General features: G+C 33.6%; 9 protein-coding genes across 18 annotated transcripts; 6 read left to right on the top strand and 3 right to left on the bottom strand.

The window, feature by feature from the left end:
• The first annotated feature begins 1,582 nt into the window (after nt 1–1,582).
• On the top strand, nt 1,583–8,094 carry LOC113867123 (cycloartenol synthase-like). The gene is made up of 18 exons (XM_027502162.1): nt 1,583–1,783; nt 1,960–2,145; nt 2,397–2,486; nt 2,701–2,895; nt 2,997–3,081; nt 3,166–3,332; nt 4,224–4,412; nt 4,833–4,946; nt 5,118–5,240; nt 5,341–5,463; nt 6,119–6,217; nt 6,535–6,591; nt 6,660–6,706; nt 6,792–6,935; nt 7,157–7,334; nt 7,417–7,497; nt 7,590–7,673; nt 7,957–8,094. The coding sequence occupies exons 1-18, from the start codon at nt 1,583–1,585 to the stop codon at nt 8,092–8,094; spliced, it is 2,301 nt and encodes a 766-aa protein (XP_027357963.1).
• An 88-nt stretch (nt 8,095–8,182) lies between these two features.
• On the bottom strand, nt 8,183–17,580 carry LOC113867037 (WD repeat-containing protein 36). Of its 2 annotated transcripts, none has more exons than XM_027501965.1 (18): nt 17,310–17,580; nt 17,140–17,167; nt 16,965–17,065; nt 16,684–16,887; nt 16,363–16,606; nt 15,595–15,770; nt 15,085–15,167; nt 14,409–14,481; nt 13,769–13,834; nt 12,185–12,227; nt 11,383–11,522; nt 10,916–11,128; nt 10,703–10,787; nt 10,240–10,534; nt 9,478–9,736; nt 9,120–9,339; nt 8,779–8,993; nt 8,183–8,674 (listed from the first exon to the last, which is right to left on the bottom strand). In XM_027501965.1, exons 1-18 carry the CDS (start codon nt 17,433–17,435, stop codon nt 8,525–8,527), a joined length of 2,721 nt encoding a protein of 906 aa, XP_027357766.1. In that variant the 5' UTR covers nt 17,436–17,580; the 3' UTR covers nt 8,183–8,524. The 2 variants fall into 2 exon arrangements, with proteins under 2 accessions (XP_027357766.1, XP_027357767.1); XM_027501966.1 differs by having other exon boundaries at nt 8,195–8,674; nt 16,976–17,065; nt 17,310–17,420.
• A 1,852-nt stretch (nt 17,581–19,432) lies between these two features.
• LOC113867841 (protein APEM9) lies at nt 19,433–23,015 on the top strand. The gene is made up of 6 exons (XM_027503338.1): nt 19,433–19,628; nt 19,717–19,875; nt 19,957–20,034; nt 20,324–20,606; nt 21,745–22,100; nt 22,586–23,015. Exons 1-6 carry the CDS (start codon nt 19,564–19,566, stop codon nt 22,713–22,715), a joined length of 1,071 nt encoding a protein of 356 aa, XP_027359139.1. The 5' UTR covers nt 19,433–19,563; the 3' UTR covers nt 22,716–23,015.
• Nucleotides 23,016–24,044: 1,029 nt separating this feature from the next.
• Nucleotides 24,045–26,102, top strand: LOC113866817 (pollen receptor-like kinase 1). Its single transcript, XM_027501617.1, has 2 exons — nt 24,045–25,350; nt 25,471–26,102. Exons 1-2 carry the CDS (start codon nt 24,045–24,047, stop codon nt 26,100–26,102), a joined length of 1,938 nt encoding a protein of 645 aa, XP_027357418.1.
• Nucleotides 26,103–28,746: 2,644 nt separating this feature from the next.
• Nucleotides 28,747–32,515, top strand: LOC113867826 (U-box domain-containing protein 52-like). Its single transcript, XM_027503318.1, has 10 exons — nt 28,747–28,924; nt 29,217–29,311; nt 29,621–29,742; nt 29,866–30,110; nt 30,242–30,293; nt 30,368–30,501; nt 30,616–30,770; nt 30,890–31,411; nt 31,562–32,353; nt 32,432–32,515. Exons 1-10 carry the CDS (start codon nt 28,747–28,749, stop codon nt 32,513–32,515), a joined length of 2,379 nt encoding a protein of 792 aa, XP_027359119.1.
• Nucleotides 32,516–34,595: 2,080 nt separating this feature from the next.
• LOC113868127 (FCS-Like Zinc finger 17-like) lies at nt 34,596–36,476 on the top strand. The gene is made up of 2 exons (XM_027503693.1): nt 34,596–35,101; nt 36,191–36,476. The coding sequence occupies exons 1-2, from the start codon at nt 34,818–34,820 to the stop codon at nt 36,339–36,341; spliced, it is 435 nt and encodes a 144-aa protein (XP_027359494.1). The 5' UTR covers nt 34,596–34,817; the 3' UTR covers nt 36,342–36,476.
• Nucleotides 36,477–38,197: 1,721 nt separating this feature from the next.
• Nucleotides 38,198–45,193, bottom strand: LOC113867097 (auxin response factor 19-like). 4 transcript variants are annotated; one of them, XM_027502094.1, is made up of 15 exons: nt 44,817–45,193; nt 44,639–44,748; nt 44,466–44,564; nt 44,327–44,383; nt 44,089–44,244; nt 43,923–44,007; nt 43,738–43,828; nt 43,426–43,590; nt 43,145–43,267; nt 42,455–42,530; nt 42,148–42,286; nt 40,059–41,935; nt 39,736–39,926; nt 39,010–39,176; nt 38,360–38,918 (listed from the first exon to the last, which is right to left on the bottom strand). In XM_027502094.1, the coding sequence occupies exons 1-14, from the start codon at nt 44,875–44,877 to the stop codon at nt 39,044–39,046; spliced, it is 3,363 nt and encodes a 1,120-aa protein (XP_027357895.1). In that variant the 5' UTR covers nt 44,878–45,193; the 3' UTR covers nt 38,360–38,918; nt 39,010–39,043. The 4 variants fall into 4 exon arrangements, 3 of the variants coding, with proteins under 3 accessions (XP_027357893.1, XP_027357895.1, XP_027357894.1); XR_003505133.1 differs by having other exon boundaries at nt 38,393–39,176; nt 40,059–40,238; nt 40,388–41,935; XM_027502093.1 differs by having other exon boundaries at nt 38,393–38,896.
• Nucleotides 45,194–50,495: 5,302 nt separating this feature from the next.
• Nucleotides 50,496–54,805, bottom strand: LOC113867668 (methyl-CpG-binding domain-containing protein 2-like). Of its 6 annotated transcripts, XM_027503089.1 has the most exons (7): nt 54,693–54,753; nt 54,430–54,459; nt 54,278–54,311; nt 53,710–54,163; nt 53,478–53,531; nt 53,022–53,179; nt 50,496–51,128 (listed from the first exon to the last, which is right to left on the bottom strand). In XM_027503089.1, the coding sequence occupies exons 3-7, from the start codon at nt 54,285–54,287 to the stop codon at nt 50,965–50,967; spliced, it is 840 nt and encodes a 279-aa protein (XP_027358890.1). In that variant the 5' UTR covers nt 54,288–54,311; nt 54,430–54,459; nt 54,693–54,753; the 3' UTR covers nt 50,496–50,964. The 6 variants fall into 6 exon arrangements, with proteins under 6 accessions (XP_027358890.1, XP_027358886.1, XP_027358891.1 ...); XM_027503085.1 differs by having other exon boundaries at nt 53,710–54,311; nt 54,693–54,769; XM_027503090.1 differs by lacking the exon at nt 54,693–54,753 and having other exon boundaries at nt 54,430–54,597.
• Nucleotides 54,806–58,082: 3,277 nt separating this feature from the next.
• LOC113866816 lies at nt 58,083–58,910 on the top strand. Its single transcript, XM_027501615.1, has 2 exons — nt 58,083–58,191; nt 58,534–58,910. The coding sequence occupies exons 1-2, from the start codon at nt 58,083–58,085 to the stop codon at nt 58,908–58,910; spliced, it is 486 nt and encodes a 161-aa protein (XP_027357416.1).
• Nucleotides 58,911–59,535: the final 625 nt, after the last annotated feature.

Raw genomic sequence — 59,535 nt, 5'->3', positions numbered from 1 at the left:
ACTTAAAAATATATAAAAGATATATAGAACATAATAGTGTATTATTAAGTGTTCCGTAACCTATTCAAACCTATGTATGACTTATTCTTAGCAGTTACAGGAAACCGATTTTACTATCCATAATTATTGTATTATTAAATTAAGCAATAATATTGGAACGCTATTGAGTTGGCGTTTTTTGTTATGAAGATTCGTTGGGCCTAGTAGTTTTGTCCTTTTTTCTGTTTCTATTTCTTTTTCATTTGTTTCCCATGTATAAAAAAAATAGATTATGCATCACAAGATAACACAGGAAACATTCGCGATGACACAGTATTTTTCTCCTACAACAATAATGAAGATAAATTACTGATTATAGTATAATAGGAAATTCAAATATCCATATGCTCATTTGAGTTGTAGAGATTAAGGGACTATTTATCAACAATAATTTATAATTCTTCTTATAAGTTATTTTTTAACTTATTTCAATAGACTTATGTATAACTTATTAAAATAAAGTATTTTTAACTTATTTTAATAAAATTTATTGTTAACTTTATGATAAAGGTTATTTTTTGAGAAAAATTATTAAATAAGTGTTTATTTAAATTATGTATTCAAACACATTTGTTATATACATATATATATTTTTCCCCCAATTATCAGCACACTAAATTTTAGGTGAATGACCCAATTCTACAACTCGCCAAAGGGGGTTCCAGAGAATTAGATTATGAAATTAAAGTAGGGGGAGTCTGAAGAATAGCCAGAAAGTTAGAAAAATAAAAAATAAAAACTAAGAGACAACACAGTGGCAGAGAAGAAACAAAATGTGAATTGCGTGGGTTATAAACGATAGCTAGAGGGGGTATGGGAATGACCACGACGTTAAATTTTAAAAGCACACTTAAATTTTCATTCAACTAGAGTACTATGGTGAAATTATTTTAATATTAATAACACTGGTTTTATTTAAATCAACTAGTATTAAGTGAATTATTAAGTATATAGTTAATTATTTATTTAGAGAGGAGATGAGTTTTGTCGTATATATTTACTTATAAGTTTAAGATAATATAAATTGTTACTTATTGTTGCTCATATAAAAATTATAAGTACAACAAATAAAATATTTATACAAATTATGAATTAAAAAAAAACAGTAATCAAGTTTTAAAAAAACCAAATAATTCAACAAAATGTTTAAATTTCTATATTTGTTTAGCTCCTTTTTTCTTCGAAAAAAAATAAAGATAATATATTTATTAAATAAATATTTTCCTTTTAACTCTTTAATGTCAACTTGATGCATTATATTCGTTTCCTACTTGTTTTGTTTATAAAAGGTCCAACTCCCACCTCAAATTACAAGCACACCTTCAGGTGGATCCCATAATTGAGAAGGTATGTCTTAGTGTGTTCATTGAATTTTGTGATTAGTTCAATTCACATTGTGTCTTACAATCCCCTAAGATGTCTTGACGATGTATTCGAAATTTTATTAATCAACTGTGAAGTTAGAGCAACTATCTGCTTAATATTTGGCATGCATGCGTTGGTTCTCAACGGCTAATTGTTAGAAAATCAAAAACGAGAGAAGATGTGGAAGCTGAAACTTTCAGAGAGCAAAGAGGAGGAGTGGGTAAACAGCGTCAATAATCATATTGGAAGACAGTTCTGGGAATTTGATCCACAACTTGGAACCAAAGAAGAGCGAGACCAAGTGGAACAAGTTCGTAATCAATTTAACGAGAACCGCTTCAAATCTAAGCACAGTTCTGATCTCTTAATGAGACTCCAGGTGCAAGCTACTGTTTATAAATTTTAATTATTTTGTTGTTCATCTTAACACCAAATAACAAAGAGAATCGTTACAGTTTTGTTTTTTCCTATGTCTTTTATGTTGTTCTTATACGTAACTGCTGACACAATAAAATAATAGGGTTACTGTTCTGCTTAATATTTTACCTTTCGCAGTTTGAGAGGGAAAAAGGCTTAAAGGTGAAACCAAGAAAAGTGAACATTCAAAACGGAGAAGATATTACTGAGGAAATTGTGGGAACCACACTGAAGAGAGCTTTGAGAGCTTACTCAACACTGCAAGCTGATGATGGTTTCTGGCCCGGTGACTATGGCGGCCCTTTGTTTCTTCTACCTGGTTTGGTAACCATTCATATCTCTCTCTGTTTCCTTCACAAAACGAATCAATTCTCCTCTTACGCTGTAATTTTACGTATCAAATTGAATGTCTATGTTTTATGTTGTTATCGGAATCAATAAAAATAAATAAATGCAATTTTTTTTATTATTAGAGACAAATGTTAACTCATTTCAGTAACTGTAGGCACACAATTCAGATAATTAACTCCTCTCAGTAAAATTACAGTATGAATAATAGCTATACTAATGCATAGGTGATTGGATTATCGGTGACTGAGGCCCTTAATGGAGTCTTGACACCGCAACATCAAAGCGAGATGCGGCGCTATCTGTTCAATCATCAGGTATATGTACAATTATATAATTGCTTAATTACTTGACAGTGATATTCTTAATTATATTTTAAGAAAATTTGTTATCAACAGATCACTTAAAAAATGGATTATATTTGGGGCAACATCGCGTGACTAAAAAAACATTGGTTAACGAGGAAGGACAAATCAATATTAAAAAATGAATAATCACGAGTTATTGTTTTAATAACTTAAGCTGTAACAGAACGAAGATGGAGGGTGGGGATTGCACATAGAAGGGCCAAGCACAATGTTTAGCACTGCTCTAAGCTATGTCACCTTGCGATTGCTTGGAGAAGACATCGACGGTGGAGATGGCGCCATGCACAAAGCAAGGAGATGGATTCTCGATCGTGGAGGAGTCACTTTTATTCCTTCCTGGGGGAAAGTCTGGCTTGCAGTTACGTACTTTTTAATATTTTTGATAAAATAAAATAAACATAAATTTTATTTAATAATTAGAGATAGTGAAATTAAGATAATTGGAGTATATACATACAGGTGCTTGGCGTATACGAATGGAGCGGTATCAAGCCAATTCCGCCAGAGATATGGCTGCTTCCCTACATTGTTCCTTTGCACCCAGGTAAGCTAAGCTTCTCATCGTTTTCTTTTCAACTCTAAGAAATTAAGAAAGGTAAGTATAAAAATGGCATGATCCTGCTCGCAGGAAGGATGTGGTGTCACACACGACTGGTGTATCTACCGATGTCGTTTTTATATGGTAGAAGATTCGTGGGTCCTATCAACGCCATTGTTTTATCCCTCAGACGAGAACTCTACACCCTTCCCTATCATATCCTTGACTGGAACCAGGCTACAAACCTTTGTGCCAAGGTAGTCTCTGTCTGTCTCTCAGTAATTTTCCTTTTTAATTCTATTCTTCATCATTTTTTTATTTTTTTTTATTCGAATTTTTAGAGGGTTTGCATTGGAAGTGAACTATAAAATGATTTTGAAAGTGTAAAATAGAAAAAATGAACAACTTTCAAATAAATTTATAAGATTAGATATTAGAGTCTGCATTTTTTTTTTGGTTGGTTGTTTTTTAATAAAAGATAATTTAATCAATTTATAAGTTAAAAAGTATGAGTAAAAAACAGAAATTAGAAGTTTTAAATAGAATAAAATAAATTAAAATTAAATATGTATGATTTTAAAATTAAAAGAAGTTAATTAATTAAAAAAATTGAAGAATAAAATATATAATTAAATCTTTATGCACGTATATACATGCGTAAATACAGTTTTTTTTCTGTTATAGCATAACTGGACGTCATATTCTTTTATTTTTACTTTTTAAATAAAAATACAGAAAACGATAAAAAGTTATATAAAATTTCTTTAAATAAAATTATTTTTGTTTAAACAAAAATAAAACTAAACGTTTAGTTATGTGACAATTAAAAAAAAATACCTCAAAATATATATTCTGTGTATAAATATTCAATTTAACTACCATACTATCACGTCATTTTCCTCTCTAATATTAATATCATTTGACAACAGAATACTTAGTTAATGTTAGCAAAATTGTCATTTTGTGCATTTTGTATTTATACAAAGTTATCTTGAGTGAATTTTGATAAGAAAGGGAGTTATTCAAAGTAAACACAAAATATAAAAGAAAGAAACATAATTGAGTCAAATAAAACAACTAGTAATCTTATTATAAAGGAAATATATATGGGCTAATTATACTGTGTAATTGTTTACTAATTATTGCAGGAAGATTTGTACCATCCATGTCCAATGATCCAGGATCTTTTATGGGGTTTTCTTCACAGTATAGGTGAAACTCTTCTTCTGCACTGGCCCTGCTCCAAGCTTAGGCGGAAAGCACTCCATCATGTAATGCAGCATATACACTACGAGGATGAAAACACAAACTACATCTGCATTGGTCCCCTTCAAAAGGTAATGGTCTCAGCATTTCCATACTACTACTTTAAAATCATCTTAATTGTCATCGGCTTTTAAAGCTCATATTGTTAAGATAATACAAAAGTAATTGAAACTTAAAATCATACTCAATAAAAAAATACATCCGCACTATAATGATTCTTAAAGAATTGGACTTGAGTTCTCTAAAATAAGATGTGTAAAGTGAATATTTATTTATCTTAGATTTTTAGTTATGCTTAAAAATACTTCTTAAGTTCAAATCAATGGCGGCATCTTGTCACTTTAAAGGAGTTAAATCCTTAAAAATTTACCAACAAGCATCCTTCTATTAATCTTCAAACTTAATTACTAGATTAAAGTTTTGAATGGTTTTTATATTTCGTACTAGTAATTTGAATGAAGACAACCAAACTGACAAGTCCTCTAAACCAGGTATTGAACATGCTTTGTTGTTGGTTGGAGAACCCCAATTCTCAGGCATATAAGCGTCACGTTTCAAGAATCAAAGACTATCTCTGGGTGGCTGAGGATGGAATGAAAATGCAGGTTCTACATCAATTATATATATTGTTTTCCAGCAGCATTGTATTAAGTTTTAATAGGAAAAATAAATTATATGTGCCTACAGAAGATGACAAATGCATATACATCAAACTTCAATTTAGATTTGTGATTAAATATTGCCTGAAAATTCTAAAGATGGTAGATCAATGTCAGGGATACAATGGTTCTCAATTTTGGGATGTCGCTTTTTCTGTTCAAGCAATATTGGCTACCAATATGGAGGATGAATACGGTTCAATGCTTAAGAAAGCAAACAATTTCATAAAATGCTCGCAGGTATTGTATATTGCTTGAAACTTAATCAAAAATGTTAGAAGGAACTAAGAATATGAAATTCTGATTATAATTAATAAATACATGGGGCTTGGCTTTGAAGATTCCAGCAAACAGCTCTGGTAATCCTAGTGACTGGTATCGCCACATTTCTAGAGGTGGTTTTCCTTTCTCAACTACAGACAATGGTTGGCCTGTGTCAGATTGCACTGCAGAAGGCTTGAAGGTGATGAATGGATTCCCATTAATTTCAATAAAATTTCAATTTGTCCAAGATTAGTGTTAGTTCAACTATGAAACAAAAATATCCCTTGCCCAAAAAAATAGCTTTTGTGTTGGGACTTCACCCCTATTTCAAGCATTCTTTTGTAGCAGAAATTGGGATGAATTATGTGCATTGGAAACGTATGCAAGTTCTCCCATGATACTAGTATAAAAGAAAGGGTCTCATACACCAGTGTCGCAAGGGCACAGGTTAAAGAATCACAAAATAGAAAATTTTTATTGGAGCTCATGTTCAGAATGCATTAGAAGTCACAGTGACATTGTATTTATGATATTTTTAAAAAAATTCTATTTTTAATCTCTTAACCAGTCTTAAAGACACCTGTTAATGTTTTCATGAAAAAAAATCGTACATTTGACCATTTTGATTGAAGTTCAAGGCGACCTATAATTTTGGAAAGCAAATAAGGAAATGAAGTTCTTTTGGCTGGTTAAAGTTTTTCATTTGAAGCTTATATAAATAATGATGGTTATTTATATGCTCAAATAAAATTTAGATAAAGGTTGAACATACTCAAAGCTAAGCTGCTAAAGTCTTAAATCATTTTGTTATACGAAATCAATGGTCTTGTTTAACCAGTTCATGTTCCTTTCAGGCAGCCATTCTGTTATCAAACTTACCATTTGAGACTGTTGGGAAAGCAGTGGAAAAAGAACAGTTATATGATGCAGTTAATTTGATTTTATCAATGCAGGTACCCACTGTTCATAACCACCAGATTTGTAACAAATTCAAAGTAATGAGATGCTTTAATAGGACTGAAGAAGACTAAGATATCAAACTTACCAGAGAGGCTGTACAAAGTGGAATTCATTCAAATGCTTCTATTGCTTAGACATTTTCATGCATAAGCAGTAAATGTCAATTTTTCTCTTTTCAACTTAAACAGAAGTAAAAAGAAAAGGATGAAATCTTTAGCATTTAGTGATTTCATTGAGTACTGGTTAACGAGAAAAGTGATTCTATTTAGAACTTTAGCATCATCATCAGTTTGATCTTCTATTATTGCAGAATAGAAATGGTGGATTTGCATCCTACGAGCTCACAAGATCTTATGCATGGCTAGAGGTAAAGCTTACTTCCTCTAAATTGACAATAGTAAATTCAAAATTTTTAACACTCTTTGTTTTTGTCAGAAAATAAATCCAGCTGAAACATTTGACGATATCATGATCGATTATCAGTACGTGTGGCATGTTTTCTTGTAACTTCGAGAGTATTGTCGTTTGGAATTTTGATAAGTAAATGAGTCAATAACTTTATTGTAGGTACGTAGAATGCACATCAGCGACGATTCAAGGTCTTGTCTCGTTCACGAAACGATATCCCGAGCACAGAAGGAAGGAAATAGAAACTTGTATTGCTAAGGCATCAAACTATATTGAAAGCATACAGTTAACTGATGGCTCATGGTTTGTTCCACTTGTTCACAAAACTCACTTCTTCTAAATTCTAATACATGCAAACTAATTCAAGAATGGGGAAGGATTTTGCCAATTTAAATTTTAAGTAGAAAACATAAAAGAGAGTTTTACTAATTTGTGCGTGGGATAAATTCAAAGGGTCAACAAATTTAATTGCGAATTGACCATAAAATGATGTTTTATAATGATAAACATTTGTAACTAACTAGGTATGGGTCATGGGGAATATGCTATACCTACGGAACATGGTTTGGAATAAAGGGACTCATAGCTGCAGGTAAGAGGTACCAAGATAGCCACAGCATTAGAAGAGCATGTGAATTTTTGCTTTCTAAACAGCATCCTTGTGGTGGGTGGGGAGAGAGCTATGTCTCATGCCAACACAAGGTAACTAACATGAAGCTTAGTTCAGTCCTTTTTAGCAATAACTATACTAAATTACTAATAAATGGTACAAAACTACATGCAGGTATACACAAATCTTGATGGTAACAAGTCTCATGTAGTGAACACTGCGTGGGCTATGTTGGCACTCATTGAAACGGGGCAGGTATAACAAAGTTCATTGTGTAGAATTTAGAATAGAATCTACTCTTTTGGAATGAATCATAATGCTAAAAAGTCGTTTATTTTATGGTTTAGGCTCAAAGAGATCCAACACCGTTGCATCGTGCGGCCAAGGTGTTGATCAATTCACAAATGGAAAGTGGAGAGTTTCCACAACAGGTAACGAGTCACAACCACAGTTATGCACTATATATACTGATATTAAAATGAAAAGACAATTTGGTATGCCCTAAAATTATAAATTCTTTCAGTGTTTCATACTATTTTTATATAAAACTCATTAAAAGCTAAATCCAGGTCAACTGTCTCATGTACAACCAACTGTAAACTGTGAACTTCTAGTTTTTTTATACATATAGGCTCGTTTCTCCAACCCGGGTCAATGCCCCATACCTCTACCGTAATTGTGTGTATTTAACAAATAACTAATTATCTTTTTTAGGAAATCATGGGAGTCTTCAACAAGAATTGTGCTATCAGTTACTCTGCATATAGAAACATCTTTCCCATATGGGCCCTTGGGGAATATCGAAATCACGTACTGCTTTGTCGGAGCAAAGGGTCAAGAGCAAGTGCATAATCATGTAAAAATTAGTTTAAAGACTTATATTTTCTGCTTTTATATAGTTGTATTTAAATAATCATCTATGCTGCTGTCTGTAAAGGAGGCTAAAAAGGTGCATAGACGCTGGTAATTTCTATTGAATGAAGCACTGTTGGAATATGTAAATTGCAGTTTGGCTGATACAAAAATGTGCGTTACAAAATTGCTCTAGTATGATGAGTATACCATAATACTTTGTCCCGTTACAAGAATTCCCCGTCATGATCACCCTCAAAATCTTGATAATGAAAAAAATAGCAAATCTCATTCACCAGCTTTAAACAAATCTTCTGCCCTGGTTTTTCTGTCAATCCTAGGAAAAGAAATCTAGAACAAATTTGTATCGTTCTTCTGCCTTCGCGATCATACAGAGGATTGGCATTAGCAAGTTGAGGGTTTGTCACTCCTAAATTTGGGAATTACTAAGAAACGCAACCACACACCTCACACTCTGAAATAATTTATCTACCCTCTGCCATACCATGCACTGACTATCCAGAAGTTTCCTAGTCTTTTCTTGTAAGCATGACTGCTGCCGAATAGTCTCACCATGTATCTGGAAGATGAAGAAGCATTGTAAACATATAATCAGGGAAAAAATCACATTCATTTGAACTCAATAAACAGTCAAACCAACCAACATCGAGAGAAGTCCCTAACCTTCAAAAACAGCCTGATGACAGCTTGTAGAAACTCAAAATTATTTCTGCAGGAAAGCTCATGAATAAAATAATCAAGAAGCTGTTCAATTGATGCCAACTCAGGTCTCTTCTCTGCTTCTTGCTGCTCAACATCATCAATGATCTGAAAAATTCGAAGTTCCATATCCAGAGTTGATGGAGATAATCCTTTGATATAATCCGTGAATGATGCATCTGCAATATGAAATGTTAAATGTTAGATGATTGCAGTAAAAATTTTCACAGAAAAACTAAATTCTTATTAATTGATCACAATCAACATAGAAGATGCAAATTAAAATACAATAGTTAGATTCTCACAATTGTCTGTCTCTTTGGAACATTGAAGAAGATACAAAAAATGGGACGACGGTAGCATATCCAATTTCTTTGTTTGTTTTCCATCACCTGCTCCATCATTCTCCTTTACTGATACATTACCAGACTCGAACAATATTTCCCCAGAGAGGGATGGAACTGAAGGCAAGAAGAACGGAGCCTTTTCAGGTTTTTTGGGAGGCTCGATAGGCTTATTGCGAACCTGGAATTGAGTTCATATTTCAACAAGCAGGACAAAATAGAACTTGTTTATGAGCATAACAAAACTGAAATGAAAATGAAGAAAATGTTTCAAACAAAAGTTCATATCATGAGAAGGAAGCTGCTGAGAATTGAGGACCTTTATAATGTCTAAATTGATCAAGCTCTGCCACTGGCTCTTAGGCAGCAATGAAAGTGTAACTAATTCTGGTATTTGCTTATCTTCAGCTGTGAAATCCAGAGCATTTTTAGGTTGAGAGGCATTCACCAACTCATCAGAATGCTCAACTTTAGAATGTTCTGTCGAAGAGATAGATGGCAACTTGACACTCACAACCTCTTTTCCACTTGCATATGAATCAACATTTGAAGTACTAGAGAACATTGCCTGGTTTACCCTGAAAATTTTTCTCACTATAAAAAATGGCCTCTTATTGACGTGTTCAACTTCATTTTGCAATTAACACAACTGTTGTTCCATTCAATGTCCTTTAAGTCACACCAGTAACAGTTTTCCCATTCAGTATTTTTTGTACCTTTCAGAAATTAAACAAAACCAGTCTTTTGCTGGTTCTAAGGAAATAACATGATAGTGAAAAACCTTTATATGGATATTGTTCTGTCAGATAATCAAACATCTCCAATTATTCTAGAGAATGACCTTCACCTTCAAGAGAAATTATGCATCCTCACCTTCTAATCAATTTAGACACCCAATATCAAAAAAGTGTCTGTCAAATGCAATAAAACGTGTGTACTTTTTGACAAGATTTATATTGGTTGTGGAAGGCCTAATACAACCCTCCTCTTTTATAAGAGCTTGGGATTGACTATGGGACCATCGGTAGAGTTTGTCAGTTACAATTAACATATGGAAAAAAAATAAATTTTGTAAACTCACCATAGGTATACCCCATTTTGCTCAACATGGGTAGTTGCTAATATATCCATGTTTGGGGACAAAGATAGTGCCGTGATAGGTACATCAACTTGTATTGCATCTATCTGTCTTGCTAAGATTACATCCCAAATTCTAAGACTTTCATCCATACTACATGACAGAAGCCACTTCCCATCCTCACTGAAGCACAAATCTGTTATACGATCAGTGTGACCTTCAAATTTACGAACAAGTCTAAGAGCCACAACATCAAACAATCGTATTGTTAAATCATCTGCTACTGTAGCCAGGAGACCTGAAAGTCATTAAAACTCTACAATCACTTCAAGACCTAAGAATACGAATTATACAAAAGGAATTCTACTTCTCTCTTCATACATTATTTTAATAACCAAACAAAAGAATTAGGAACACACAAACACATAGATAATGGAAAATAAGAAGTAATAAAAATTCAGTTTACCATTATAACGATGGTAAACAATCTTAACAAGAGAACAACCAATCTCCCATCTGGATTTAAGACAACATTCTTTGAAATCCCAAACCTGCAATTAAATATATTATATACAAGGATTTCCAGTAAAATGTAGCTATGCTAACCAAAGTTTATAATGATTGCTCCTTATTAGCTTCAACCAGAGACAATTAAAGTCTTCAAACAAAAAATATGAACCTTTATATCTCCTTGGTATCCTGCACTTATCATGAGAGTATTTGTTGAGTCACACGCAACTCCAACTACTTCACCATCATGAGCACAACTTCTTGACTCTGACATGTCAATGTAAGCACCCCTGCGAATTCCAGATTGAAGGTTAAACCTTTCAATCCAACCACCTGCAGTCCCTAGAAAGGCAAAGTTGCCACAAGCACTGATGGCACAAGCCTGTTACAAGATGAAAGAAGTGATCAGCTAGAACCCACCCATGGTTTGTCAAAATGATTATTAATATTAAAACCCTAAGAGAGATATGCCTCATGTTTGTCTTATTATAATGCCACATCCAATGGTTTTTTTATTATGAAAAGAAATTCGAAGCAACAAAACTAAGGTAGTAAAATAAGCAGAAGAATTCACACATCTTTGAAAGCAATGATTGTCAGGAAACAAAAAATATTGAATGAAGCAGAATTCCTAACCTTTACAGGTGTTGGATTTTCAGGGCATGGATTCAATATATGCTCACCAAGAACAAAATTCTGGAGTCTCCACACATAAGCCTGGGCAGTATCCATATGACAAGTAACCACATTGCACCAATCACGTTCTCTAATTTCAGCTGAAGTTTACCCAAGAAAAGAATATGTGATACTTCTGAAAGCATATTATATACAAATTCTTCAGCATAGAATTCTTGAAGTGCAATAATAGAAAAATTACACACATCTGTTTGTTTAATCATGACTCAAGGTATTGGTTGGTTTTCTTTTTTTTTTTTTGGATAATTTGGCTATTGGCTTCTATTTGGTGTAAAGGAAATGGTCTTTTGAGGGGGTCGCCTTAACAGATAAGCAGCATTGATCCGTTGATGTTTTCTCTTCTTCTTTGTCATTTTATTTTTCACATTTTTTTGTTATAGACAACCCCTTATCGTCCAAATTCAGAGTAACTTTCCACTCTGTTTTAATGATTTTATTCTTTTATCAAAAGGAAAGAAGAAAACAAAAAGCAACCTTGATTCCAAAATTGTGACCAATTAATAAATCTTAACTGAACTAGGCAGCAAGCTGGAAAGTAACAAAAATATTATCATTCACTATTCACTTCTTTGTATGTATGGCTATATGGTACAATACCCATCAATCAACTATCAGCTATGCTTTTAATAAACCAAAAGAAACAATTCATATAAACATTAAGCCATTAGATGAAGTTCCACATATAAGTTTGGTCTTCAGCACAATTACACCTGAATGAACAAATACCAAAAAAAGAATTTACCGCAATCAAATGCAATCACGGGCTTCAATTTTATTTCTTCCTCCTGAGCAACACACATACACACAAAACATGAGATAAGTAGATAACTTGAATTTAGGTGTGTAAAACACAAGGTGCAAATTTAGAGTTCATACAAGAAGCAATTACTCAGAAATTCCATATAAAAAAAACAATTAATTGCATCATAATCATTGAATTGAATAAAGTCAGGTTGCAGCAGGAAAATACTGACACTCTGACAGATACTTCCAATATAATATGAATTGTTCAATGTTCACTAACCCAAAGAATACCCAAAAAACAAAAATAACTAAAGAGTACCATACACTTTTACTCCCATCCCTACCCATGTTGACATCTACCTTAAGCACACTGGAGCCATTATCACCTGGTTAAATTAACATTTACAAAGCTGACTGGGATAAACCCATTAATGATACATAGCCAGGAGCTATAGAATTTAAATAATAACTAACTACCTTTTACCAACATTCAAGTTTGAACATGGCATTCAAGAATCACAAAATACAGAACCAAACAAATACATGACTTCAAAATAATGTACCTCTAGCCAGTGCAAATATTTTAATCAAGTGCCTTTGAACCTGAACCTTTAAAAAATATGATTTTTCTCTATTCCCCAACAATTTTGTTTAAAGCAATTGAGAAAGTTAGGGTTTGGAAGAGTTATAATATTTGTGGGAAAAAGATAGAAATTAGAGAATATAGTCTGTAGGTTGAAGCACTATAAGTTACTTCTGTCTTAGACATATTTTTACTCGAAGAGTATATATAGAAAATCCAAAACTCAACAGAAAGCAAAACATAAAACTCAACCCAGCAGAGAACCTAGGCAACAAGAACTCCCCCTACACAACATAAACCCCAGCTAAGTCCTCTACAAATGGCTCAAAAAGTCTTCAAACTTTTTTCTAAGTGGACCCTCATTGCTCGACCCTCTACTGTTAATCTCTACCATGAGTCTCATATCACCAACAACACAATCAACTCCTTCACTATCATCCAAGTCTTAAAGGAAAAACTCCATTGACATCAAATAATTAAAAACATCGCGCAAAACTAGAAAAACACAAAATAATACTTAACGAACACAAAATATCAGCCAAGTCATACAGTAGGTCTGCAAGACCCACCTGTATCTTTTATGAAATATATTCACTCCTCTCAGTTGTATTCAATAAAAGATAATCAGTTAAGATAATGTACCATCCAATCATAGGAAAAACCAAAAATCACATCCAAATATAGTGCCTTGATATCCTAGGATGCTCTTGCACCAGTTTCAACCAAATCATGATTATTAAAGTGAATGGCTTCCGTGCTAGAAAAAGTTATTCATGAAAAAAGAAGCTATTCAGATCAACATCAAATCCAAAATTTGGTCTCCAAGGATCTTGTAGAAGGTTATTTCTTGCGAAACAGAAATTACTCTGTAGTGTATGCACATGCATGCACAAGTGTGTATGTGCAAGTGTACATAAACACACACACAGGAAATAGTAAAGGAGCACTGCATGCCTATGCTCAGTTAAACAAAAGTCAGAATGAGAGCTCCAGTCACACCTTCACTTTAAGTTTCTTAGCCCGTTTGGAAACATGCCGTTGAGACAGCTCCCTGCTTTGTTGATCCTATTAAAATTTCAAAAAATGCATCAAACTTCTAAAAGTGGGGAAAGCAATTGAGTATATAATCCTCAGCAAACATGCACAAAAGATTAAGCCATAAAGTATAGCCAATATGAGAGGGAAAAAATAAATAAACATGCCAACCAGCATAGAATGGGCAAGGGCTGGAGAATTAAAAATTAGTATATACATAATATCTAAATGCACATTGACATTGGATTATTGCATCCAAAGAACTAAATAACCAATTAGCCATACAAGAGAGACTAGAAAAAAGACAATTATTTTAATAGGCATTACCAAGGGACAAGCTTTGATTGCATCCTTGACTCTTATAGAGTAAATTTCCAGGATGATCTTATTAGGAAAAAAAAGTTGTGCACCCACATTGGCAGTTTCATGCATACCATTTTTCCCAACAGTATCAGTTACATAATAAAATGAAACAAAAAGCTGTTTTATCCAAATAATTAGGGACTTTTGGGGAAGGGGTGAGGGGGAGAATTCTTATAATCAGAACAAAATAAATATTTCCCTAGATTAGAGAAATATCCCCTATAAATGAATTATAACTGACCTGGACTATAGAGAAAAGGCGAAAGGCACGATCCTGACCAGCAGAAAGAATATGTCTTCCATTAGCATAAAACCTGCCACATAATTTGCAGGTGTGACTAAGTGATGGTACATGCCCAATTAAAAGTGTAAAACCACAACCATTACTTAATAAGGTCAAAATACCAAAAGTTAAAAAATGGTGAATAGCTTAGCTTAATTTAATCCTTATGATTAACATATTTCAAAATAATAAATCCTTCACAAAAATAATAAGAAATCCAGCCACAAAAAAGGAACAAAAAGAATCGCAAACAAAACTGCTACTATAAAATAGCTCTACATTTGCTCAACATGTCAATCAAGGGCACTTCACTGAAGAATCCATATGCAGAACATCATAGAGGCCAAGAAAACAATATTTCTCCAAAGCATGAATAATGATCAATGATTCAATATAGACCTTCCCTCAAAAATTAAGAATCCAATTATTACTTTCTGACCAAATTCACTGCAGTACAGAAAGAACTTATGTCCAAGAAAAGGCTGATAAATGGAAATAGAGGGCAGCAGATGATGGAATTGAAAAATTTGTATTCATGACAATTTGCATTTAGTAATTACGCAGACATTAATGTATACAAACAAAGTTGATCTAAAGTTCCTATATAAATTAACACCTGGAAAATAATTATTACTTTATGCAAAGGGGAGGAGCACTGTGCCCACATCGAAAACGCAAAAGGCGAGGATCACCATCACTTGTATCAAAAATCCACATCTGGAAAAAAAAAAAAGAAAAGAAAACCAGACATATTCTCACATAATTAGGAAGAATGAGTAAGTAGAAAAATCTGCAAGACAAATCCATACCAATTAAAATCAGACTGGTAGCCAACAACCATAATTACTCCAGATAGAATACTAACAAAGCTTAGGTCACTATAGTCACTATTAATTTATACTGTTAAATTAAAAAGCCATTGTCATTAAGGAAAATCATGTTATATTGCTAGCAATTGGCATGATAATGCAGACATCCAAACTTACCAGTTATGTTTCAAATATCTTTGATACACAACTTTTTTTATATACAAATTTTGAAGGACAACCATCTATAGTTACACTCAAAAGAATACTACCAACATGTAAGGTTTTGTCAAGAAATTTAACTGCATGTGAGCATCTTCTTTAAAATTGACTCTTACTTTTATAGAGTTGTCTGCTGATGCACTCATTAGCACTGGTTCATTAGCAAAAAAATGTAGGGACGTGATTGCACTATCATGAGCCTCTCTTACAACTGACTGGAGCCTTTGTTTTTCCAGATTCCATATGCTTATAACACCAGATGAACCTCCGGAAGCTAGAAGGGGCTGGCCATCTAAAACAGGTAAAGAAAATAAACCAGTAAAAATAAGAACATACCACTAAGTTGACAAAATATAATATATTCTTATTGGAAGAAGACAAAAGATCAGTTTCCTCGGCAAGGAATAGACACTCATTAAAGAAATATACTTCATAAGGCAAAGAATTCAGTTGATTAATACCGCAACCATTTTATAGAACATCAAACTGTGCATATTCAGTTTAAAGGGGGTCATAAGAATTCTAATATTATGACTGGAAAAATTGTCAATTCCTCAAAGATCACAACAGAAGCACAATTAATTTGACTTGGAGGCTTCAAAAAACAATATGTATGAACAGTCATAAATTAAATAGGTACCTTATTCAATTTTGCAGCCAGTTAGCAAGGAGCAACAAAATTTACTAAATGACTTCATTACGAGTCAATGGTGGAAATCTTAAAACTTATTAATTTTTTCATTTAAAAAAAGAAAAAAGAAAATACCAAACATGTGTTTCTCAAGACAGAAAAAAACCAGACAACTTACTTCACAGTAGTAACAGGATTGCAGCAACTGCAATGCATTAATAATGAACTTGAATAACAAGCTTACTGCTCTTACCAGTGCTGAAAGATAAGGAAGTCACAGAACCACGCGTAGAATGTGTAAATGTAACCAACTCTTCATCATAACGAATATTGTGAACATGAAGCCTTCCATCTGCACAGCCAACAGCAACAACATCTAGGGCAGGGGATGAAACACAACAGGAGATAGGCGAATTCCATCCCTTAAACTCAAAAATTTTTTTCTTCGTGCTAATGTTCCAAAGCTGCAAAGGACCTTGCTCACTTCCAATAAGAACCTGCACACGTGCTTCTCAGTCATAAAGGAACTCGTACAATTTCTACAAATCTTCTGAATGGAGAAAGATATGTTTACCTTATTTAGGTAAGTATCCGGATGCATTATACAGCTGGGGCTAAATTTCTCATCCAGTGTAATATGCCCAAATGGAACAAGGTTCTGATCAATTCCCTTAAATGCCCACAAGAACATGTTCCCGCGAGTATCAACACTGACTATATGTTCTCCAAACAACAGGAGCAATTTAACCTTAGCATTATGGCTGCTCCAAGTTGCAACCTGAAAAGGTAACGAATGTTAAAATCCCTAAACGCTCCTAAAGAACAAAACAGCCAGATCAGAACTATGTAGAGAACCTGATGGGCACGCTTGAAAACTGCAATGTTGTTTCCATATGCAGCAAAAGTGTATTCCCGGTAAGAAGCTAGAGCAGTAATCTTCTTTGGCATTTGAGGACCTTCATGGATAGTTACAAATTTTAATAGAACCAAAAATTTAAGTAAAAAAAAACAGGAAAAATGAGAATCTTACCAACGAGAACCAAATTGAGCTTTGCACACTGCAGAGAGCAAATCCCTCGTCAACGGTGAAGTTGATTGAATGTTAAATAACCAAAAGGATAGTAGCAATAGTAATAATCATATGTTCGATTTCAAAAACCAAAAAGAAAAGAAGGGATGTGCGTGAGGTTAAGAGATTACGTTATAAATCTGAAAAGCTTTTCCAACGCTGACAGTGACGAAAGTTTCAGTGCCAAGTCTCTGAACAGAGAAGGGGACGGTGCTTGTGACGCATCCAATTGCTCTGTAAGGTTCAAATATACCCATTTGTTCCTTATCCCTCTGCTTCTTTTCTGTTCTATTCTACGAAGATGAAGACTTAAGCCTAACCCAACAATACTCTCACGGCCAGCTCTGCCTTCACTTCTCCCTCTTCGAGGTTTTGGCGTTAGGGTTTTAAGTTATCTAAGTCAAATGAAAACCAACACGCACCGTTTCTTATATTGGGATTTTGTAATGCATCGCTTGTATGTTTTAATTTTAATTATTTATATTATAATTTAAATTTATTTTTACACTCTCTTATAAAAAAGTCTTTTCATTTCACATATGGAGAAATATTTAATCATTGATTTGAGATTCATAAATTTTTTTAAAATATATTGTAGAATATATTTAAAATAGTGACAAGCTTTGAAAAAAAAAAGTAAAATAGATTATAACTTTGAGATTTAAAAAAATAAATAAAGGTGCACATTTTAAAACTATTTATTTTACTGTTTAAATAAAAATATTTTTTACAAATTCACTTTTAAAATATTAATTTTATAAATAATAACATCATAAATATATTACAAGTTAGTAAAATAAATTTAGTTATCAAATACTTTCTTTCATTTTATAAATTTATAAAATAATTAGTGTAAGGATAATAATAGTAGTAATACCTGTACTAGAAATAATAATAGGATTTTAATTTGTTTATGTTATTAAATAATATGATATAATCAGGTTAAAAAATATTTTTTTTTAATAAATAAAGACCTATACTATGTTATGTTTGATTGTAAAATTCATTAATTAAATAAAAAAATTATCTTTCTCTTTAACATAATTATATCACATATTATATAAAATAAAATAATTCAAGTATGTTTCTCTATTAATGTAATATTAATAAAAATATTAACAATAATAGTATTAATTATCATTTTACTCAGAAAAATAGTATTACACCCATAAAAATAATCATATTCATCATTAATTTTAGACCTTATTATAATAATAATAATAATAATAAATACAAAAATTATAATTATTATTACTATTAATATTATAATAATTATTATTAAATTTATCATTATTCTTATTATAATACTAATAAATATATCTATACATTACACAAGTTTTTAATTAAAATAAAAGTAAATTAATTTTTTAAATATAAAATAAATTTAAATAATTATTTATTAAATTAATAATAATAGAATTAATAAAATTAAGATAATATTTTAAAATTATAAAAGTAATAAATTAATTTAATAATAAAATTAATAATATATTGCATCTTAAAAATGCTTACAAATAAATAAATAAAATTTTAATTTTTTTAATATATATTATTATTTTAAAATAAATTATAATACATAAATATCATACAGTAATTATTATAATAAATTATATATATTATTTAAACTTTTTTTATTAATTTAAACATTTATTAAATTTTTATATTTAATTTAACATTTTATAAATTATTCGCCACTATTTTAACCAAATTATAATAGTATTAATATATTTTTAAAATGAAAAATACCATGACATGTATAGAAATGAAAATATAGAATTTTGACACAGAAAAAATAAAATAAAAGACAAGTATATGAATTAAAATAAAACTAGTGTAAGAAATAAAGACTAAATTTAATTTTATTTGAAGTTTGATAAATAAGAGGAACTAATCTGTCACTGGTTATTTATATAAAGATTAAAAATTAAGATTTTTTTTTAAATTAAAATTAAAAATATTAAATATTAAAACTAAAATTATAATTAAACTTTAATATTTTTAAATATTAATATTCTTATATCATATAATAATTGTACGTATAAAATATGTTTGTATCAAATTTATAATATAAAAAAATAGTAAAAAATAACTGAAAAATCTTAAAATATAAAATTTAAAATCAAATATTAAAAGGAATTAACTAATTTAAAAATCATTTAAAATATTAAAATTAACAATAAAATGTTTTAATAAACAATTATTGAATGATATACCTGCAAAATATATAATGATTAGTTAATTAAACCCATTCCTCATTGTTTTTTGGGAATGAAACGTGAATGGACATGATTGATAATTTGGGTTTCACGGTGTGGACGCAAGCGAGATGAAGATTGCAGGATTTGAGTGCTGAGTACAGTATTGATTGTTGGTTCAACGGAGACGATGGAAATTAGGACTGAGTCGGACTCGGACGCCGCCATGTGGAAAGAAATTGAGGTTTCAGAGAGGTAACTGAATTTGAGAACAAGAAATGAATCGGTGAGTCGTTTATTATTACTATTAGGGTACAAATACTTAAGTTACGATGCGTTGCAGCTACCTCGTTTGCTCCATGTACGAAGAAGCGGCATCATTAGCTTCCTCTATTTTGGAACGCTTGCGTGATGCTGAAGCTGATGCTGAGACTGATGATACTCAAGATATGTTGGAATTAACCGCTATGGTGCTGCTTCAGGCATTCAACCAACTTGGCAGGTCTTTTCTATCACTCCCATGCCCATTCCATTATTCTCATATTATTATTTAATTCTAAACTTAGTATCATCAATGCTGCAGGACCCCAGAAATTCTTAATCAACTCAGACTTCACTTCATTTCAGTAAAAGCTATTCCTGTCCGCGTTCTACTCACTGGGTGTGTATGCTTCCTTTCTTTATAACAATTTGACATCCACATTATGAGAAGTTTCGACTATTATTATCTCGTGTGATTGTTATTCTTTATGATATGAAGACTTTTTTCCTAATTCCTATGCAACTGAGATAGCTTATTCATTCATGATCATGATCCTACATTTTGTGCTTGCCTGTATGAGTCTAGGATTTGTATCCTTGCGGGTCACACTCTTTATATAATTCATATAAATGTGCCTTCAAACATGGTACTGAAAATTGACAATTTATTATTTTCTCTTTTGGTTCAGAGCTTGTTTACAAATAGCACAAGGTTCTGCTTTTGGCGTTCAAGAATTTCTTGAGGAGTTTCTTAATGGATGGAATCTTGAGGATGAACAATATTGTGCTGCCATTACAGAAGCAAATGTAGAGAGTGGACGTAGAGATGAAAGGCAACTTGTTCTTCGAATTGATAAATATTTAGAAGTTGTTGAGGTCTATGCTGTCACACTACTTGGTGGAGTTTTAAAAGATGTAGATCTTGCAATTTCCTGGGTTAATAATGCTTCATTGCCCGAGGAAAATCGACAAGTAAGGATGTTCTCTGCATTCAGTTTTATATAATTTATATAAATCAAGATTAAAGGTTTTGTAATTAGGCTTTGAACTACAAATGGGAAACAAAGTTATGGTGTGGTTTTGACTGATTGGAATGCACAATTTGCCAGCTTTTATGCACCATATGAATGGTGGATCAAGTGAATTTCTCTGCATGAGTATGACACATATAACTGAAATGGGTGATGCGGTTGAGTGGCAACTGAGCATTAAGTTATCATTACACGAATCCTAAAAATTGATCACAGCATACTTGCTGTGGTTTTATACCAATTTCAACAATTGGAATCAAGGATTTTATTTCCTCTTTGTTCTTTGTTGTTGTTGTTCTCTGTGCATGTGTTCATGGAAATTGGAAAGTAAATTGCACTAAGTTGATTAAAGGTTACAGAGATATTTTTTGGGCTTTGAAGTCTAAAACATAAAGCTTGGTAACAGATTTTGCTCTGGGTATGTTTACTGATTCTGATCCTATAGTTTGTTTCTCTATATAAAATTTTACTTAAATTTTGTTAGCCTCTGTCGGATATGATCTCTTCTTTACCTTACCTCCCAAAACTTGTAAGTTGTGCATGTTCATCTTGTTGTCACTGGTGAAGGGGAATCAGATTTAAGCTTTTATCTGTATGTTGGATTTATTAGTCTAAGCTGACATTTGGAGTTAACTGTCTTTTCTCTGATTCTGTTCATTTCATGATAAATTGCATATTATTTGTGTCAAATATAATTATCATAAGGATTAATATTGTGGATTTTGATTTATATGCATAAAAGGGAAAATTTATTTTCAGATTCAGAAACATTTAATCGAATATTTACAAAAGTGGACCCTTTTTTCAAAAAAAATGTAGTGTGATTATTTTGTTGTTTACAATGGTTGTTTCATTGGTATAACTTAGTCCCTCGAAGATTAACCTCTCTCTTGTAAATATGATTGCGAATGTCTGCGGCATAATAGCACACTCTCTAGTTTCTGCAACATAATGACCACTATCTGGCCCTTGACTCAAAATTACAAAAAATTATTTTCTTGTAAATATTGGCCACCTTGTCTTAGGCAGTGTGATTTCTCCATTCTTTACTAATTATTGGTATGCCACTGTATTTGTAGGGACTTCTGAGAAGGTTACACTCTATGCATTCTCTTAAAAGTACTGTTTTGTCTCAAACTTCCTTTCCACTGTCACCTACAAATAGCAATGGAGCTTATTCTTTGAAAGAAGAAAATGTTTGTGAAGGATCACCTAAAGCCTTGAAAAGTAAACATGCAGACAATAAATGGTATAGGTCCAAAGAAGCTGTTCCCACATTGTCTGAACGAATAGAAACATGTTTCTGGTGCTTCCGTGCAATCAATTTGAAGATTGGCAATGCTAAGTTTGTCATAACTAGTGGGAAGATTATGCTTGGTTGTTTGATCGTGTTCCTCTATTATGTTTTAAGAAAGAAGCAAGCCACTTTAAAAAGGTACTCTCTTATATTTATGGCTCCATAGTATAATGTATCCATAACACATCAAGTATTTGTTTTCATATCATCTCACCTTAGAAGTTACAGTCACCATTGCGTATCAAAACTATCAATAGTTTAAATTAATCTTTCTTGTTTTTACCTTTCTGGTTGCTGTTGTTATTTTTGAGTTGCGTTTACCGGGCCTCATGAAAAGCTATGGAAATATTTAATTTTAATAGGCGTCGAGGGCTTGTGGACTATCTTATATTGATGCATAGTTTGTACGTAGAAAACGGATAAGGGAATATGATAAAGTTAAACTTGGAATGGAGTGTTTTAGCTATACCTAGGACTGATGGACTGCAAGATTCAGAATGGGTAGCTTGTAAGTTGCTATTATGATGTTTGCCTTCAAACACTTGTGATTCCTGGTGTGACGAAATTTTTAGGATATTTTGCTTGAGAGGGATTTAGTTGTGCTGAACGTTTTCATGGTTTAGGATTGTAACAAGACAAGTAATCGCCGTGAAGAGGGCTTTGGTGGATTTGTGGCAGCTTGGGTTTTCGTATCAAGTAAATCCTCTGGCAGCTGTTCAACCTCTTCCTGCTGCAACACGTCAAGGTCAGTGATGCCATGATGGAAATGTTGACCGAGCATTACCTTATTCGGGAGCCTGTCACAAGGAATCCTCAGTATAGCTTTTTTCACTACCCTTGTAGTTCTAGACAGGCAATATTATTTTGTTCGAAGATGCGCTTCTTTGTGCTGATCAATAACCTTTACATGCATTTAAGTCATTTTGAAAGGTGCACGTCAATACATGTATGCTATTCTCTCTATTAGGAGTGTTTGAGATTAACATACTGCCATATTATATAAAATTGTAAAACAGCGATCTCATTTCCACAGCAGAATGCACTTCTTGTCGTGATCAGCAAGTTGTTATTGTTACAACAGAATTTTTGCTACGCATAGGAAAGCAATCAATTAATTTGACAAGTCTTATATTTTTTATTTCCTGCTTTTTTAGATAATTATAAAACTTTGTTTTCACTAAGATTTTAAAGATTTGTACACTATATAACGATTTTTATTTTTTCTAAAAGCTAGAGACATGAATTGGTAATTGAAAAGAAAAACAAAAATAAATTCATATTAATGAAAAGGTAAAAAAGTAAACTCAAATGAATACACACAGATTTAACGAAAGGAGCATGACGATTGCAATATTTTGAATAAGAAAAAATGATTAACAGTTAATGAATCAATGGAATCAGCTGATAAATGTATCTTGTTGGCGGTAGCAGAGAGTGAGATATGTTGCTGAGATTAAACTAAGAGTTAAGAGAAGAGCTTAACCGAGGTGGTAGACAATATGAATGGAATGAAGTGATGATACAGTGGGGTGGGGTCAAGGCAGAGTCAGACAAAGGCTGGCCGTGTATTTCTGACTAAGAAGAGAACATTCTCACGCAATTTGATTCAAAGAAATAAATAAACAACAATTCTATTTTAACACCTAAAATGGGTGTCCACCCTGGACCCAATATATTTGGGTGCTAAAATATTTTTTAATTATTTTATAGTCTTTTATTATATTAGTATCATTTAAATAAATTTATATAAAAAATAATTTTAAAAAAATATTTGAACACCCAAATATATTAGGTGTGTAGTGTTTGACACTTGGGCGTTAAAATAGCATTGATCATGAATAAAAGGACTTGGTAAACGTAAACCCCTCTCTCTCTAATCTTTATCCTATTATTGGCTTTTCTCTTTTCTTCTCTCTCTCTCTCTCTCCCCTTTCAATGCCATGTAAAGTTCTCCACCCTCCATCTTCAAGCCTTGCCTCCTTCACCAATCACCATCTCCATCCATTGCATAGCAGGCCCTTCTCGAGGGCGCGCACGACGCACCCTTCCTTGTGCGTGTGCCAACCCTTCACCTTCTTCACTATGGCACTCATCACTCCTTTAACTTTAATGCCACCATTCCCATTCTTAATATTATTATTTGTAGTTGCATTCTCCACCATCCTCTCATCACATGTCGTTTCAAGTGATTCAGAAACAGATTTGCTCCTCAAATTCAAGAACTCCCTTCAATTGCAAAATGACAATAAATTATCTTCATGGAATGCATCAACCCCTCCATGTTCAGGTGATGATGCCAAATGGCCTGGCGTTTTGTGCTATAACGGACACGTGTGGGGGCTGAAGCTTGAGAATATGAAGCTCAAGGGGAACATTGATGTTGACTCCCTCAAGGAGTTATCGTATTTCAGGACCTTAAGCTTGATGAACAATGATTTCGACAGCACATGGCCTGAGCTTAACAATCTATTGGGTTTGAAGAACATTTACCTTTCAAATAACAAGTTTTCCGGGGAGGTTCCTGCTCAAGCATTTCAAAATATGCAATGGTTGAAGAAAATTTTCTTGTCAAACAACCAATTCACAGGTACCATTCCATTTTCCCTTGTATCATTGCCTAGGCTCATGGAGTTGAGATTAGATGGAAACAAATTCACAGGCTCCATTCCCAACTTCAGCCAAAAATTTAAATCATTTAACGTAGCTAACAATGAATTAGAGGGAGAAATACCAGCCAGCCTCAGCAACTTACCAGCTTCATCTTTTTCTGGTAATGAAAGGCTATGTGGAGCTCCATTAAATACATGCCCCTCCAACCAAAAGTCATCAATTGTGAGTATTATTGTGGTTGTGGTTCTTGTTATTGTGGCACTCATTGTGATTGGAGCAGTAATATTAATGGTCCTTCGTAGAAGAAGGAAACAACTACCAACAGTGTCAAGGGAAAATCAAGAGTCCAGCAGGCACAGCCATCAAAAGAAATCAGGAAGTAGGGAAGCTTCGGATGAAGGAAGTCACAGGTCTACAAGGTCCCAAGGTTCAACCCACAGCAGCAGAAGAGGAGACAATATGAGATTGTCATTTGTGAGGGATGACAGAGAACAGTTTGATTTGCATGAACTGTTGAGAGCCTCTGCTGAGATATTGGGCAGTGGTTGTTTCAGTTCTTCCTACAAGGCTGCTCTTTTGAGTGGCCCCGTTATGGTTGTCAAGAGATTCAAGCAAATGAATAATGTTGGAAGAGAAGAGTTTCAAGAGCACATGCGACGTATTGGAAGATTGAATCATCCTAATCTGCTTCCTCTCGTCGCTTACTACTACAGAAGGGAAGAGAAGCTTTTGGTTACCGACTTTGTTCACAATGGAAGCTTGGCTGTTCGCCTTCACGGTATATTCATATATATCTAATCTCATTATCAAATCAAGCATGCATGAACGTCATTTTCAATTCAACTTCTCATCGTATAATAATATAATACTGTGAGGTGTGCATGGTTACATGTTTCAGGATACCAAGGTCTAGGGCAACCAAGTCTTGATTGGGCAACCAGGTTGAAGATTGTGAAAGGCATAGCAAAGGGTCTAGAATATTTGTACAAGGAGATGCCAAGCCTAATAGCGCCCCACGGACATCTTAAATCCTCCAACGTTCTTCTGGGTGAATCTTTTGAGCCAACCCTCACTGATTATGGGTTGGTACCAGTGATAAACCAAGAACTTGCTCCTGATATAATGGTGATCTATAGGTCCCCAGAATATTTGCAATATGGCCGTGTTACAAAGAAGACTGATGTGTGGAGTCTTGGGATACTCCTTGTGGAGATTCTTACTGGCCACTTACCAGCTAACTTTCTACAACAAGGCAAAGGAAGCGATCAGTTGAGTTTGGCAAATTGGGTAAATTCGGTTGTCCCTGAAGAGTGGAGTAGTGAGGTGTTTGATAAAGATATGGAGGTAACAAGAAACAGTGAGGGGGAGATGGTGAAGCTTTTGAAGATTGCATTGGCATGTTGCGAAGTGGACGTAGAAAAGAGGTTGGATTTAAAAGAAGCTGTAGACAGAATTCAAGAGATAAAGGAAACAGATAACGAAGAGGATTTAGACTCTTCTAATAATGCTGATGTTAAGTCTTCTTCATAGGCTTTGTCAGGTTTAATTTAGTTCAGTTTTTCCACTGAGGCTGCCAAGGCTTGGATTTCATTTCTGTCTCCCCTCTAGCTATGGCATGAATGCATGCAATGCTTCGTCCACGTTACATTACTGGGTCCAATTTTTGCTCTTCAATTTTTCCCAGTACTGTAAGGGGCTGCAAATGGACAATTGAGGGGAACAAGATCCTAATGCCAATCGTGCATGTGATGAGATGGATTTGAGGTTGAATCAACTCCTTTTTTTTCGGTGATTAATATATCTTGGGATTTGCTTTGCCATCCATATCTCTATCTCTCTCAGTACTTAATAGCTAGCTATCCTAATTTTCACTAATTCCAACTTATAACAAGCTCATCAGTTTTGAAGCTTCTAATTTCAATGTAGGTTTAATATTACCCTTTGAGTTTTTAACATGTACATTAATTTAGGAAGGACAATAGATTTGTTAAATTCTAACGTACCCTTTTTTGCAGAACGAATGCATTGTCATTACATATATATGTGCATTGTGTGCTCAAATAATGTTTCATTAAAAATATTCTCAAGCAACGATAACCGTGTCTAAACACTTATTATGTAATTATTGCTAATAAGAAAGAGAAAGAAAAAGAGTAGTAAATGAATTTGGGCGAAATGCTAAAAAAGAAATGAATCTATTAATGACAGATTGAACGTAAATATTTGGTCTCCTTCTATAAATGGTTATAAAATTAAAAATTAGAATTAACTAAAAATAATGCACTCATCCCCACACACACACACACAGAGAATTGCAAGCCAAAATCCTGCTGTTAAAAACTACATTTTTAATTCAGCCAAAATGTTTTTTTATGACATTATTACGTTTGTGCTAAAATTAACATGAGCATCAATGCTGCACAGTTTAATGCCTATTTCGGTCTCTAAATTGGACTATACACTAAGTTCGACTGAGAGAGAGAGAGAAAAGTAAAACAAAACTTTATAATATAATAAAATAGGTTTAAATATTTTTTATTCCAATATTTTTAAAAAAATTATTTTAATATTTTAAAACTATTTATTTTATTTTATTTCATTTCCTAATTTTTTCTAATTCTTTAGTTTTAATTCCGTCATTGAGTATCTTTATAAAAAAAATTAATATGAACGATTTTTAAGTCAGTCACGTTAGCCAAAAAAGACAAAAAAAAACTAAAGAATGGATTTCTAACATTCTTTAGTGTTTATTTGAATAACTATTTATTTAAATACTTATTTAATAATTTTAAAAAAATAACTTGTCATAAATTTAATAATAATATTTATTAGTATAAACCAAAAACAATTTATTTTGATAAATTATATTAAGAAACTTATTAAAGATAAGAATTTGAACAATGATAAGAATAAAGCTTGAAACGTCTGTCAAATAAATTATGTATCTTTTTAAGAATTATAATGAGGATAAAACTAAAAAAATAAATTAGACATTAATAAGTTCAAATACTGCATAAAATAGTGTTTTAAGAAATGCTACAAAAACGTTATAAAAGACTAAAATTAAAAAAAAATTAAATTATTCATATCTTCGATGCTGGCTTAAAAGCTTGAGCACATACATTTAACTAGTTTAAGAATGTATTTGACAAAACAAATCAACTAGTTTATTTTCAAATAATTTTGTTTAAAAATTTGAAGATAACAAAAAATAAGAGATTATATTACCAAAATTATTCAATCAGATTGTATACTTTATTACTTTCTATGCTTTAAACATAAGTCTCGATACAAAATTAAGATAGAAAATTTAAGAGGAAGGCCATTATATTTCAACCGATACAAAGGGGAAAATACAACCACAAATTAACAAAAACAATCATCAATGAAAAAAGGTTAGTCCAATTTAAGAGAAGATGGGAAAGCCTATTAACGTGCGTTTGATAACGCGTTCCAAGACGCATATATATAATTGTCTCAACTATAGAAGTTATAACCCTTCAAAATATCCTTTTTAACCTAATGAGCCAATAAGATGCAACTTTATTTATAACCATTAACCACTCAATAAGAGCAAATAACTACCCAAAAAGAAAAACTACCCAAGAAAAAGTAATATTAACTTGTAATTTTCTTCCTAACTTTAGTTATCTACATGTGTAACTTATTTTGTATATAGCTATTAATTAATTATCACTCCACGAGAACAAATATAATCATTAGCTAACAAGCAATGACTATTTACAAACTTCATCAAAGAGTATTTGGTCTGTCAGGTGAAATACAGCATAACTATATCCTTTAATAACTATAACGAGATAAAGTGTTTTAATTTTGGTCGATCAAATGAGAAGAGATACCGAAGCCAACGGTATGTATTCCAAAAATGAAGGGTTGCTGCGCTGGAACATAAACATGATCTACTACGCGTGAAAGTTCACTAATTTTGGAACCTAACAACAAATTGCAAACTAATTTGCAACAGCATTTAGTACAACTGACGTTGGACTTTCAACAAACTACTAAAATTGCAGCACATAACATGTTATTATAAAACGTTTGAAATTGAAGCTAACGAGGAAGCTGGTTAAGTTATCCAGCATAACATTGTTTTAGTTGCTTTAATTCATTTGTAAGAAAGTTTAAGGCCAAAGTGAACATCCAGAAAATAAAGATGTCAAGGTTTAATGGGGAGAAGAAGCTCGGTGCAGGACGTGTGGTGGCTGTAGCTATTGATAATAGCAAAACAAGCCAACACGCTGCAAAATGGGCCGTGGACAATCTTCTTCCCAAAGACCAATGTCTCTATCTAATTCATGTTAGACAGAAAGCATCTTCGGCTCCCACATCATGTAATTAATTATTAACCTCTTCATTTTCCATTGCTTGAATCATGGAAATATATAATATCTTAAACCTTTTTCTTGGCTTTAATTTCCAATTTATGCAAATGGATCTGAGCATTTGACTTAATTTCGATGCCCCTGAATACAAGGAATTAATTAATTTGAACATTTTTGGATCATACATATTTAAATGACAATTCGTAATTAATTTTTATTGAATCATTCAGCTTCGTTATTTCTCAAATTCGAGTCTTCATGTACGATCATAACTATACTGAATTAATGGCTATGAGTGCAGCGGGAAACCACGCCATCGAAGGGAACGAAGCTGTGGCCGACAACGAATCCAAGGAACTTTTTGATTCATTTCGTGTCTTCTGCAACAGAAAAAGTGTAAGTTGAACGCATTACGCTGTGCTCATTTTCATCATTCAACAATATAAATAAGGGTTATTGTACGTAATGTGCATAATTATTAAATAAACAAAACATTTAATATCTTAAAAATAATATATATATATATTCACGTCTCTATATAATTGAGAAGTTTTAATAGAAAAAATATCTTTAACATTTGACAAAATATACCAAAGTGCACACATGCATGAACATGATCCAAAAATTGAGAGAAGCAGATTGAGCAGGAGTACATTCATATTTTATAACTAGTGGCCGCTGATGAATAGTTTTTATATGCAACAGATACAGTGCAAAGAAGTGTTGTTGGAGGACACGGATGTATCTAAGGCATTAATTGACAGCATTTCCACGTATTCCATCGAGCTTCTGGTGCTTGGGGCGCCATCAAAGGGGGGCCTTGTTAGGTAATAAACGTGAAAATATATTTGAAAACATTATATAAAAATGATGTTGATGTAATAATTAAGATCTGTGTGGTTAAATAGTTGGATCATAATATGACGTTGTCGATGAAATATTTATGACAGAAGATTTAGGACAACGGATGTTCCAAGCATTGTGTCAAAAGGAGCGCCACCATTCTGCACGGTTTATATAATTTCTAAAGGAAAAATCTCAAGTGTGAGATCTGCAACTGCTCCGTTGCCTAAAACCGCACCTCGGAACCAATTGCAACCACAGCCACAACCACAACCACAATCACAGCCAATCCCAAGTCCTGAAAGAATGATGGATCCTCAGGGCTCACGCAACTACCCAGTGCCACCAAGACGTATGTGTAAGTATATATAATTTTCATCTTGGGTTATACTTATTTATGTCATTTTCATAAATATATGCAACACTAATTGATCATTTGTTTATATCAATAATATGCAGCTTTAGGGCAAGCTGCAATACCAGAGCAAAAGCCAGCATATGGATCACGCTTGGGGCTGGATGATGATGACATCATGTAAGTTACAAAAAAATTTAATATATGATTAGTCAGTGAATATATAGTGATTTGATTATGACATGGGCATGCAGATCACCGTTCACAAGAATTGGCAAAACATATGAGCCCTCAAAACTTGCGGATTCAGATATATCATTCGTGAGCAGTGGAAGGCCAAGCATTGATCGAATGTTCCCATCATTGTATGATGATTTGGACAGTGCTAGTGGAATGGCTACGGCAAGGCTTTCATGTGGCTCAGATTACGGAATGGCTACGGCAAGGCTTTCATGTGGCTCAGATTACGGAATGGCCCCAGCTAGGCTTTCATGTGGCTCAGATTATGGAATGGCTCCAGCTAGGCTTTCATGTGGCTCCGATTTTGATTCCAGAAGCTTCGCCTCATCTCTCTCAGGAGCTAATAACATGGAGGACTTCTCATTCACCTCACAAGGCAGTGGCTTATTATCATCAAGGCTATCCGACAGTAACCCGGTAAGTAATTAATTAATAAATATTTATTACTTTTGGGTGCTTAGTTACGTGTGCATGTGCATGTGCATGTGCATGCATGCATGTGTAAGAAAATAATAATGAAATATTTGTATACATAGGATGAAATGGAAGCGGAGATGAGGAGGCTGAAGCTGGAACTGAAGCAGACAATGGAAATGTACAGCACAGCATGCAAGGAAGCTCTGACGGCAAAGCAGAAGGCGATGGAACTTCAAAGATGGAAAGTGGAAGAACAGAAGAAAATGGAAGAGGCGAGAATGGGGGAAGAGGCAGCCATGGCAATGGTGGAGATAGAGCAGGAGAAGTGCAGAACTGCGTTGAAGACGGCAGAAACATCCCAAAGAATAGCGACGTTAGAAGCACAAAAGAGAATGAATGCAGAGATGAAGTGCCAAGCAGAGAGGATGAAGACAGAGAGCGGTTTTGGACACGGCACTACAAGGTACAGAAGATACACTATCGAGGAAATTGAAGAGGCCACAAATCGCTTTTCGGATTCCCTCAAGATCGGCGAAGGAGGTTATGGCCCCGTCTATAGGTGTGAACTTGATCACACTCAGGTTGCCATTAAAGTTTTGAAGCCAGATGCACAACAAGGACGCGAGCAGTTTCAGCAGGAAGTATGATCAATCATTTCACTAATTTACATTTAAATGCACTGGAAATGCTAGCAATAGTAACTTTTATAATTAAAATTCTTATCTAAAAGAGTGTTGTTGATAGCATTTCTTTTCTCTTCCATACATAATTGATTTGCTTTGCTTATGCAGGTTGAAGTGTTAAGTTGCATAAGGCATCCAAACATGGTTCTGCTGCTAGGAGCATGCCCAGAGTATGGATGCTTAGTGTATGAGTACATGGCTAATGGAAGTTTGGATGATTGTCTGTTCAGGAGAGGTAAGCCGCGTCCACCTCTTCCATGGCAGCTAAGGTTTCAAATTGCAGCAGAGATAGCGACAGGGCTTCTTTTCCTTCATCAAACAAAGCCAGAGCCATTGGTTCACCGAGACTTAAAACCAGGAAACATTCTTCTTGACCGAAACTATGTGAGCAAGATCAGTGATGTGGGGTTGGCAAGGCTTGTCCCTCCTTCAGTTGCTGACACTGTTACTCAGTATCGCATGACATCAACTGCTGGAACCTTCTGTTACATTGATCCTGAGTATCAGCAAACGGGCATGCTTGGAATCAAATCTGATATTTACTCGTTGGGAATCATGCTTCTTCAGTTGGTTACGGCTAAGCCACCAATGGGTTTGACCCATCATGTTGGAAAGTCCATTGAGAAGGGTACTTTTGCTGAGATGCTTGATCCTGCTATTGAGGACTGGCCACTAGAACAAACCTTGCATTTCGCCAAACTATGCCTTCAATGTGCTGAAATGAGGAGAAAAGATAGGCCTGATCTTGGGAAAGTTGTGTTACCAGAACTCAACAAACTCAGAACCTTTGCTGAAGAAAGCATGCCTCCTATGATGATGTTTGGACTTGGAAGTGGTGCTGCATTCGCTCCAAGAACCAGCAACTCTTCCAACCACTCCGCAGTTTCTTCCACTTCTCAAGTGAGTCACTATTAACGTGTTTGAGTTGTAGCTTCTGCTTTGAATCTAGGTTTCAAATGAATGAATGTTTTGTTTTAGGACAATATGAGTGAATCTCAATCACTGTCTGGCATCTCCGGATATGAAAGCCGCTCGAGTACATCATCACTGGGGAGAATGTGAAGTGCATTTAGAGGGATTCTTTTACCTTTCCTTTCGTATCATTTGCGAGAAAAAATGGTGAGGTTCGTTCGTGGTGAAATTGAAATGCATCTTTTGAGTTCTCACACCTCAGGCAGGAAGCATCAAACCTGGCTTCAGAACACTCAACAAACAGTGTGATCATTCACAACATCCGTGTAAAGTATATGGTTAACCAATGCACGATCTTTGAAGAATTTGTAATCCTTGAATGTATTTCACAATTTCAGTAAGGATCTACAACGAATTTTGCTATTCAATGAAATCCAAGGTTTGGTATTAGTAACTTCGATTGATGTGCGGTATAAACTTAAAAACACAACATCGAATCCTCGTCTTTGTGAATATACGTGAATAGTATTGTGTAAGATGCCCCCATGAGATTTCATGCCACATTCACAGATGGTGTGATACACAATGTGAAATTATAATTGTTTATAAAATAAAATTCATAATTAAAATTTTGCGTGTGAGAACATTATGAAATCATTAAAATATTGATGATTAATTCTTTTAATAAATAATTACAATTTTGTTGATCGAGTTTTTTTTTTTCTCTTTTAAAATGTATCAGTTATTTTATGGAAATGGAGTGACAGGCTCACAAAACTTGTAATGCAAAGGGATCATTTCATATGGACCAAAAACAATTAGTCATAGAAGATGAAAGAAAACAGTGATGTTTTGTTATTAATTATGACTTTCACCAATCAAACACAAAAGACCTAACAAATGACAAGTGAAACTCCAAAGGGAGAGCGGTGCATGTAAAAGTAGATTAGATGAAAATTAAGGGAGTGTCGGTCTTATCTTAATTATGACATAAATAAGTTTATTTTAAGAATATTAATAAGATTTCTTATTTATAAAAATTAATATAATTCAAAACATGATATTTTTTTTAATTTCACTAATTTATTTAAAATGAGATTATTTATTCTCTGAGTTAATTTGGAGAAATCTTAAATTTAAAATAGGCTAGTGCAAATGTGATGAAGGAGTCAATTACTCGAGTCGCCCGTTGACGATGGCCCTCAAAGTTGTAATTTTACTGACAATTGCCATTTACATTATGTTGACATTTGAGAACAAAAGTAAAATATAAAAATTACCAATATTTAGAGAACATTAATTTAATGAATAAAAACTTATTTTACTGGTGATAAAACAATATAAAGAACACAGATCAATAAAACTTTTAACTTAAAAAATAATTTAATTAATAAATATTATTTTAGCAATAATGAAATATTTTATCATACCTAATGTTAATTTTTTAAAAATTAGAATTTCATTAAAGGGATTAAAAACCAAAAGCACTTGCGACTAAATAATTAATAAAACATTAATTTAATTTAATATAATAGCTCGAAAGAGATCACAAAATAAAGATGTGACTCAAATCAGAATGAAAGTATGTAATTACAAAATAAATAAAACTCAAATTTTATTGCATATAGAGAGATATAATATGCATTAATCATAGACTCACATAAATTTTTTGTGTTAAATAACTTTTTCTACTACCTATAATTCTATGCTCAAGAATTTAATTTAGTTTCTACATTTTAAACAATCGTATTTTATTTTCCTGAATATTATACGAATTGTCCATTCTCTGGCTGCGAATAGCATCTTGCTCTTTCAATTTACTGTTTTGAGAAATAAGAAAAGGATAACTAAATTAAGAAATTAGCAATCCCAATATAGCTGCTTTTGTTAGATTCATAAACGAGATTAAATTTAATTCATTGGTGCAGATACATAACTATAAAGTAACAAAAATTGTTTTAAAATGAATAATGTTATTTATCAGTTAAGAAATGAAAACAAAATTATTTACAAACAAAATAAATATTGTTATGTTGTTGCATATTCACAAAATGATATATAGTGGCATAGAAAACAAAGCATTTAAGAAATATCGCGAGTCTTAATCAGTTGATTAACATGTTTCAATCAGAGATTTGGCGTTTTATGAAATATGTAGAGCTGTAATAAGGGCACGTATCATCATAATTTTTTGTAGTCTATAAAAAACACAATAACATTATGTGTATCTATCGTAATTCCTAAATTCTGGCAATTAATGCTATGAATACCAATTACATTTGTTTCAAGATATTCCTCCCACCAACTCCTACTTTTTGTTGAACTCCATTTTCTTCAAATCCAAATGCTCCTTACACATTATTCTTTCCTTCTGAGAGACTAGAGAAGAAAGAGAGAAGACACTCACTCATTCTCATCCTAAACATACGTTTTTTCAATATAATTGTGGAAGATGGAGAATTCAAATTATGATTCCAGCAAACCACCAAGGAATAGGAATAGGAATAGGAATAGGATGATTTTGGATGTTGGGTTGAGCATAGTTGCAGCCATGAGTATGACCAACATTAACAACTCCATTGATATTGTCTCATCGGCTAAGCCAGCTGCTAACTTTCGTGGCACCACAACCTATGGCCTTTTCTATGCTTCCCCTCTCACCCACTTTTCTCATTTTCTCAATTCCTGCAATCTTTGTCAAAAACATCTTCACGGGGTCGACATCTTCATTTACAGGTTCTAACACACACACACACACACATATATATATATATATGTTTTGTTGTTTATCAAATTCAGTTTCATCACTTTTCTCATCCATCAACTATATATTGACCATGAATTTTAAGGTTTATTTGTTTGGTGCTTTTCTTTATCTTACTGAATCTCTGACTTCATGATTTTCTTGTTAACTTATGCCATGTCTCATTTTATTTTTTAATATAATTTCTGACTATTATTTGAGTGGAACCACCGAATTTTATTCAGAGTTTGTGTAAAAGCAGGAATTAGTGGTGGTGTGTGTAGAATTATGATTAAGGTGGATTTACCCTTGCAAGTTGCAGGCTGCAGGAAAAGTTTACAATATAACTAATCTGTCTAGATCTCCCTAACCTTTTGGTGCCATATGATCTGGTTTGGCTATCTTACAAAACTAATCATGTTATATAAGCATGATAGTTATTCCAAGTTTTCCCCTCATTGTTGCTAGTTCTTTTTCTTGTTGGGTTCACATATGCAATTACTTGTAGAGATGCACACTTCTGCGCTTGCAAGATGATAATATTTTTTTAGTATTTAAAAAAAGTTGAATGAATTATTTGTACTCATGATTTACAATAGTTCATGAAGTTTATTAATTCTCAGCCAACAAACTTAATACATGTTTGGATTAATGATCAAATATACATGAATTTATATTTATTTTAACTGCCTCTAATTTAAATTTTTTCATTGAATATCTAATTTTACCGTATTTTGAAAATAAAACGAAGAAAAGGGAACCTTTTTCATCCTTCCTCAAATCAATGTAGTGCAGTAGCTGGGCCATTGATTTCTCCAAACTTGTTGGGACCTATTAACACTACTATAAGTTAACACTTGCCTTACGTGTGCTCCAAGGATCAGATAATATGGTCCCATACATACATGTGGTTCGGATAGTTTGTTAATGCAGCAATACTCAGTGGTTGGTGTATCATGAATCATGCTTGTACCCATATGCATGTGCATGTGCTTTTCACTTGAAATTTGTAAGACTCATGCAACGAATATTGACTCGTGATTAATTATTTACTATGTGTGGTCCATATCATTATTATGCAGAGGTGAGAGGGCGTTTTGTAGTGCTGAATGCCGTGAGACTCACATTAGAAACGATGATTACCATTATCAAGTTCCATTACCAATTGATTGCTCCTCCATCTCTCCATGCTCTGCTCCTCCTGTCTCCTTGTCCCGTATTCTTGCAGCATGAATATCATTCTTACTTTTCATTTTATTATATAATACAATGAAAATTGAACCTTGTTTCTTCTCCAAGAGAACATGCACATATATTACATTTCCTTTCTTCGTGCAATATATATAAAAATTGCAATAAAGTCTTTTTCCTAGTAATGCACGAAAATCCTTTCCAAATGTGGGTTTAAGGATTTGAAATATAATGCTCTTGCAGATTGCTACCCGCACTTAATCTTTAATGCAATTCAACGGCTTTGCATATTAGATTATTTAAAATAATATCATAATATTAGGTGTTCAGCACATGGTAAGTTGGGCTTATGCATTGTCATTGCCCCAAGCCTAAAGGACACTCCTGTATGAGGGTCGACACTTGTTATTCCTTATAAACAGTTGACACATTCTATAAATAAAAATGGAAACTTCAATTTAATCAAACCCTAAAATTGAGGAATTTAATTGTGTAAACTGTGATTATAAAGAATTTCTCTCAAGTCATTAACATCAGAAAATTTTGTGTCAATGACCAAAGTAAAAGGGACCAAGCGAAGGATAGAGGCGAATGAATCATAAATAGCACCATACACTTGAGTTCACTGCCAAAGTAGAGAACTAATAGACTAAAGCAATGTACACAGATAATTCATATATATAAATAATGCTGGAACATTCTGGTTTTGAGGCCAGACTTACAGTACAAGACATATACAGAGTGAAACTGAGCATCGTTGCTCAGAAAGCATAACCCCCCGTCCCCTTTCTGCTTAAAGAGTGACAAAGTATGCTGTTACTCAGAACATTGGACATCTAGGAAAACTACACAGCAGACTGTTGTACTACCAAACTCGTCTTTTGTAAGAAGGTGCAATAAGTAGCGTGGCAGAACTGTACTATCAAAGAAAGAAATTAATCGAAAGAAGGAATTTTTTTTGAACCACAAACATGAGACACCTAAAATTGTCTCTTTGTATGTGGGATGTACTTTTTTAAATGCATGTAAGTAGAAAAAATAAAAATAATAGTATATAATGTTATATACCTTGTTAATTTTGAGTGGTTTAAACATATAACTCATTCAACAGGTACACTACAAAGCAGATAAAATTCCTCCTTTCCATTTTTCTTAAGTGAAATGGAACTCCAACTACTCCATTTCCAAAAGAATTTTAGATTTGATCATAATATAAATTAACATCAGATGAGAATCGTTTATCTCATCTCACGCGCGCGTATATATATATATATGCATTAGTGGAATGTGTGGTCCTGAAAAACTGGTATTTTCTTCAAATAGACATGGTAAGAAACAGAGAAGAATGAGGTAATGTACCACTGGGAAACCAACCCTGTTGCAATAATTGATGCCACGCAGGCTGAGTTCTCCTCCGACTTTTGTATTGAAAGGGGATCGATGTGCATCCCTGTCGATGGTTCACCCAATTCACGAGTGGTTCCGATAAGCGATTGTCACGTTCACAGGTTGCACTGAGAGCCCCACCGGCATGATTATGTTTGTGTTTATTCCCGCTGCCTCCAAAAGGCTGCATTGGGAATGGGAAATTCCTCTACTTCCCACAAACAGGGAAGGGATGAATTCAAAATTCGCTTTTCAATTGACATACTGCACCAGTAAAGTAGGAATAGAAGAAATAAACACACCCATTAACATTATTATAGTTCTACACCCCCCCCCCCCCCTTTTTTTTCTAATACAACATGCCTCTGCACCATAAAGCTCTGCCAATCAGTTTCACAACTCCACGATCAGTAAAATCTTTTTTATTTGCGTACAACAATATAAAAAGCGCCCCATTCTGAATGAAAATTAATAAAATTTATAAATTATAACACATCCTCTCACTGTAATTGAAATTCACGTCTTGTTCTTATTATTCTATTAGAGTATTATATTCAATTATTCATATGCCAAGCACTGATAAGTTTCAAATAAACCAAATGCACGAGTCCAGAACAAAAGGCCCCATCTCATTTTCAAAAAAGTTAAAAATAAAACGACACCAGTAGTCATTAACTAAACTTCTTTACAGTCAAATTAACTCCACCATTTTGTACTTAACGTTTTAAGAAAACAATGCAACAGTATCTACTTAACCTTACAACATATAAAGTTTCTCAACTTCGCAGTCCTCTTGGCTACTAAGGTGCCTCAAAGGATGGAAGATCGTACAAGCTTTCGCAAAATCTAGCTGTCTAGCGTTTACGAAGGCCCAACCTACAAGCCATCGCTCTTTTCAAATGTCAGCAATTCCTTTAACACGGAGACTAAACCTACAACTTTATACATTCAAAACTATCAAGTAACAATTAACCTTTCTACAATACAGAGAATTAAATACTTCTGACCATGCCGAGAACAATGTTTTTTCAATATTACAACATATGGCTTCAAACACAACGAGTTACGAGGGGGTGCTCCAACCGTTCGATTCAGCACCAGTTTATAACTTGATTGAATTTGTATCACTAGCGGCAGTTAGTGTCTCCACCTTTGTTTGGGCTCTTTCAAATTGCATGTCCAGAACAGAGCCAAAATTTTCTCTTTTCAAACTGCAAAGATCACTTTAAAGTCCTGATGCAGGATACAAACGTCCCAAGTTGGTATAATAACTGCCTTCAGGAATTGGGACAATAAGGTATCTCTCAGAAATAATCTTAGTTACCAATATGGAAAAATAGTTAGCATCCTGGACTGATTTAAGTATTCCCACCGTCAGAGCTGCTACAGGCTTGATTTGGAAGGCCATTGCCAAAATCTCCATCCAAGCTCATCTGTTGCACCTCTTGAGGAGAAAGGATTTTAATACAGCGGACACAGTTCACAAAATCCCTGAAATACCCATATAAATCAATTAATCAGAAAAATTCAGAGTAATGGGAATTTGTATAACTTTAAACTCATCCCAACCATAATATATTTGTTGGCATTTAGGAATCGCTCCTCATACAAAATGCACATTAGTCCAATTCTTCAGAGGTTTGAAATTTTACATCATAAAAATGATAATGTGGCACCATAATATTAATTTCCATAACATTAATGCCTTAAAAAAAATCAAGAATCAGAGAAGTGGTAAAGCTAAATTGTTAGCTATTCATTCCCGTCTGACTTATCCTGTGGCACCACTGGCGCAAAGTTCATAGGTGGGATGGGCCATGGGACACTTCAAGCCTACTACTAACTTGAAGAATAGGACATTATTTGTTATTGTTGTTCTAAGGAGAGGAGGGAAGCAACAATGCTGGAAGAAAGCGTAATGGTCTATGGGATACCAAGGTAAACCAAATAATTACTGAACTTAGAAATATTATGTCATTGCTAGTTCCAGCACAGAACATACACATGCAGAGCAAAAATGCCAATGAGGAAAGGAAATAGTTGGACTTACTCCCAAGGGTCATCTCCCACTAGTAGAACATCATTCTCATGATCTACATAGACAAGTTTCCAACCTATTCTTTGCCGATCCTCCATCTGCCCCTCTATGCCAAACCTACGAGCAAGATCCTGTTTAAGCTCCTCATAACCTGAATACCGTGTTATGTCTATGGACCTTCCCACAGCTCCACGCTTATATACCTGAAAAACACCCAAAAAAGGCTAATTTAGAATAACAATTTTATTTACACGTGACCATGCGAAAAGGCACACATCTACTATCAAGATAGATGTAGATATATTATTAAAATAACAAAAACAAAAACAATAAACCTTGGTATATGTCCTCATCCGCTGAAACTGTGCTGGTGGCAGAGGTGGTGGTGGCGGCGCTGGTGGTGGAGCCCATGGACCCCTATTCAAGAAGCTACTATCATCTATTGTGGAGTCAATTGAATTGAAGGTCATATCAGGGACTCCAAATGTTTGTGAGACCATCGAAGACGAAAGTTCCTGCTGAGCATCTCTGTTATTTTCATAATTACCAAGCATACCATCCGAAGAAAAATTATTAGACAAATCCTTCCCCAGCCCCAACGTGCCTTTGGTTAAAAGAGAATCTGGATTCAGTGGTATTCCCATTTGGTTATCAATGTTATTACCATATGGAATATTGCTCCGTGCATCTGCCTGAACATCCCCATCTTGACTATTGTCTCTAAACAACATAGACTGTGGATTGTAAGATAATGGGTTGTTATTCTGATGCATATGAGCATCACTCTGAGATATGCAAACTGATGTTGTAGAAGATGATGTATCCAAATAATCTGTCTGAGCAGTGCTACCATTCAAGTACATCTGAGGACCAAAATGCCCTTGATTCTGATTTTTGGAAATATTCAGAGAAGGCTTAACTTCAGACTTCGGCTGTAAATCTTTCAACAAGTTTGCACTGGATGGCATGGTTTCTAAGGCACCTGAACTCAAGATTGTGGCAGTGGACTGAGCCATGTCATCCCCTACTGTTGTACGTCTCTGGAATCGGGAATTTATCAATGAAGGAAGTGCATTGGCACAGTTATTTGTAGAAGGTGAAGTGGAGCAAGATGGAACATCATCAGTAATTACAGATTGCCCTGCACCAGCAGCTCCCGTCAGTATACTACTACCAGCAGCAGAAAGTTGGTTGGTTGTAGGGGTAGGAGGAAGTGCCATGTGGCCAGCCATTTCAGAGAGCAAGCCAGGTTGCTGCTGTTGAAGCTTGGGCTGCTGAGGCAGATGACATAATTGAATATTGTTCCGGCCATTAGCCTTTGCCATCTGATGTGTGATAGAATTAGCCTCAGGTAGTGAATTTTGAAGTATAGGAGGAATTTCCAGCATTTGACCAGGTGCTTGAGCTCTAGATAAGTTATGTGTTTTATCTAAAAGCTGCCTCTGCTGATCCTGGATTTGAGTAAGTTGAGTAGGCTGCTGGAATGCAGATTGCTGTGCCAAGAGTGTTTGTTTTTGTTGTTGAAGCTTGTGTAAAAACTGCAATGGAATCTGACTATCAGACATCTGTAATTGTTGAACATGATCAGGCATGGGGGACTGAATCAAATTTTGTTGTTGATTCTGACTTATAATTGTCTGCTGCTGTTGCTGCTGCTGTGGTGGATTCTGAGAGAGGCTTCTATGGAGCTGATGGTTTTGAATGGATGGTTGCTGCTGTTGAAGAATATTGTTGGTTTGGACAAGATTCTGGGGATGCAAGAGCTGGGCCTGAACTTGACTCTGCGGAAGAGTTTGATTTGCCATGTTCTGCCTTGGTTGTTGAGTGATATCACCCAACTGTTGCTGTGGTGGCAGGGCTGTTCCCAATGTGCTAGACGTGGATGGTAGCTTCTGAAGGTGATCAAGTTGTTGTGCAGTCTGAAGTAGCCTCTGAGCATTGAAGGCCACATTGTTTGACTGAGAAATTTGAGGACTGGAAAATCCCAGCTGACGGGAAATGTCTGCACCAGGAAGATTTTGCAAAACAGATCCCGTTAAGGAAGGTACATAATTTGGCTGCAATGAGCTAGCCAGCGCAGGATTTTGTTGCATGTTCATCCACTGAGCTAAGCTCAGACCAGGGAGACCTTGGGGATCCTTCATGCACATATCATCACCAAGCCAAGGCATTGTCCGCTTGAAAAGGCTATCAAAATCAGATAATTCATCATCTGCAAAAGTAAACACAATAAGCCAATATAAACTACACATTTCCAATTATCAAACCAAATTCAATTTCTTCTCCATTCAAAAGTTTGATAAAATGAAAGGTCTGCCAGGAAACAAGTGAGAAACTCAAGAATGAAAGAATTAAGAAGAGGTTGCTTTTAAAAACCAATACAATTCACTTTTGCTTCAACAGCATATATATTGAATTATTTACCAGGCATTCCGGGTTGTCTTGGCCTCTTGGATCGAAAAAATGGAGGTGGACAAATGAAAAATGGAGCAGTCACTGGCTCAATTTCCCAGATTGAGACCCTGCTCCGCTTTTCTCCAGCAGTTGACTCATCCCAACCAACCTGACCAGGGAAATAAAAACTTAAAAGCTACTGCTTAGGCCAATTTAAAATTCAATATATATATATATATATTCTAAAAGTATAAATCCTTGGTTTTAACTACCATAGATGGGAAGGGAGGGGGGTGTTTATGATTGTTGAAATCCTAAATGGTGTTAATAATGGTACCTGCAAATTTCGCCATTGAGAATTTTTCCATCGCACAGGATCCAGATCACTGATACCCGTGATTGTACCCATATACCTGTGATACAATTGAAATTATTAATTTAATATTTGTTATCAACCATGTCAAAGTATAATATCTATTCCCAGCATCTCTATTCCAGGAAAGCTATTATAAAATGTTAGTTCTAATTAAATTGGATTGAGAAATAAACAACGATTGAATACAAGGTAATATTGAAGTGACACCTATTAAGGAGAAGTTGGCAAAAAATTGGTCAAGGTAGTTTGGGCACAAGCAAAGAAGGCCGTGGAAGCACAAGTTAGGAGAGTGGATCACATGATTTTTAGCTTTGTGAAATGAGGTAGAGGGAGACAAAGAAGAACTCTGGAGGAAGTTACTAGAAGGAATCGCATGATAAATAACATATCCAAGAATTTAGATTTTGACCAAAACTAATGACGTCAAATAATCCATATACTTAACTTCACCTGGTGAAATAAAATTTCTTTTGTTGTTATTGAGAAATAAACAACAATTCAAGCACCAACTAAATTATAAGACAAACTAATTACATCGTCCAATTATGGTATTTAACCACTCATGTATACTTCATGAAGTCATTACTGTCAAATTAATCATCCACAAGTTTACAAAACATAATTCCAATACATGGATTGAAAGTGAGGCACCTTCTTGTTCCTGAGTCTTCAGTTTCAAACATCATTCGAAAACGCATGCCAAGAGATGGTTGGTGGCTGTAAACTGCCTTGTAGTACTTGGCTAAAGGAATAACAAATTCTGAGGGACTAGCCCTGAAAACAAAAGAAAAATGTAAGTTCGAAAATTAGTAATTGAGAACATGGGCTCATTTGACAAAGTAGCTAATCTATGCCTTTGCAATCTTATTGGTCAGACAAGAAAGCAAACTGGAAATCAAAGAAACCGAGAGGATATGAAAAAAATACCAGACCTAGGATTATAAAACACGGTAAAGGGACTATTGTTTGCAGCAGCATGAGCAGCTGCAGCAAGAATTCCAATGTGCATACTATCACTTGATAGCACTGATGACGATATATTGGTGGGTTGCCTGTTAGCTCGTCTGATACCCAAAAGAAGCTGCTGCTTTTCATCTCTGCCCACAAACATTAGAAATCAGGAAAGACAATCAAAACATAGTAGTTTGCTCAAATGCAAATGTTTGAATGTGTGCTTCAACATATTCATAGACGATTTAGAAACGAATAGAGTTACAGATAGGGTATCAATTTATGACCCCGACCTTATAAATAAAACAGAGTCTCCAGCAAAAAGCCTCTTTCCACTGACAAATAGACTCCAGCCAGTTGTAAGCAAGTGCCGTTTCGGTTGTCCTAGTTCAGGAACACGATGAATGAGCAAAATATTTGCAGAAATTGAGGGGGACAAAAAGGATAAGTTAAAGATGGTTCAGGTGTTTGAAGATACCACGATATATGTGGCGGAAAGTCCAAACAGTATCGTGCAAATCCCTCGCAACAAGTTCTTGAGCAGGAGGTTGCATAGAATAATCCTATACGGAAACAGGGAATGGAATAGATCAAAGTGTGAAGTGGGAATTGATTGGTTGGAAGTAATAGGGGAATAAACGTACGAGAGGGGGGAAAATCTTCTCTGCTGCACGACGAGGTACAGAGAAACCTCCATGAGTACTTGTATCGCTTGCAGTGAGTTGCTTGCAGAAAAAGTCGGGTTGTGGCTTGGTTGACTTGAGAGCGAGATCTGATCTTAATAAGGCATCCTTGTCAAACTGCAGTGCAATGTATAGAGTTGCATTAGCATTTAGCATTAGAGAGTTACAGTTGAGTGGTTGTGATGTGAATGATTCTTACAGAAGGCACTGGTTGAAGGGTCATCTGAGCATAAACTTCATCTGTTTCGGGATCAGCCTGTGGTTGTGGAGAGAGAGAGAGAGATTATAAGAGGAAAGGAAACGATTGAAAATGAGAAGGGGAGATAGAGGGGCAATACATGCAAAGTGAGATTGTGAAGGAGACAGAGCAGCTTAGAAGGAAGATTGGGATAGTTGGGGGCTTGAGCGTCGACATCCTTCTTCAAGGATGCAGCAACCTGAAACAGAGAGACTGAATGAGAGAGAGAGAGAGAGAGAGAGAGAGAGAGAAGGAATGAAGAGAGTGAGATACCTGTTCGCTGTGGCCCTGAGGGAAGTAGATGACGTGAGTGCCAGCGGGTGGAAGATTAACGAGGGGTCCCGCACAAGCCTGCCACAGCTCTGGATTTATGCTCTTCTTCTCTGCAAACCATCGCCGATTCTTACAATTACTCCACACACTCAAAAATAGAAAGAGAGAGAGAGATTACCTTCGCAGGGGTTGGGTGCGGCGGAGGCACCGTCAGGCTGAGGCTGAGGCTGCGTCTTCATTGGAAACCAATTCCTTCAATATCTACCTCTCTATCTATCAGCAATTCATCTCTTTCTGGAGACTGAGAGAGAGAGAGAGAGAGAGAGAGAGAGAGACTGTATTATTGGTGAAGATTCGGTTGCCCCCAATCTTCCCCTACAATGGCCAGACACACGCACGCATTTCCTCTCTCTCTCTCTCTCTCTGTGTGTTCTGCAATCCCAAATGGCTGACTAATGGAATAGCCGATTAGACACCTCTTTCTTTTAGTTGAGTTGACCTTTGTGCTATGCACCCCACTCTCTTCAATAACTCTTTCTGTTCACCACCGTTAAAAGCAATCCCCGTTTTCTACTCCCATTTTTATTATTAGTTCTGAAAGCCCACGAATAATAATGAAATCTTGGTATTTACCTCAAAATGAGCCATTGATTAAAAACCCTAACAAAAGGATTAAAGAAATGGTGAAAAGGATAGAAATTTCATGTGCCTTTCTATGATTGGGTTGATCGGAAATGCACATGGGCGCTTCACAGCCAGTTCATTTTTTATTTTTTTATTTCATTTATTCATTCGCCAATTTCTTAGTTTAAGACCACTCTCCCAACATATCATCAACATTTTAGAAAACAAAATTAATAACAGTGACACTATTAATAGTTTGATAAAACAAATGTGCAATTGTTCGAAAGATGAAAAGGACGAGAGTGTAAAGACAGAATTAAACGAAGATTAAGGAGCATATAATCTCTTGTTAAGCAGGAGAACTAGCTTTGTGTGGGTCCCGTGTGAACTCGCAACTGTGACGGCACTGAGTTTGCTTTATTATCTGTTTTTATCGTCTCGCACACGCAATTTGGTCAACATCTCCGTTTTCAATGCGTACGTGCCTTTCATATATACGTATTTGTACTTCAAAAATTATATATTATAGATATAGATATTTACCTGTATCCAAACTCAAATTTGTTAACATACTTCTTATGTTATTTAAGTTTTATTTTGATACAATCATTTTATATTTTTATCTATCACGAATCTTGTTCGTTCTGTTTAGGTCGATCGCATGTCCCTAATATTCTCTGTAAAGTGATATAATTAAGGATTTATCGTAAATTATTCGTGTACACACTTTCTTATGGGAATCGTAAATATTTAAAGAATAAAACCTAGCTAGTCTTATCTATGAAAAAAATAATCGACCTAGTTTATCTAATTGTATTAAATAAAGAAACATGTAATTTTAAAAATATTTTTTATATATTATAAAATCACTTTTTAAAAGTTGAAACAAACGGATCTTTAAATTAATTTTGTGACATAGGATTAAATTCTAGTGAAGAACGGAATTCATAATCTTCATTTTTATGCTCCCTTAGTTAACCATATAAGAGCTTTCATGTCTTACAATTTGAACATAGTTTCATTCTTAACTTACGGGGAAGGCAGCACGTGCAGATTGTTTGGCAAATTACGGTGTTTCTTCACTTATGCTACGAGTGTTATTAGAATTAAAATTTTAGCAAGTACATAAGAAACTTTAAATGTAGTGTTGAAAGAAATAGGGTAATTTGACCTAAATTTTGTAACACTAAAGGACCAAAATGGGCAAAGAAACATGTTTTCTTCCTCGAACCTGTCTATATCTCGAAAGGTTTTTGTTAATATTAATTTTAACAAGTTGAATTGACAATTTTTAATAATATGTTTTCAGTTTCACTCTAGAATCAACTCCGAAAGTTAATATATATATTAATATTTTTTATGAATACTTTTTGCTATTTTTATTTGTCTATAAGCATTCTCTCTGTAAATACTGACTAGCAATGGTATCTCGAAAATAATTGTTAAAAACCAAAAGTAGGGGAAAGTCTACAAAATCTTGTAATATTTGATTCACGTGCACTTTACTTTATTTTTAAAACATTGAATATGATTTTTAAAATTGTGTCTTTATTATAATTTTGTCGCAATCCTCAAAAAAGGTTCGAAAAACAATGCATCATGATCCCATAATGGTCCAAGATAATGAAATTAATAGAGACATATGTACTTTATCATCTACTTAAATTTGTAAAGAAATTGTGATTAAGTTCACAACTTGAAACATTTTTGAAGTAATACGATCAAAGGATACGCAGGTCAAACTCAAAGCACGGTTATATTTTTTAGAGTTTTTACTAAAAAAATTATGAAATGGTGATTTTAAAAGATGTAATAAATTAAATATATTATGCATTGATAAAATATTTTTAAGATTTATTCAATTTTATTATTAGTATTCTATAAAAATTTGTGTTGCCAGCTTGATTAATTGAATTTCTTGGAAAGTTTGTGCACTGCGAAAACAAAGTTTCAAATGATTTTTAGACGTAGGAGGAATTACCAAGAAAGAAGGATAAGTTCAATTGACAATAAAAATTGAAATAATTTGTTGACTAACAAAAAACTGTATAATGAACTTTAAACCTCAAATCAAATAGCTATGCATAGTAGCTAATTGTATGATTATTATTTATTAGCTTTCAATGAAATTATCTTCGTTTCATTTTTTGATATCAGGTTCATTATTTTGAATATAAATATAATTTTATTTATATAACATAAAGATACTTGAAAAATATGTTTAAAAATGAAAAAGTTGAATAGAATTGTTGTAGAATGGTGAATGTATAGAGTGGGGTTGGAACAAGGAAAGAACAGGGGGTCCCAATTCCAAAGGCCATGTTCCCTGGACAAGTGGGTTGTGGGTCCCAATGGTTTGACTACAAAGTTTCAACTTAGAGTTTTTATTTGTTACATCGCGAGAAAGTATTTCTCCATGCACGTCAATATCAATCGTCCGATGAATGATGGTCCAATCAGCAGTACAGTGTACACTACTATGCTTAAATGAAAAGACAATTCATTTCAAAACTCCTCTTTCTTCTCTTCTCCGGCCAAAGGGAAGGTGGGGCCGGGGAGCGTGTGGCGTAGCCGAAAGCACGGCACGTTTATCGGACTTCATCCAACCATTCATACCTACGTACGTAGTTCGTCACTTTGTTGAACGAAGATAAATTGGAATAATAAAATACTTCATGGAAATACAGATGACGTTTCGTTTCCCCTTCTTCTTATTATAATTCTCTCCTCCATGTGCATAACAATGTCTGATTAAATATAAACATTTGAAAGCTTGCCAACCATTGTCTATCATCCATTCGACCCCTTTTGTTCATGGCTTGTATCGTTTTCACCATTTTCTTTTCCTCTCTTTTCAGAATTATCTATGACTATGATATATCATTTTTCACTGTTACAGACAAGAAAAGGCTCAGAAATTTCTCCAAAAGTGCATGCCTTCCCCACCCTTTTTAGGTTTCTCTAAATTATTTCATACCCGAAACATTTTCATCCTAAATAGACTATTAAGATTTTGTTTATAAAAATTGGTTTTTTATGTTTACTGTAATATTAAACTTTATAATTTATTTAAAATTATTTTTTGGCTTCGTGCGATATCTTTTATTTTTGGTCAACACATCATGAGATAACAAATATATTCCTTAAACTTTCTAATGTCTTTAAATTAACTTTTCCTATGATTGTAAAAAAAATAAAAAATTCCATCTAGATTTTCCCCATTCACTATGATTTGGTAAATTATAATTTTTCAACAATATTCAATGTTTTAAGTCATAATAAATTATTAAACGTGAATTTTACAAAAGGAGTAAGAAAATAGAAAAGTATTTTAAAAACATTTTAATTTGTATGGCGTCTTGTAAAAGAAAAATTACACAGAATATAACGTATAGCACCGAAAAGATCATTACAATTAACATTCTTGAAAGCTACGAATAATATAATGACAGATTACTTCTTTAGAAGAGAGAATGAGAATCCTATGCCATTCAAATGTGGATATTGCGTGTTTGTTAGCTTAATGAACAGAAGATAATAGGAATATGACATTAAATCTGTCAATCAAAATGCACTAGCAGGTAGCAAGCACGATAGAGATTAAGATTAAAACAAGTGCCATTCAACCCAACATGAACATGGATTAATTGGTGGTGTTCTTTGCTCCAACCCGACAAGATTATGAAAGCCCACGCGATCAGGAATAGGATGTTCACAAAATAATATATATGAAATTGTTAATAAAATTAAATAATTATTCACCTTTTTATAAATGAAATAAACAGTGTGAATGCTTCTTAAACAGAAAAAGAAAAGTACTTGAAATAATAATTTGGTACATCTACCAAACTAAATTCTTTATTAAACGCTCCCCTCTACAACATGCAAATGAGATATCTTATAGGAGGGGATAAGAGCCAAAAGAGCATTAAATAGCATGCACATGGTGTGTATGAATATATGACAATGGAATTTGTTGAGATCGTATCCCACAACCACAAAGACAGGCTAGAACATCACCTTCAAAAAGCACAACACTTGACTCCCAATAATTGATGCAGAAAGTGACCCAAAAATAAGGTTTACTCCTTACTAGTTATGGTTGAAGGGTCCAATTAAACTATGTATGCGTCTTGCATTTTTCACTTAACACGACATATATTCAATATTAATGAAAGGTCAGTTTTATTATTAAAGAGAAGGTGAAATAAAAGGGAAAAAGTAATTTACTTCCAAATGAGCGTTTATAGGTAGTTTGTAGGAAATATTTTGTATAATGCTACACAAAAAGCAGCAGCAACTCCTTTCTTCTAAACTGCTATAATTTTTTTTAAAAAGCGAGATTTATTTAGAAGAGATGCTCTTGCAGAATCGAAGAGATTGAGAACAATGTCTCAAATATTACTACAAAGAAAATAAATAGTTTTGTATATGACAACCGACCTTTGAAAAACAAAATAAAAGTTAAACATTTGATCACTACGAGGTTGAAAAATGAGAGCTTGATATGTAAATTCGAGAGCACAACTCACGCCACCCTCCCTTTTGTAATCATAGGACTCCTTTTCAAGGAAATAAATAGTTTGCCGATATTTTCTCTTTAAGAGTTGGTGCTTAGCATTTTTCTTAATTAACACATAAAATGAAAAAAAAAAAGGAGGAGGGATTGTTTTATATACTTTAGACGACTGGTTTTTCTTAATATTTTTCTATCTAATGTTTATTATTATTATTATTATTATTATTGGGACTTTCTTTCTAATTTCAACAGGTTCAAATTAGATGGGAGTTGGATTGGGCTTCAGACCAAAGTCATGACGTACCCTTTCTATTTCAATATATTGCAGACTAGAGTCTGAGACAAAAAAAAAAATAAAAAAAATTGAAGACTAGTCTATAGCCCCCAACTTACCATGTTCACCTATCGTATATTTGATTCTCAAAATAAACATGTTTAAATATGTTTTTAATTTTTATACAAATGAATTTTAGCTTTTAACTTTTTTTCAATTGTAATTCTTATAATTTTAATTTTAATTTTTGTATAGTTAAAATTACAATGAATATTTTACACAACTTTATGGATTCTTTATAATTAATGAAAATTTTTATTTTATTTTATTTTGCTACATTTATTTTGTCTTTACGTAATGTTACAATCAAGGATAATTTGAGATTGTAGATAACATGACATGTTAAGATGACCGTGATCAACTCTGGGTGAAAAATGTGTAAAAGAAGCTGAAATTAGGAACAAACCCTCCAGTTGAATCGGCATGCTTTTCAGATCAGAATACTAGAAATTCTAGCATGTTCTTTTGGAGAAGGCAGGGGGGCACCCCTTTGGTATAAAATATTCTCCAAGACTTGACGCAGAAAATCTCAACTAATCCAAAATACAATATTACTAGGAAGGATTGGAATATCAAGATATTGATCTCTCACTAACTAATTTTAGCAGACTTGGAATGCTAGGACCACAATCTGGGCAAGGTAAAAATCGATTGCTTTTCAACAGAATCATATCTGACAAATCACGACTTCTATACATTGTTTACTGCATGATTTGGCATGCTTAGATTACACATCATAATGCCTATCACAATGTGTAATTTTCATCTTCTTTAGCAGTTCTTCAACACTTCTCTGTTTTAGATATTTGATCAGGTCCTTCTGTTTAAATATCCCAGCAGATAATCTTCTTACTGCAGGGCACCGTTTTGGAAGGAACTTTGAGTTGCTTGCTTCTTCGCAGGACGGCTGATAGGGTCAAAAGCATGGGATTGCATGCATGGAGCAGGAAACCTCAGTCTTTCCGTTTGCGAAATAGGAGATTCTTCCGGACCGGCCCACGCTAGAGGACTCACTGCATCACACATATCATCATTATTATCGCAATGTACTAAAATCCTTAGTAATCGAGTATTTCATTCAAAAAGAGGGTCCTAGATTGACAGTTTTCTGAGAAGTTTGTGTCTTTCATACTATCAGCAGTGCACAAATCATACTTCATCAGAAAAAAAATACAGGATAAATCACAATATAAAATACTTCACACGAGATGGCCGGAAAATTGATAAATAATATAAAATCGATGTGCTGAAAAAATTGAATTCAGAACCTATACGTAAGGGTGAAAAATATATGAAACTAGTTGAAATATTTATGCACCTATCTCTACAAGAATATTTTGAAGGATAATTTACACTTCTGAATAAACACTAAGATTAGTCCTTATAGTGTTGGGTAAATTAATTTATGAAAATTTTAAATTGACCTATTAATTTTCAACTTTGTCGTCTAATTCATAGTTTCTTGTAATAGTATTAACTTTTGCTAATAGCTGAGATTCCAAAATAATGTGGTTTTCCTCTTCCTCTACCTACGACGTTCTCAATTGCCTTAATCACCGAACTTGCCCACCTCCACCACCACAACCACTTGCGTTCACTTTCACCTTTGGAAATCCTTCTCTACCTCCATGTTCTGTTGCATCATCGAAACCTAATATATTTTCCTAACATTGAATAGCTCCATCGAATCCATCCCACTCCCCCACGCTCTCGCTCCCTTGTTTTACCTCGACTCTCAATTCCTCTTAAGTCCTTCACCTAAGATGACGAGAACAAAAACAACAATGACAATGATGACACTGAATTTCACAGTAACAACAAAGAACATGAAGGCACTGCAGAAGAGCAGGAAGACCAATACAACAACAAGGATTAACACGGAGACAATGAAGATCTAGGACGAAGTAACGGCTTAAAAGGTATTAATGGTAGAATTTTCTGTAAAATTCATTATGAACTGCAATTGATTTTTTATTTTATCAAAAAACAAACTAATATTATAATTCATTTAATACTTAAGCCTGCTAATAATATTATTAATTATTTATAGGTTTTACACACATAATACTGATTCATGTGTGATTTAGTGTGAACCTAATCTCTAGACCCATAATAAAAAGAGCTTATAAGTTATTTATGTACCATTTACAATATCTACAAAATAATAAATAACTTTACAGTTGCTCCACAATTAGTATTCTAAATTTATATAATTAGATCTTATTTTAATTTATACTAACAAGATTAATACGGAAACAATGAAGATCTAGGACAAAGTCCGAGCAAATTGCTTTGCTTTGGACTAGATTTGGCAACACAAACGAAGAATATGTGAAAGTTCAGGATATATGGAGAACTTTAGAGCTCGTGGTGGCATAGACGGTGGTGTTGACGATGGAAGAAGGAGAAGAGGTGGTGATAATGATGGAGTATCATGACATGATGGAGACTTAGGACAGACGATGGTGTAGAAGGTGAAACTAGTGAAAAATTTGATGGAGGAGGGGGAGTAGAGGTAGCATAGCAGCTAAAAATATTGTGACTGGAGAGGAGATGGAGCACTAGAAATAGCAACCGTGACAATGACAAACATTAGTTCTTAAGATTGTGTGAAACAATGTTATTTTGATATCTCAAAGTATTATTTAATAACAAAAATTAATCTTAAGTATTACTTAACAATAAAATTAACACCACTATAACATAAATTATTAGTTAGATTATGGTGTTTTACGTTTAACAAAATCAAAAACTAACAAATTAATTTAAAATTTTCATGGATCAATTTACCTAATGCTCACGGAAAAATATGAGGTTAACTCACTTTAAAATTATTATCCATATAATATTGCTGCATCAAGTTTAAAACCAATCCCAATGTACAATTTGTTATAAATTATACGTACCTTGCTCAGGTTCAACAGGTCCACTGACTTCATATGGAGATGTAAGTCTAGCAGGGCGCTTCCTCACATAGTTTTCTTGCAGTGGCCTTGGTATTTGAAATGAGAACCTTGAAAGCGTTACTCCATCTCTTGTATACTCTGGATTATCCATCAAGAACCTAAAAACAAAGAGGTTGCAAATTACAGGAAAACCTGACGTCAAATAATTATAATAATAAAATGAATTAAACCTCTTTTATAAATCAAACTTTTTTAAAAAAAATTTTTGGTTTAACTTAAAAATTTAAAAAGTGTAAATTACTTTTAACTTATCAAACAAATTTTATTCATATTTTATATTAATTTTTTTTCTCTTTTAGGTAATAATCTATAACCTTACTCAAACTAAACCTAATTCATATAACGCAAGGTACGTCACATTTGCAAAGATAGTAAAGCAAACCAGCAGAAACATACTTCTGGATCTCTACCATTGAGCGCAATCTCTTGCCGGATGGCGCTACATAGTATCTGAAATGTTAAAAAATCAGAATAACAACGAATTAATGATTACCTAATTAGAATTTTCATCGGAGTATATTTCCTAGCCCAAATAATTCACTAATGGATGGGGATCAGAATTTATTGTAACAAGGGTGTTTATATTCCAATAACAGATAAAACAGAAGAACCAACAACGAATACATACACATCTGCAAATTTGGTACTTCCTTCACCTCTGATCCGCAGCAGTCGCTGCCATCCAGGTGGAGGCTGTGCAATGCTTGGCTTATCAATAGCCCAAATCCTGCTACCATCCTGAGAAATATCCTCTGGATCATCACAAGATACATCGGGTCGCCACTCACGAGCTTTTTGACAAACAAAAGGGTGTTGAAGGATGTGTTCACGAATTTCTTCATATTTTTCCTTTGTTGGAATCAACCTCCATTTAAAGCAAGATGCACATTGAACAGTGAAAGCACCAACAGAAGGCAAAACTCTAGGAACTGAATCTGAAGGTTTGGTTGTTGGAATCAATGGAGGTTCACACTGAAGAGGATCAGGCAAAAGTTGAATTGAATTGTTTTCATTCGCCACAGGGTCATAAAGGACTAATTGATTAGATAGGTTGCCATGAGGCAGGGCATTTCCTTCAACATCTGGAGATGAAGAAGAAACATCAATGGGATCCAGAGAAGTGCTATGATTGTAACTGGGAAAACATGAAACCGTTGTGTCCTTCACTTCCTTCTTAGGCACAAGGGAAAATTTACCAGGATGCATCTGATTTAGCTAAAACTCTAGCTCCTACAAATTTAAATAACTAATTAATAATAATACAATAGCGAAAGAGTATAAGATAACGATGCGCTGTGTCTTTACAAAACATAAGAAATGAAAGAACAGATGTAAAGAAAAGAAGAACCTAACGACGCCGACTTCAGAATCTGAACTTTAGAAAATGTATGAATATGATTATTCGCCAGGAACCTCCCACCCAAATCGAAATGAAAAAGAAATAAAATAGATTTGTCTATTATTGTTTGATTAAATCTTCTGATTTCTATTGTCAACTAATATTCCAGATATCAAACATATGATCCCAAACTCAAAATGATCGACGAACAATTTAAGATATTATATTTGATAAAAGGGAAAAAACAATAAATTCGAGCGATTGGTACATACACGAGAGATTGGTGTGATCCGATGGAACAAATAAGCATTCACATCCGCAGGTAAGCCTTGTTGTCCTGTCATATCTATCCCATTTCTCGCTTCAAATTCATATATAATTTCTTTTTTTTTATTCTTCTTCTCTGCCATTTTATTTTATTGGATGCCACAATCCACCATTATATATAAAGCTTCCCTTATAGTAGTATTTAATAAGTTTTTTCAAATATATAATTAAAGAAACATAGTAAAAGTAAATGCATGTTGACTTTAAGTGCGAAATACTTAGCATCAACATATTACTGGTAATAATTAAAATGCATAACTTCCATTATAACTTAAATACATTGATTTTTTTTGTTAAATAAAAAATAGTAATTTGATCAAAATATTTACATGCTTATTATTAAGTTGTATGGAAAATATTAAATAAAATTCTAAATTTTTATTCAACACCAAATTCATAACATATTAACATATAAGACAAGTCTTATAAAAAAAATAAAAATAATTTTTAAAATATATTAAAATTAACAATATGTTAATTTTTTTGGAGTTGTAACATATTAGAATATCTCTTATATTTTAAATTTATTTTAAATAAAATGTTAGATGTTTAGAAAAAAATATATTAAAAATATACTTTTATAAAAAAATTAATTTTAATTCTTGAATCAATGTATAATGATAATTATTAACATTTGCCATGTAAATAAAATATAAATAAAGGTAGGTCCCAGTGCAGGGATAAAGGATGGCATATCCCTGATTTTTTTACAAGTCGTGAAGATCCTTTACCTAAACCGAGGATGGAAAAGTATATAAATATTTTTTGTTGTTTTTTTTAAGATAAAGAGGGTTGTAAAGTAAGAAAATTAGTTTTTATATTTAATTTAAAAATTATTTACATATAATTTATTAATAAATGCACGTTTATTTTACCCATTTCAAACTAAATAAAATAAGTATATTTCCGTTATAGGTGTATTTTAATATAATAAAATAAGATACTTTTAATTTATAGGGTATAAACTCAATACAAAATAATTTTTTATTTTTAATTTAATTTATTAGTAAATAATGATTTTAGTTATTTGACGATAAACGTGAGGTATCTGTTCCGGTATTCATGATTCTATTTAAACCATTCGTATTTTCTGTTATCATAGCCCATCTTTCCAACTTATTTGTTGGAAGAGAGAGTTCTTGTTATTGGATATAGACTTATCTTCAACTGCACGTTAATAAAAAATAACTTTCAAAGCAATAAAACGGGGTTGGTTTCACGAAGAAAAAATATTACTTAACTTTTTATTCTATTTTTTTATCTATTATATTCATTAATATCTCACATATTTACTATTTTTTCCAAATCAATATTGATTATGCATTGATTTTATATAATAATAATAATAATAATAAATAAAATAAAATTATTGAAGTGTAAAAGAAAAAGAAAGAAAGTGAATTCAATTTTCTTACCAATATTATACCTGGAACTGGACACTTGAAATTAGTTAATAACACTATCATCATGGTAATGTGGCCGAAAAACCTTTAAGGATTTGAAAGGTTGTATAGTCACTTCAAAATATTACTAATAATTAGCTTATTAATTTGTCTTCTTAGTCACTTATTAATACACACATTTCTGACACCAAATCAATGCTTCATTTTATCAAAGATTTATGATATAATACTCGATATTTTTATTTTTTTTTCATTTTAACATTAAAATGACTTGATTAATGCGTTGAACATCACAATATGTATTTTTAAAAGAAATAAAGAAAATAAGAACTCTTATTTTGGCTTAACGTTGTTTAAAGAAGTTATTTATAAGCAATTTTAATTTTATTAATTTTATAAATTTTGTATGATACAATCTAATGCATCGATTCAAATTAACTTGTAAAATAATTTGACTCCATCGTTTTTTCCTTTTTCTCCTAATCCCCTTTGCCTACTCAATAATGAGGGTTTTTTACATAAATAAATTTTAAAAAAATCATTATTTTCTAAATGTCCTAAAAAGAAAAATTTTACATAAATGTCTTAAAAGTGTGTATAATAGAAGTCGATTAATCGACTTCCATTTTTGTTTTGAAAACTTTTACATAAAAGTCGACTTTAATCGACTTTGGTTAAAATGGTGCCAGAAGAAAAGTCGATTTAAATCGACTTGTGTGGAATTAGTTTCACTTTTGTATAGAAGTTGATTTAAATTGACTTTGACGAAATTATACCATTTCTGTTTAAAAAAGAAGTCGATTTAAGTAGATTTTGATTTAATACAGAAGTCGATTCAAGTAGATTTTAGTTTAACACAAAAGTCGATTTAAGTAGATTTTGGTTTAGTACAGAAGTCGATTCAAGTAGATTCCAGCTAAATACAGAAGTCAATTTAAGTAGATTTCAGCTTAATACAGAAGTCGATTCAAGTAGATTTCAATTTAATATAGAAGTCAGTTCAAGTAGATTTCAGTGCTCATCTTTTTCTCGCCCCTATAAAACACATAGCTTCTTAACTTTGCATTAATTTGTTGAAAAATTTGATAGATTGAGTGTGAAAATTTTAGTAGAATGCCAGAGAATAATATTCACGTGCTTATATATTATAATGGTGAGATTGTAAACACAGCAGAGGAAAAGATGTTTTGTAGCAATAATCAGGCTTGGTTAGTTGTCCGTTCACCAATTACTTTACTACAGTTGGAGAATCGAATACTGGAGGAGTATGAGAGAAATAATATACAAGTCTCAAAAATATTCTAGAGGATGTCAGTCGACATTGGCCCAAATGGTATTCGATATAAAAGGTGGCAAATTCGGAAAGATAAGCATATTGATCACATGTTTAGTTATTTTAACTCATTTGCTGAAGCTCGTACAATAGAGCTTTTTGTCGAACTATAAGGTGATCATTTTAGCTCTGGAGGTTTAGCCCCAGATCCATTACCTTCTCCATCAAATCCAAGTCCATTAGTTGAGATGTCCCATCATGACGTGCATAATTCACATGATGAGGTAGGTTCTCCAAGTTTTGAGCACTTTGTTAGACACATTGAAAAGCCATTATCACTTAATCCACAAGAAATGCGACAAGGTAGCTTAGTCAGAGATTTTGATTTTTTTATGACACAACAAGATGATGAAAATGATGAAGAGGAGGACCTTGATGATGAAGAAGATGAGCAATTGTTTGATGTGTAGAATTTGGATGAACACTTGATGTCAGAATCTCAATTCCAATCTCAATCTTAATGTCGACAGCGTCCTAGTCACTACTCAACAATTAATTTAGATACAATGCATTGTAATGTGAGTGAATTTGGTTCAAGTTCGAGCATAGGGGGAGCGAATGATTTGTCACTTGGTCAAGTATTTCGCACCAAAGATAGAATGACGTTTGCTGTCAAATATTACAGCATCCGAAGAGGTGTTCAATATAAAGTTTATGAATCTGACCACATAAAATTTTATTGCAAGTGTGTGAAGTTTGGCATTGACTGTAATTGGAGTATACGTATCACTTTTCGCCAAAAATTGCAGTTATAGGAAGTGTGAAAATTGACAGGACCACACACATGTGTCTTTCCAAAGTCTATGAATCAACATGCTCAAATAGATTATAATATTATCTGTGCTCATATATACCCCATGATACAAGCAGATCCGACGACAAAAATCAAATCTCCACAAGCATCAGTAGAGTCAGAGTTGAGGTTCAAGATAACATATAGAAAAGTATGGCTTGACAAACAGAAAGCTATTGCTATTATATATGGAGATTAGGAAGAATCGTATAATGAACTTCCAAGATGGTTAAGTGGGTTGTAATCTTATATGTCAGGTAATATTGTTCAAATGCAAACTGGACCATATTATGTTGGTGATGTTATAGATTCTGGTTGCTTTATGTTCCATCGTCTTTTCTGGATGTATCCACCATGCATAGAGACATTTAAATATTGCAAAAAATTGATTTCAATTGATGGAACACACTTATATGACAAGTATAGTGGAACATTGTTGATGACAATTGCCCAAGATGGTAACTCAAATATCTTGTCAATTGCATTTGCAGTGGTGGAGGGAGAGACAAAAGAAGCATGGTCATTTTTTCTAAGAAATGTTTGTCAGCATGTGACGCCACAAGAGGACATTCTTGTCATATCTGATAGGTATCATGCTATCAAAGCAGCTTTAGAAGCTACAGAGAGTGAGTGACATCCCCCTTCAGCTTACCATGCATACTGTTCACGACACATTGTATCAAATTTTGCTATAAAGTTCAAGAACAAAGGTGAAAAGCGATTGCTAATGAAGGCAGCATATGCAAAGATTGAGCATAATTTTCTGTATTGGTTTAGAGCATTAGACGATATGGATCCCGCGATGTGTGCATGGGCTAACAACATACCGCGTGCAAAGTGGGCTCAATATGCTGATGAGGGTTGTCACTTTGGGCACATGACTACTAATTTATCTGAGTGTATGAATGCGGTCATGAAAGGCACTTGCAACCTTCCCATTACAGCCATAGTTAAGTCAACATATTATCGTCTTATTGACATGAACTGATGACTAGGGCCTGCCATAAATTGCTGGCTCGGAGTCATACATGGTTGGCTAGGGCCTGCCACAAACTGGTGCTGAGAAGGGCTAGCCATGTACTGCTGGTGGATATGTCTTAACATGAAGTGCTAGCTAGGTCCTGACATGACATGCTAGCTAGAGTACATGGGTGCTGGTTGGTATATATGCTGTGACTAACCCTCAGTTTGGTGGCTATGTTGTGCTTGAGGCTGTAGGGTGGAATCTACATTAGGTTGTACATGGTCATCCTCATCAT

This window comes from Abrus precatorius, unplaced genomic scaffold (assembly GCF_003935025.1).
Source record: "Abrus precatorius isolate BTA unplaced genomic scaffold, Abrus_2018 Scaffold5, whole genome shotgun sequence".
In the NCBI taxonomy this organism is placed as follows: Eukaryota; Viridiplantae; Streptophyta; class Magnoliopsida; order Fabales; family Fabaceae; genus Abrus; species Abrus precatorius.
This window is presented reverse-complemented; position numbering and strand designations above follow the sequence as displayed.

Excerpts from the sequence above, each read along its gene's own strand:
- LOC113867668 (XM_027503087.1), bottom strand. The coding sequence starts at position 54,287 with ATGCATCCTGGTAAATTTTCCCTTGTGCCTAAGAAGGAAGTGAAGGAC. Across the intron at positions 53,180-53,477 it reads TCAATGGTAGAGATCCAGAA|GTTCTTGATGGATAATCCAG; the intron begins GTATGTTTCTGC and ends CTTTGTTTTTAG. Across the intron at positions 51,129-53,021 it reads ACCTGTTGAACCTGAGCAAG|TGAGTCCTCTAGCGTGGGCC; the intron begins GTACGTATAATT and ends TGTGTGATGCAG.
- LOC113867123 (XM_027502162.1), top strand. The coding sequence starts at position 1,583 with ATGTGGAAGCTGAAACTTTCAGAGAGCAAAGAGGAGGAGTGGGTAAAC. Across the intron at positions 4,947-5,117 it reads AGGATGGAATGAAAATGCAG|GGATACAATGGTTCTCAATT; the intron begins GTTCTACATCAA and ends GATCAATGTCAG. Across the intron at positions 6,218-6,534 it reads ATTTGATTTTATCAATGCAG|AATAGAAATGGTGGATTTGC; the intron begins GTACCCACTGTT and ends CTATTATTGCAG.
- LOC113866817 (XM_027501617.1), top strand. The coding sequence starts at position 24,045 with ATGGCACTCATCACTCCTTTAACTTTAATGCCACCATTCCCATTCTTA. Across the intron at positions 25,351-25,470 it reads CTTGGCTGTTCGCCTTCACG|GATACCAAGGTCTAGGGCAA; the intron begins GTATATTCATAT and ends TACATGTTTCAG.
- LOC113866816 (XM_027501615.1), top strand. The coding sequence starts at position 58,083 with ATGACGTTTGCTGTCAAATATTACAGCATCCGAAGAGGTGTTCAATAT. Across the intron at positions 58,192-58,533 it reads TGTGAAGTTTGGCATTGACT|GTAATATTGTTCAAATGCAA; the intron begins GTAATTGGAGTA and ends CTTATATGTCAG.
- LOC113867097 (XM_027502092.1), bottom strand. The coding sequence starts at position 44,877 with ATGAAGACGCAGCCTCAGCCTCAGCCTGACGGTGCCTCCGCCGCACCC. Across the intron at positions 44,749-44,816 it reads CGCACCCAACCCCTGCGAAG|AGAAGAAGAGCATAAATCCA; the intron begins GTAATCTCTCTC and ends GATGGTTTGCAG. Across the intron at positions 43,268-43,425 it reads ACCGTGTTTTATAATCCTAG|GGCTAGTCCCTCAGAATTTG; the intron begins GTCTGGTATTTT and ends TTTTGTTTTCAG.
- LOC113868127 (XM_027503693.1), top strand. The coding sequence starts at position 34,818 with ATGGAGAATTCAAATTATGATTCCAGCAAACCACCAAGGAATAGGAAT. Across the intron at positions 35,102-36,190 it reads GTCGACATCTTCATTTACAG|AGGTGAGAGGGCGTTTTGTA; the intron begins GTTCTAACACAC and ends ATTATTATGCAG.
- LOC113867841 (XM_027503338.1), top strand. The coding sequence starts at position 19,564 with ATGGAAATTAGGACTGAGTCGGACTCGGACGCCGCCATGTGGAAAGAA. Across the intron at positions 19,876-19,956 it reads GCATTCAACCAACTTGGCAG|GACCCCAGAAATTCTTAATC; the intron begins GTCTTTTCTATC and ends TCAATGCTGCAG. Across the intron at positions 22,101-22,585 it reads AAGCAAGCCACTTTAAAAAG|GATTGTAACAAGACAAGTAA; the intron begins GTACTCTCTTAT and ends TTCATGGTTTAG.
- LOC113867037 (XM_027501965.1), bottom strand. The coding sequence starts at position 17,435 with ATGGGTATATTTGAACCTTACAGAGCAATTGGATGCGTCACAAGCACC. Across the intron at positions 14,482-15,084 it reads GCTCCTCCCCTTTGCATAAA|GTTTTATGCTAATGGAAGAC; the intron begins GTAATAATTATT and ends ATTATGTGGCAG. Across the intron at positions 10,788-10,915 it reads GATACCAAGGAGATATAAAG|GTTTGGGATTTCAAAGAATG; the intron begins GTTCATATTTTT and ends ATTTAATTGCAG.
- LOC113867826 (XM_027503318.1), top strand. The coding sequence starts at position 28,747 with ATGTCAAGGTTTAATGGGGAGAAGAAGCTCGGTGCAGGACGTGTGGTG. Across the intron at positions 30,771-30,889 it reads GGCTATCCGACAGTAACCCG|GATGAAATGGAAGCGGAGAT; the intron begins GTAAGTAATTAA and ends TTGTATACATAG. Across the intron at positions 31,412-31,561 it reads GCGAGCAGTTTCAGCAGGAA|GTTGAAGTGTTAAGTTGCAT; the intron begins GTATGATCAATC and ends TTGCTTATGCAG.